Here is a 72089-nt window from a genome sequence, read left to right as displayed (position 1 = left end):
ACCTCCCTCTCAGTATCGATAGCTTCATCTCTGGGTAAAGACACTGCCTGATCTACCCACAGGGATGGTGAAATAATTGACATTAAGTGCCTCCTGAAAGGGACACGGTCCTATCTAGTGATGCTGTGGGTTTTCTCCTGCAGCATTTGCGTGACCTGCTGTATTCATTTGACACTATTTAAAGTTATTTATCCTTTATGGGTCTCAGTCTTCTCATCTGTAAAATGGTGGTTAATAATACCTACTTCACAAGGTTATTGTGAAGTTTGAATAAGTTAACATATGTAAAGCATTTAGAACATGGCTATTACTACCTGTATTAGTCAGAATAGTTGGGCTACTTAGCATGTAAGAATTTATTTCTCACTCACACAAAGTCTTCTGGGGATCCAATGATTCTCCAAGGCAGCTCCCTTCCATGTGGTGACTAAGGGATCCAGGCAGGCTCCATCTTGTGGCTCCCCCATCTCATGTTAGACAAAGGTAAGAGAATGTTCTCAGAGAAGGGAGACATCCTAGGCAGCATCCATCCCTGGGATCTCTGTCCCCTTTCCCACACATCTGTGAGAAATGAAGCGTAACCTACGCAGCCTCGGGCTTGACGTGATTAGACAGTCATACCTAGGAACTCGGCTCTCTTGGTAGATATTCAGGGCTCTTGCACAGAAAGGATCATGATGTATAGATTCTGGACAGTAGGAATCTTGTCAGCAGGGAAAGAGTGGGTTTCATCCCCACCCCCCAGTTCTTCTGTCACCATAACAAAGCACCAATCCAGGAGGGGGACAGCAGCCCTCAGAGCAGAAACTGCAGTCACAGCAAGAGGAGCACAGGCCCAGACACGGGCACTCAGAGGAGAGAGACAGAGGCACAAAAGCTGGACCACCTCTAGCCTTTGGAAGCTCACACCCAGGCAAAGCAAAGCCTTCCTTAGAAATCAGTTGGGAAAGACTCGATACTTCCAATATTACTGTAAGCAAGCATATGAACAATTACTAAGATTTAGTAATTAGGGGGGCAGAGTCCAGCAGCGGATATCCTAGGGCAGATATCTTGGCATGACAACATCTAGACACAAAATAAGGAATCCAGACTAGACTCTAACTATTTCTTTAGCTACAGAGAAGACTGAGTATCAGGGAGACAGAACTGGAAATTTAGCAAACATTTACAATGCACTGTAAGAGCTTTTTACATAAAAACTCCCTTAATTCTCCCAACAGCTTATGAGGCAGGTACTGTGTTTATTCTTAATTGAGACAGACAGAGGTTACCCAACTTTCCCTAATTCTGGAGAGCAAATTTGGATATGACATAAACTTTCTAAAGACCATGGCTTAGCCAGTCTCAATGCTTTCACTCTCTCCGTCAGGGACGTGAGAGACAGGGCCCTCTAGGCAGGTTACTGAGCAATCGGGCCGGGGATGGAGAGACCCTCCCTGCAAGCGTGTTTGGGTAAAGGTTCTGGCCTGGTGAATTTCAATAGCAGTCTTTCCCATCTGATGCACCAAATAATGCTACAAATTATTAACATTATTTTATAGTACAGAATTTACTAAATTATAGTTGTTTCCCCCACCCCTGAAGAGAACTGTAATACTTTCACAGCCAGAAGCAGTTTCCATTCAACTGGACCCTCAGGCCCCTGCTCACTGTCCTGCACACGATCTTCCTGTGAGGGCCTGAAAGCTCCGGGTCAGCCCCGTCGACTTCAGGCCAGGATAAACGAATGGATTCCCTCTGCGACGCACAAGGAACGTCCGCTGGGGCCTGGAAGGTGTTGCCTCTCCCTAAAGGTCCCTTTTTCTATCTCAGAACAATTCAGAGAGCAATTTAGGCCGAGGGGAGAACGCCATTAAACGCCGTCAATCCCTCTTTAGGCCGGGAGTGGAGCGGTCTGGCCTGACACAGCCTGTGTTTATCAGGAGTTCCAGGCAGGTCTGGGCTTGCATGGACATTTATAGTGCAGGCTGCCAGGTGCCTATTTATGTGACAGAACAAGGGCTCTGCTGGGACAGAGCAAACCCCAGGGAAGGAGTTCCATGCACAAGGACAATGCTAGCTAGTGGGCTTTCGGGGGCACAGCAGGGCCCAACCCCATTTCGTCCTTTCGCCTGGCCCCATGAACTTGTTTCACTCTGAGCCCTGGGGAAAGGGTATAAGCAAAACCAGGAAGAACAGCCTTCCCGAAACTCATGGTGAATTTGGGGACCAACACAAGGAGAAGGAGTCTCCCTGAACTGGCAAAGATCCCAGTCTGATTTGATGCATTGACTCCAGAACATTCTACACTGCAGCATCGGCAATACCAGAGGGTTTGTGCTCAGTGGAGGCTCAATGGGCAGCCTGGCACTGACCTCGGAGACGGGGCATCAGCAGGAGCAGGAAACTGCAGCTTTGGCCGTGGTGGGAGGTAGTTTTCTGTGACTTTGCAGGAGTTCTCATTGGCTTTTCAGCACATATGTAGCATCAGAGGCCTCAGCAGCAGCCACTGCAAGGACCTCCCCTGTAAGAAGAAAAAAACGGCAGGGGGTGAAGGGAGACCCCAGGGTAGGCTATTTATACTATTTTTGTGATCTTGACTTTTACCCTAGACCTAGGGAAACGCACGTGCTACAGTATTCTAAATCCACAGGCTGAAGGAACATTCTTTTCGCCCCTGGCTCTAAGCAAGAGTAGAAACCCCATAGCACTAAGCTTCAAGGGGCTATTAAATCTCCCTTGGTTGCCCCTTCTAGGATAATTAGGGCAAGGGCAAGACCAAGATGTGTCGATGCCCTGGGCAAGGCAATTATTTAGCATACTCGGGCAGCGGAGCGGGGGGAGGAGGGGTGGCGGTGCTGGGGGTGGTGGTATAATTTAGCATCCCTTCCAGCCAATGTTCTTTAAACGCCTGCTCACTGTCTATTTGGGAGAGAGATGGGGCACTGCACGAGGGCTGAGCAGAGACCACTGCTGGCAGGACTTGGCGTCCCCTGATTACCATCACATTTGGGTGGGACAGTTCTCCAAATAGCGGACTTTCCTGAACATTGCAGGTGTCCCAGGATCCCTGGGCACTGTCTCCTAAATGCTAGTAGCTCCCCCTACTGTCACATTCCCAAAGGCCCCTAGGGAGGAGATAGTACCCTGCCGAGAACCCCGCAGACGTGGCTGAGGGAAACAGAACCTCTGCAGGTAACCAGACCTGCCTCCTTACAAAGAAGCCTCTGAAACATCTGAGGATTTCGGAGGCATACCTTTTGGGGGTCTTAGCCCCCTAAAGTGACTTATCTAAGCACTCCTTTTAGCCACATCTAGGACATGCTATACTTGAGAGAGGTTCTGGAAAATAAAATATTTTCCACCTCATTACATTTAGTGCAGCCCCATCGAGCCTGGCTGCCCGACTAATCCACCCTTTAATCCAGCTCTGGGGGTGCTGCTACCCTATCAGCCAGAAAGTGCTTCTGGTTAATTTTCTGCTCATTTTAATCCTATTTATGATTTGTGAACCCACAACCTCTCACTCAGTTTTTGGTTGAGGATCAGACTCCCTCCTTTAAGAGCAGTGCATTTGTAAAGTCATCTCTGTACTTTTGTTCTCCTTTTCTTCCTCCCTGAAATTGATCAGACTGAAAGCCCAATTACGAAGCATGTACAGAACAGTACTGAACAGATTAATGAAACCGTTGACTATTTTATTTTATAGAATAGCATATTAATTTGATACCTATTTTTGCAGCACCTACTGCACCAACAGATTCTGAAAACGTTTCTACAATGAACACCAGCTCACATATCTCTCAGTGACTATCCTCCTTTGTGGCTCACCAATACCTATGTAGCACAAGTCGGAATTCTCTGGCTTGATATTCAGGACTCCGTGATCAAGCCTCACCTTCTTTTCCACCATCCTCTCCAAGATTCCCTCTCATGCACTTTGTCCTGTACCCACACTGAAAATGATAAGCATACCAGTAGCTGTGGCTTTTCCAGGATCACAAGAAAAACCTTGTAGAGACAGACACCCAATTACACAGCAGACTCCCAGGACACTGTGTGGACTTCCTGATACATCCGGGAAAACACAATCTGGTGTGATAGCTCCAGCCCAACTCATAGTACTAAATACTTTCAAATGCAACTTGCATGAAACCCAATGCACAGTTCAAATTGTCCACAATCTCGCCAGTGTTCAGCCCCCTTATATCACCACAGCAGCCCACGCCCAATAACAAACAGTGGAGACCCCCAACAAGACAATGAGGGCGTTAAACTTTACTGTTTGTAATTAGATAATAATGACTCATGTTGTTATCTAATTTTTCTCTCCTCAGCCCCTTGGTACATGCAGTCCTTGAAAGCTCCATCTGAATTAAGACAGAGGACCTTCCACACCAGCTGCCCATGATGGAGTCACAGAATCTCCCCCGATATTAACAGCTAGAAAACTGGGCAAAACATATGACATGAGGGTTTTCATTCATTGGCCAACAGGCAGCACAGGACACTAATCTCTGAGAGAAGGGAAATAAATGAGATGAGCCCTATAACTGCCTCAGCTTACTGCCTGTAGAGAGTTTCCAGGCTGATGTTCAGAGAGGAAGAGTCCAAACAGAACTGGGCAGTTTGGCTGAGTTGAGCAAACAGAGTTCAAAGTTTAGGGAGGCTAAATTGGCTAGAATTTCAAGGGCAAAATACCAGAGAGGAGGGAGCTTCACAGAGAGAGAGCTCCAAAAATCTGCAGAGGGGTCCTTTGGAGCATTTGGATGAGGACTGATCTGCGTGTGTGTGCAAGGAAACTACCTGAGGTCAGGAAGAAAACCATCAGAGAGGAGTAGGTGGAAAATCAAAGGAGATCACACAAAGCTGGAAGTAATTTGTGTTCCCATCAGCCAACACAATCCGTAAAATTTACGTGTTTCATCATCCAATAAAAATTACCAGGAATGCAAAGAAGCAGGGAACCATGACCTGTAAGTATGCGAAAAAAATCGATAATAATAAATAGATTTTTAAGAGACACAGATGGTAGAATTAGTGCAGAGGATGTTAAAACATCTATTATAAACATACTCTTAATCTTTAAGAAGATAAAGGAAAACATAAAAATCATGAGACACGTAAAATATAGAAAAGCCCTAAATCAAGTTCTTAGAGAAGAAAAATACTATATACTAAATAGAAAATACACTGGATGAGAGTAATAACTGTTAAACTTTGCAAAAGAAAGATCAATGAACTTGAAGACATATAGTAGAAATTTTTAAAATGAAACAGAGTGAAAAGATTGTAAAAAATTTTAAAAAGCATCAGTGAGATGTGAGATAATATCAAGCAAGCTAACATATGTATAGAGTTCTGTGGGGGGAAAACATAGCAGAGAAGACAGAAAAAATATTTGAAGAAATAATGACCAAAAAAATGTCTAAATTTGATGAAAACTATAAACCCAGGGATACAAAAATCTCAGCAAACCCCAAGCAAAAGAAACATGAAGAAAATGACACCAAGCTACATCCTAATCAAATTGCTTAAAACAAATGACTTAAGAGAAAGTCTTAAAAGTAGCCAGAGAAAAAGATATATTACATAAAGGGAGTGAAGACTGCAAATTTCTCATCAGAAATTATGCAAACCAGAAGACCATTGAGTGACATCGTTAAAACACTGAAAGAAAAACTGTCAACATAAAATTCTATATTCCACAAAAGCATCTTCAAAAAATGAAAGCAAAATAAAGACTTTTTTGGACAACTAGAAGTTGAGAGAATTTATCATCAGCAGACTAGCATTACAAGAAACGTTAAAAGAAGATCTTTTGGGCAGAAGAAAAATGACACCAGGTGGAAAATTGACATTACACAGAGGAATGAAGAGCAGTGGACATGGTAAATGTGTAGGTAAATGGAAAATGTACTTTTCCCTTATTTTTCAAATCTCTTTAAAAGATAATTGATTGCCTCAAGCAAAAGTAATAACAATGTATTGTGGGGTTTATAACAAGTAGAATTAAGATGTATGGCAATAATAGCGCAAAGGCAGGAGGGGGGAAATGGAAGCATACTGCTGTAAGGTTCTTAAACTACACACAAAGTGGAATAACATTATTTGCAGGTAGACTGTGATAAGTTAAAGATATATACTGTAACCCCTAGAGCAACCATTAAAACAAAACAAAGCAAAGAGTTATAGCTAATTGACCAACAGTAGAGCTAAAATAGGTTAGGATAGGGACATGCTCATGGTCATCCATCCCTGACATCCATACACTGAAGTGAAGTAAACACAAAACTACAGAGCAAACATGGGAAAGAGAAAGGACCTATGTCTACCTAGTGTTTCCCAGCTATAGCTTAGTCATGAAATGCAAATACAAGGTATTCTAAGATAAAAGATAATGTAGGATGTCACTGGCACCAGCAACCTTAGATAAAGACGTATGTGGTGTTAGAGTGCTATTAACCTTTCAAGGACACAAAGAGGGAGAGAAATTCAGGGCAAATCAGTGAGACAGGTTTAAGTCATTGACTCCACCTTTTCCCCTTCAGCTGAGGACTCAATCTAGATCAACCCAATTCCATTTTAAGTAACCTATTTTTAAAACTTCTCTATCATGAAGTACTTATAGTTACTGAAGTCAGCATGCTCCTTCACACGTTCTTGTCTTTCCTCTGCCTACAACACCCTTCCCTATCCTGTTTCCCTGGCAAAGTCCCAATCAACCCGTCAGGTTCAGTTACTGCATCACCTCCTCTGTCATGCATTGTCTGTTCTCCCAGGTGACTGCCACTGGATTCCCATAGCACCTGGAGCACGGCTCTAGCTTGGCACCTATCACACAGATTTGTTTCTATTTATCTTCTCCTAGACCAGTAATTCTAAAACTTTAGCATGCATTGGAATCACCTGCAGGGCTTATTAAACCACAGGTTATTGCCAGTCTCCTCTCCACCCCTGGAGTTTCTGATCCAATAAGTCTGGGTTGGGGCCCAAGAATTTGCATTTTTAACAAGTTTCCAGGTGATGCTGATGCTGGTTCAGGGACTGCACTTTGAGAAACATCCATCAAGACAGTAAATTCTTACAGGACATGAATAATGTTATATTCGTCTTTGTATCGCTCACACCCAGTATGGTGCTGGCACAGAGTAGATGCTTAATATACTTTTTTTGTAGAGTAAACAGATGAATACATGAATCGACTAACATATGGTTTACTAACAGCCCTAGCAGAAATTATTCTAGTTTCTTTACCAAATACCTACATAGAAAACCATGTAAGAAATACTTAGCTATCTGTCATTTATATTACTCTCCCACAAAATACTTTTGAGACAATTTTAAAAGTTAAAACACACATAAAACAGAACACTTAAAAATAAAAATTGAATAACAATAATAAAAACAGTTTAAAGACGTAGATAAGTAGAATATTGAGGTAAATTTCTGAAATCAAAGACAAAAATTAGCTCCATGCTTCAGGATCTAAAGCAAAACGATGAACACCTTGGTCATCAAAGAGCCGAATAAAGAAGGTGAGCAAAGAAGACAGAGGAGACGTAAGTGAAGAGAACAGCGAGACGCTGCTCTGTTCCGTCTCAACTTCTGCTTTCCGTTGCGTTAAACTTCCTCCGTCAGCAACCCTCAGTCTCCTCAGCACCCGGAGCAGGGGGGCCTCCTCACACTCCTCTCCCCGACCCTGGTCTCGGGTGCACTGCTTCCTGTCTGGTAAGAGTACATTCCTTCTTCCTGCCCTTCCTTCTCCTGTCCCCATTTCTACTTCCCAAGAAGGACAGCCTCTGAGTGCTTGTGAAGGAGGACGTGGTTTGAGCCCTGTCTTTCTCGTGCATGGAGAACGGAACGACTGTGAAGCTGGTGGCGATTCTAAATGAACGCGGCTGCAACATGGAAGGGCTGGAAGTGCTCACAGGTGATTGTAATGCACCCTCGGAACATCCAGATGGGGTTTCTCTCCAGGAGCAAAACTAGGGAGAACCCAAATGTAATGGCTGGAACCAGACTTTTATAGAAACATCACATCCTAAGGAATGGTTTGGCAGGGGAGGGGGATCCTCAGGAAAAAATGATGGGTCTCAAGTGAATGGATGGAGCCAACCTGATTCTAACTGATGTCACTGCACGAGGACTGAAGACAGACTGCCAACAGAGGGGGGTGGAGCCCATTGATGGGGGAGTCAGGAAGCCAGAGTGCGGCCGAGTGTCCCCAGGGCTGGGGGGACTGCACCTGGACTCTCCTATGAGAGAGCACTATGGCCCCACCCCTGTCTGAGGGCTTCAGTCCTTTTGGCAGCCGTATTTCTCATGGCAAGTGACTAATTTGTCACTTGGTGTCCATTTGTGTTCTAGCTACTGCCAAACAGAGGCTGCCTCCACTCTTGAAAGTCGCCTTTCTTCTCTTTGGTTGCAAGTAGATGACCATCGCAGGCCTGCAGTGGACCTGGGCAACAGGGGGAAGGGTTTCCCTCCCCCTGAGCTCAGCAAAGACGTGACAGCAACGTGCAGATTTTACCCCACTGCTCCTGCTCAGTGCCAGAGCTGTGGATGCTTCATGTCTCTGAATGGTCCTTGTCCCAAAGCTGACATTGCCCACTGTGGGGGGAGGAACCACAGGGGGTGGCCTGTGACTTACAGCTAAGCCTCAGCAACCAAGGGTGGTACCAAAGAGAGAAAGGTGTTCTGAGCCCTTTTTATTTATCTTCTAAGGGCAGAAACTGGGAGCCCGTGGTGATATAAAGTGGTGACTCTCTGACCTTCCAAAGATTTTGTAAGAATGTGAGTCCTTGTATTAAACCCCAATATGCTGAAAATAGCCAGAGTGGTTTCTGTATTCTGCAACTGCAACCTGACTGACAGACCCACCACAAACAGTAGAATGCATCCCGTGGAGGTGTCGGGGTTCTTGGGCCTCGTGAAGGCCACTGCTCCGAGGATCTCCCTTCCAGTTTTCCCTGAGCTTGGTTGGTGGGACTTGTCCCTAAAAGACTGAGCAAAATCCAGTTTCTGAATCTGAAACCGAAACCAAATGCTTTCCTGTAGGGACCTGAGTGAGGCCCTGGTGAGCTGTCTGCTTGGATGACATCTTGTTTTTCTAACCACAAATGGTAAGGAGTTTACCGTATGTTGGAGATAACACGTTATAATTGGCAATTATTTCTACTGTTTTCCCCACTTACAGGTGAGACTTGCTGAGGGTCGGCGTGGTCAGTGACTCGTCTACAGTCTCAGAGTCGGTGCTCAGTGGAGCCGTGTGGACCCGCCCCTTGACCTGCTGACGGCTGAAAGGAGCTCAGGGTCTCCAGCGACTCCGTCAGTTCGGATTATGATTCAAAATGATAACCTCTCGATCTAGGAATGCTGCCTATCTATTTCTGTATCTAGATTTGCAAGTTTGACAAATGTCAAAATAAAAAACCCCACAAAGTATATTTTTGAGAGGGAAAAAAACAACTATTAATGGGAAAGACATAATTGACATATTAGATTTGCAATGTTGGCTTTAAATGCAGTATTAAGCTCCACAATTCTGTCTATAACAGTCATGTGTTGGGACAGGGAGAAAACCTGTTTACCATCTGTTATGCTTTCACACTCGGCATCCTATGAAATGTCACTTTTCAACAAAAGAGCTGTCACCAGTTTCAGGTCAGGAAAAGTAATGAGGAATTTACTTTTCAAAGAGACTCGAATTTTTGCTTATGGTATTATATTCATAAATGAATGGGTATATATTTAAAAGTAGAAGTAAGAAGATACTTGAAGTTGTGGGTTTCCCATTTCTTATAAAATATGTGCAGTTTTTTGGCATTTCCATCACGGTTCTGTTTAAGGAAAAGGAAGATGTCCTTCGATTTCCTCCAGTAAGAGCTCTGTTGCCTGGTCTGGCAAATCCAGGCTGCCGGTGGTGGCTCAGCCTGCACACCTCCCGTTGATCAATGAAGCTCTGCAGGGAATAGCTCTGTGTCAACTGGGTTAAGCATTTCAGGACACAATCAATTTTCTCTGTCAGTTTCTCTGCTTTATCTGATTACAAACTCCTTCCTCCCTAAATTTCACTTTGCATACTAATCAGGCAGGAGATTTCATCATTTATCACTCACTCTCTCCGAAGTAGCTTTTATTCTGTAGTGTGTCCTAGGAAACCCTGCTCTGTGTGATTGTCGTGGGGATGCTTGAAGCCACACTTCTAGAAAGCACAAGAGGTGGGGCTGCGGGAACATTTAGACCTGGACCACCTTCGTATTTTCTTTGGCAAATAAGCAGAGTTTGTTTCTCTCATTAACAGCTATTCTTGATTGAGGGCCTCTTAGGTTCTGGGTTCTCTTCATATGATTTCGTCTTAAGTATCACAACAGCCCTCAAAGGCACCCATGATCCTGACTTTTACAGCAGAGGCACGTGAGGCTTAGCAAAGTCCAGTAACCTGCCCAGGGTCACGCGAGTCTAGCTGATTCCAAGCTGCATATCCCTCCCATTCCATACCCGGCTGTCCTCTTGGCTGTTTGCCCCTGTTCCTGGGGCTTGTGGGTCTAGGGGCCAGGCTCCCGTGGGAGTCTCCTCCTGCCCATCCCACTGCCCCCTCCTAACTCCAACCCAGACAGAAGACCCTGCTCTGATGCTTGCCTTCCTTTTGTCTCTCAAGGTCTCCTTGTTTCTCACTGTGCGCACCTTTCTTCTCAGCCATCTCAGAAGCGTCTGGGCCCATGCTGGGGGCTTGATATCAGGGCACGCAGGCACCGACTTATGCTTCCGTACCCGACACTGACTTGAGCACGGCTATGTGCTTCTAAAGTGAATTTTAATTTTTATGTACTTTCTTATCCTCTCTGTTCTAAAAGTTGCTTCAGCTCCTTCCTGAGGTTTTGTGTTGTCTTTCTGGAGATGACCTTGAGGTGTGCTCTGCTCAGGTAGGTCCTCACGAAGAGTCAGATGCGGCATCCTCTCATCCGCCCATTTGCTGGGCGGGGAGCACGGGTTCCCTCAGCACCATCCTAGTAAAACCCTAGAGGTGCGGTGTCAGGAGCCTTTTGAAGAGACGGAGGGAAGGTGAGTCATCATGAACGTGGCTTTGGTGCTTTCTTCTCTAACAACTCTTAGCTATCCCAGAGCAATTTCCCGACAAGGCGGTATACACCTTTGCCAGCTGCTCCTCCCCTTTCTCAGACCCCCAGAAATGCGCATCTGGAAGACGACTACTAGGTCCTAGCCCGTGGTCTTCCATCAAGGATCTCGTGATCCCACTGCAAGCGAGGGCTCTCCGGGGCTGCAGGGCAAACACGCACCACTGTGGTTCTCAATCAACAACAACAACAACAACAAAAGAATGGCACCTCAAAGGGTGTGCAATGCCCGTTTACTCAGTGTACCCCAGGACTATCTCCCTCGGAAGTCTCGGACACTTCAGATGTTGTCATCACGTCTGCCTTCCATCACTGCAGAATTCACCGTCACAGCCCTAGGGCAGAACACCATCTATCCTGGGTGAGCCCGTCTGGGCAGCAAAGTGGCCTTTGGGAAAGGGGTTTCATGAGTCTCCCCAGCACCTGCCCCGTCCAGGGCTGTGCAGTTGGTCTGGGTCAGAAAAGGCAGGAAAGGTGTGAACTCCACATCCTCCCTGGTCAGTGTCATTAAAGAAATCACAAGACGAAGGTTTCTATTGAGGTCTGGTCATTTTCCTCGGAGTTCTTCACTCCGTCGTGCCCCCATTATTCAAGCTACCGGTTCCAAGCAGTGGAGCACAGGGGAGTGGGGTCTTTGGTGCCCAGCAAAGAGCCACACCACAAGCCCCCTCACCCTGCCCCAGTTACCTCTGAGGGGAACCTCTGAGCCTGACAAGGATGTGCACAGGCTGATGCGGCAACTGGACCACAGTTCTCTGTATGTCTATGCTGGGCTCCTGCTCGAGGGCCCAGTGTAGCCTGGACATTGGATGCAGCACAACCCAGGTGTGGCAGCCGATCCCTCAGAACAGCCAGAGGTGGAGGAGCTGGAAGCAAGGCAGGAGTCGTGAGCAAGGAAGAAAGCAAAGACCAAGGCCAGGGAAGCAGGGCCAAGTGGCAGGTGCGAGGCCCTCTTGGTCTGCTAGGCTGCCGTGACAAGGTACCACAGGCTGGCTGATTTATTGTCTCACAGTTCTGGAGGCTGGAAGTCCAAAATCAAGGTGTCAGCAGGGCCGTGCTCCCTCTGGAGGCTCTAGGGAAGAACCTGTTCCAGGGCTTCCTCCAGCTCCTGGTGGTTCAGTGGCTGGCAGCAGCATAGCTACAGTCTTCATGTGGCTTTATCCCTGTGTGCATGTCTGTGGTCAAATTTCCCTTTTTATAAGGACGCCAGCCAGTTTGGATCAGGCCCCACCCCACTCCAGTATGATCTCATCTCAATTAATTACATCTATAATGACCCTGTTTCCAAATAAGGTACGATTCTGAGACACTGGGGGTTAGCATTTCAACACATGAAGTTTAGGGGGACACAATTCAGCCCATAACGAAGTCCACAGCTGGGGAGAACAATTTGTGAGTCAAAGAGTGGGAGGACCCAGCAGCAAGTTAGGGCTCAGGGTGTGAAAGGGGTCAGGGTAGAGCCTTCAGGAACAAGGTCAACTTTTCAGAGGGGATCAGAGGCCCGTTGCTCTGTGGTCCAGGCTCAGGGCATGGGGAGCTATTCAAGAGGCAGCGAAGGGGCTGATGCAGTCCTCCTGGGGGACGGCTGTCCTGGGTGGTCTTGACAGGTTCCTTCAGCTCAACGCCATTTAATATGCATTTTCTGTGCAGGCGCTATGTGCTAGGAGCTGGTTACACTGTTGTTGCCCCTGAAGAGCTCACAGCTCCATGATTAATTGGCAACATTATCATAGAGTTCAAAAACAGTTACATTACGCTTCTGGCCACACTTTTGCCGTGAGCTAGACAGACAGCTAAAAAGCCGTGAAACCGTCACCTGGGTGCTAAAATTGCAGAACAAAAGTTGCGAGCTGTCAGCTCTCTGTTGGTTTCAAAACAAACAGTAATGGGCAAAGAGGAGAAAAGTAATGGGGAGCAGGGGCCACATGGAGCCGACAATGGGGATCACGGTGTCCCCCTCCACAGATCCTTTACACTTAGAGAAACGTCTCCGTTCTCAGGCTCTGCTGATGCCAGGTGGTGGCAAGTTTGTCTTGCCTGAGATTCAAGACAGGGCCTCTCTGCTCAAGGCTACCTATACTCACAATCATTAATTCACAGGCATTTACATAACACAGTCTCTTAATAGTGTTACATTTAATACAGTGCACCTTGTTGGGAAAAGCATGGATTTGGGAGCCAGACACACCTGTCTCCTGTCTGCTGTCACCCTGCCGCTGTGCCACCTTGCTTAGCAGGTTGGGCCTGCTGTTTCTCGTTGGCAAAATGGGAACAATAATAAAGTTTTCTAGAATTATGATGAGGCTTAGACAAGACCACACATTGAAGACCCCTCCCAATCCCAGCATACAGCAGGCACTCAGGAAAATATGTCCTGGGCTTGCACGGACACAGGCATCCGTCCCTGCTGTGCTTTCCCAGGAGTTTTGAGGAGCCAGAGCTGGGAATAGGGAGGCAGGCCACTGGCCCAGGGCAGGAGATTGGCCAAAGAAGGGAACAGACTCAGGGAAGCAGAGGCACAGGGAGCCTCCACGTGAGCAGCTCAGCGTCAGGGAACCTCAGGACCACGGGCGGAGCGAGGCCGTGCAAGCAGGGCGGCTGTGAAGGCAGGTGTGTCTACTCTCCAAGCACCTTCGAGTCCGTCCATCTCCATCCACCCCGTGGCCACTGTCTGAGGTCCGGACACCGGGGCTCCTTCAAGGGCCTCCTGTCCCTGCTCCCCTCCCTCCTGCCCATCTGCTCCTCTGCTCTGTGGGAAGAAAGATTCTCACAGATGCATATCCCAGCACATCCACCTGGTCCAAAAGCCCCCAGTGACTGTGAGTTGCTTTTAGGATAACGTCACATTTCTTCCCAGGTTTACAATACCTGCTGGATCCGGTCCCTCATATCCTGCCACCTGGCCTCCTTGCCGACGACTGTGCTGAAGAAACTCAGTTCCTCCATCTTACCATGTTCCCTGTGGTCTCTGGGCCTTTGCACGTTCTGCTCCCCACACTTAGAACACTCTTACTACTTGTCCGCTTTCCTGGTGGCTTCTATTCATCTTTTAGACTCCTGATTATATAAGTTTCCTCCTCCAGGAAGCCCTCCTTGCCTACCCACCCTGCCCAAGACTGAGCTGATATCCACTCTAGTTGTTTGCAGGCACTTCACACAGTAGCTGGCATACAGTGGCATGCAGTAAGTGTTTGCTGAGGCAATAGATCTACCTGGCAGGGGAACTGCAGGCTCAACTGGCAGACAATGTGGAGACAATTTACCCAGAAGCTCTCGATTTTCTGCCTTGTGTCAGTCAGAGTTCCAGCAGGAGACAGAAGGCTCCATGAACCAGGGTAATGTAGCAGAGCGTGACCAAGGGACTTTTTACAAAGGTGTAGACAGGGTCAAGGCAATCCAACAAGGGAGGGTGTTTACCTGCCCTGGGACTAAGGACAGCAGGAAGCCACCACCTCCCTAGGTATGACAGGACAGGGATAGAAGAAAGTTACAGAGCTTAGAGCTGGAGTGGAGGAGAGGGCTGTGGGGTCTGAGTGTGGCCTCTGTTGGAGGAATGCAGCCACTGCTAGCCAGGGCCTCCCTCTCCCACCCTCCCCTGTCCCACCCGTGCCGCCATTGGCCAACTCCAACGGGCAGCCGGAGGACAAGGAGCCCCGTCCGTGCAGCCGTGGCCCTGTGCGCTCCGGACAGAGTGGAGAAGGCTGCTGTGTGATCTGTAGGAAGAAACAGAATATCTAGCACACTTGTTGCAGACTATTACAGGTAACGGATTCCGCCTGCTGGTGTTAACGCTCCGATCCCTTGGAACGGAACATGTTGGCCTGCCGATTGAATAGAGATTAAATAGAAATGATTTTTTAAAATATTTTCATTGACTTGAAAAGATTAAGACTTTTTTTAAAAAAAATTTACTTTTATTGGGACTCAGGGTTTTATTTGTAATTTAATGAAAGTAGTTTTTAAATTTTAATTTAAGTTTTAAAAATCTGCTTTGAGATTTGTTCTGAACAGGGACATAACTCAGCCTCCAATCTGCAGGTGAATTTGCCCCCTGGTTTGAGCAAGGGCCTCTCATCTGCCCCAACGGGCATCCCTGTCCAAGGTGTGGAACATCTCTGCAGGGACGGGTGTGACAGTTTCCCCACTGTCTGTCCTTCGGGCTGGAAGTTAGCTGTTGGATCAGAGACAGCTTGCAATTTGAGAGTTAACGTGTTGTCATCTGGAAGCTGTCAGTATGGAGTCCGGACTCTGCCTGCTTGAACAGACGCGTGCTTCTTAACTTGCGAATCTGTAAATAGCCTCCTGTCTGCTGAACTCCGGTGCGCTGTGACAATTCCAAAGTAAGACAGTGTGCAGAGGCTCCCTGTGTGTACTAAGTGTTTGCAACCCCATCTGCTTTTGTCTGTATTTAGGTGCTCAGTTTGTTAGCTCAGAGCGCTAACAAGTTAAGATTGCAGGGGCCAGACGCTCCCCAGGCCTCATTTCATCCAGAGGAAGCCTAATATTCAAACAAACTCAGAGGAACCACAACCGAAGACTTTTGCATCTGCCACCTCCTTCATTCTCCACCCGAGCTCGGGGTTCAGGGAATCCAGCTTTGAACGGCCACGCGTTTGTGTCACGCAGTCCCTGCTGCATTTCGGGACTGCTTTAGGAGCCCACGGACGTCTTTGCTTACGGCTGGTGACAGCTCCCTGGGCAACACATGCGTAGTGTGTGGGTATCGTGGACTGAATGTTAATGTCCCCCCAAAATCCACACGTAGAAGCCCTAACCCCCAGTGTGACGATATTTGGAGGGGGGGCCTTTGGGAGGTGAGTGGATTACGAAGGTGGAGCCCTCATGATGGGTTTAGTGCCTTTAGCAAAAGAAACACGAGGGAGATGATTTCTCTCTCCCCTACATGAGGACACAGCAAGAGGGTGGCCATCTGCAAACCAGGAAGAGGACTCTCACCACACACTGGATCTTCTGGCACCGGGGTCCAGGACTTCTCAGCCTCTGGAACTGTGCAAAATAAACTTTTGTTGTTTAAGCCGCCCGGTCCATGGTATCTTGCTATAGCAGCTTGAACTGACTAAAACAGTGGGTGTGCGGGGTATATATATATGGTGGACACTATGTTAAAATTTTTTTTCTAAGATCCTTGAGTGAAAGAGTTTGCCTCCAGTTTGTTACGTTAAGACCCCAAGAAACTGTGCCTATCCAGTAGCATTGGCCCAAATATGAGTAAGTGTTGGATTTCCTCCTCCCTGTTTGGCTTTTCATTCACAATGTGGCTTGTAGACGAGCAACTTTGCGTGAGAAATCCGGGGAGCGAAGCTGGGGACGGGAGAGGGAGGAAAAGGCAGAGGGCTCTATTTGCTTTTAAAATTTGCTTTTAAAATTTCATAAATGTGTATTTTAGGAGGAAAATAAGTGTTTTGAAACACAAACTAATTTTAATTCACATTTTTGATGAAAATATATTCAAATTTTATATACTTTGAATACAATTGTATATATTTTTTCAGTCCTTTGAATTACTGAGCATAAGTGCAGTTGAGCTTGTGACAGGTATAGGAAATATAAAAATGGAATAAAAAAAGAAAAAAAATAGAAAAACATCAAAGGGAGAGTCTACTTAAATTTTTAAAAACTGGAAACAATGGAATTTAGCAGACCTCTGGTGAGTATGGCCCACATAAAATTTACAAACAGGATGTAACCAATTCTTTATTTAATAAAGATTTAATAACTTTTTTTTTTTTTTGAGGAAGATGGGCCCTGAGCTAACATCTGTTGCCAATCCTCCTCTTTTTGCTGAGGAAGATTGGCCCTGGGCTAACATCTGTGCCCATCTTCCTCCACTTTATATTGGACGTCGCCACAGCATGGCTTGACAAGCCGTGTGTCGGTGCACGCCCAGGATCCGAACCCTCAAACCCCCGGCCGCTGCAGCGGAGCGGGCGCACTTAACCACTTGCGCCACCGGGCCGGCCCCAAGATTTAATAACTAATCAAGACAATGGAAATGGAAATAAGAAAGAAAACTATTCTAATTAAATCAACAACTTGAACAGGTCAAATAGGATCTCTGAAACTTCACATTCTTTACTATGTGAAGATTTAATTACTAATCACAACAGTGCCAATGTAAGTGGGCCTTCTTTTCTGCTCTTGTTGGAGCCCCATAAATGCTCAGGGTAGTCCTGGGCCATCTAGATTCTTGTCAGGAAACCTGCCCAGGTGGGGGGTCTGTGGGCATAGATTCCCATGCTCCAAGCTGGGGACTTGCCACCAGGCCACTGCTCATGGGACCAGATCCTCTCTCTTGGAAAATTTCAATTTAAGGTTTACAGAGAGTCAGTTAACCAATAGCATGATCTGGTAAGAATAAGGAATGAAATATAATCTCAAAGTCCCTGGCCCAGTGGCTTGCACAAAATACTTTAATAACGCTTTTTAAATTTACTTGAAAATCGTCGACAAGCTTGCACTCCTGTTCTTTAAATAAACTGAGCAGCAGCATTGTGGCAGACACTGAAAGGGACTGGAGGGGAAGACAAGGACCCTGGCTTTGTGGAGAAGGAAGATGTGAATCAGAGAATCGGGCAAGGCGCCCTACAAGAAAACATTACTACTCATCACAGAGAGACTGTTGCACCAGGAGAGCCGCCTGGAGGGAGGCCATGGTGGCACTCGCGTCCTCCCGCCGCCCTGGCCACCTGGTGCCTTCTCTGTAGTTCTCTCCCTGCTATTCCCAGTCACCAGTTCCCCGGGCGGCCTGCCTTCCTCCTCTCTCCCTCCCTTTGTAAGTAACCCCTGTGGTTTTATGTGGGATAGAACATGAAATTCTTATCAGCAAGTGGCAGTATTCAAATTCGAAGAAGGGAGACAGCATCACTGAAGCTTGTGTTTTAAAAAAATAATAATCGTGACGAATGTCCTTGTCCTCGGAGAAACAAGCTTGTGCCGCAGCGTATGAGAAATGGCTGCCTGAGGCATCTGGGGTGTAAATGTGGTTTCCCAAGATTTTAGCTCGTGCTGTGAAAAAACAGGCTGTGAGAAGGGAGTTAGAGAAAAATAAGAAGCTGGAGCCACAGATGGATGGAAGTCGCGCTGATTCTTACAGAAATGGAGCATTCAAAATTAGCTTGGCATAAAAATAATCAGGGATGTGGGGTTGATTTACTATCTATATTCCCCACTGCTGGATCCCGTTTCTGTTCTGAGAAGTTTGTCACGCATCCAGGTTCCTCGGAAGTCCCGATCCCAGCTCCGGCCGCAGTAGCTACGGCCTCGGCTGCTTCTCGGGGGTTCACACGGCGGCCGGCCGACCACCACCTCCTGAAGCCGGGCTTTGATCTCCGAGCCTTCCCGTTGTCCGTGCCTGTCGGGGCACAATTCTTAGTCTCCTCCTTCACGACACCTTGTCACTTCCTGTAGAAGTCCAGAAACACTTGAGCCTTTTTATTTCATTTTATCGTTTTTCCCTGAGACTGACTCCTACAGCCACGCAAGGGAGCCCAGGCCCAGGTCTTGATAATTAAGAAATAATCAAATAAATATTTTAGTAAAGTTGAAAGTATAGGGTCTCAATCAAGAAGACCAATGGCCTCCTGGTAACCACAATACCTTGTGTTTATACAGTAACATCATGGGTACAAATTTGTTCCAAGACCTGTGATGTGCAAGCAGTGTTTCATCCTCCTTCACCCTTCATCCTCCTCAGTCATTTCACACCTGGCCCAGACCCCCTCCACGGGGGTGATGGCAAAGCAGACCTCCATCACTTCGAGGGTGACCCATCACTAGGGAAACAAGAGGCTCTGGGTGCCTGCTGTCCTTTGGAGAAGTCCCTGCCCTTCTTCTGTGCCTCTGCCCATGGCCTTGGGTACTTCTGAAGGCGGAGTCTGCACCGCCTTCGTGCCAGGAAGGAGAGGTTGCTCAGGATTGGTGCTGAGGCTCCAGTGTCCCCTGGGGCCAGTAGCCACTGCCGCTGGGTCCCATGGGCCCCAGGAAGTCCCTGCAAGTGGGATGAATAGTCTGCAGTCTCTGCCCTAAGAGCTCAGCCTCAGGAACGGGACCGACAACGTGACTGGGGTACTACCAGCATTCAAGACAAATGCGTTGTCATGCCCTGGGGCGGGGAGGGGAGGTGGCAGGCCAGCCAGGCTCTGTGAGGTGCTGAAATGGGGCGGGAGATGGGGCCCCGGCTGCAGGGCCACACTCAATCCCCGCGACCGGGAGCACAGAGTTGTTTGTGCAGCAGGTGCTTGACAAGAGTTGCTGATGGGTAAACAAGGAGCAAGACTCGCAGTGGACCAGAGGCTGGGCCAGGGCCTGCGCTCCTTGAAGACCAGCCCTGGGAGCTAGGTTCCATCACCTCCTGTAAATGAATCAGGAATAAGGCCTGGAACCCGTGCCAGGGGCTCAGACTGGCCCACAAACAACCTCAAGGAAAGGCATTTCTTTTATTTTTCTTTCACCTGTCATTTTATAGTGTTTCCGCTTATGTCTATTATAGTGGTGGAGTTACTGCAGAGAGTCTTGAAGATACTAAAAATCAGAGAGTTACAGTTTTAAAGCCAAGGCTTTGTAGACCAGGAAACAGGGAGGCAAAGAGAAAAGGCCAGTCACAGAAAGAACTTTGCATCCGGCCTGTGGTCTGGGAAATGGTAACGGCTTTCATTAACATAAGTCGAGGTAGTCTGGTAGTCGAGTCGATAATAATGTTATTACCACAGATAATAAGATAATACTAAGGTGGGCTCAGGGACATCTTGGAGTCTGGGATTGCCTCGCAGGTACATTATCAGGACAGAGCCATGACATCTGGCAGAGGCTCCCTGCAAGAGGGCAGAGCCACTGATGAGGTCCTGACAGGCCCTGGGAGAAAGAAGACGTAGAATGGAAAACAGGCAGTGTCCAGCCAACACTGCTTCTCCCACGGCAGCTTCTGACCTGGGCTTTTTTTCCGAGGCTGAGTCAGAGCTTGGGTTGGAGGACAGGAGCCTTGCCCCGTCCTTGCTTTGTATCTGAGTGTCTTTTGAAGCTAGAATGCGCTTTCAACGACCGACTGTAGCCCTGGGGAATGTGGGCAGAGGAATGTGGGTGAGTCATAGTGTGGGCTGTGGCCACTTCACTCCCACCAGTCCGTGGAGCTATCGTGACTGCCCTGGGGAACCCGGGACACTTGTGGAGGGTCTTTTGAGCTCAATAAAGATCAACAAATGCTTTACTGATATGGATTTGGCACATCAGCTTAGTACCCCTCTCAAAGGAGGACATGGGATACACCTACCATTGCCATGGTGACCACAGGGACCAGTGGCCCCTGGGCCAGTGCAGGACCTCTGTTTCCTTATGAGCAAGTGAGCCATGGAATAGTAAGGCCAAAAGTGCATGCTCCAGACCTGAGCTCAAACCCAATTTTGACTGGGATTTGTAAAACCTTGGGAAAAGTATTTAATCTCTCTGAGTCTCAGTTGACCCACATAAGAAGATGGAGAAAATCAAAATTCTTTTTGAGGAGAACGCACTGAATTTGTGCGGAAGAAATACATTGTGGTAAGGCGTGAAACTTCAAAAATCCTGCCCAAGGAAATCGCCTTCTAAGGGGAGCGATTCCTGTTAGCAGGAAGCCTGGCTGTTTTGTTAAGCAGGTGAGCAGCTGGGCATGTCTATACTCAAGACATATTTTTCGGGGCCGGGAGGGGGGTGACCTGGCCAGGAGAGAGCCCAAGACCGCCCCTACTCCCTCCGCCTTGCCCAGAAGGGCTGCTGGGGGATGGACATGCCTTTGGGGGAATTTTATGTGGTTTCCCTACATTCACTGTGCTCCTAACCAAGGGCCTTCTGGTGTCCCCACATTCTGCTGCAGGGAGGGGGCTGAAACGTCAAGCAGGCAGGAATTCAGGTGGTCCCAGACCCAGTTACGGGCCCTGGTCTCGGCCCCTGCATGAAGACTGCTGCCTGCTGCATGCAGTGCAAATCAGGACCACACCCTGCCGGGCTGCTTGCATGATGCCCCCGCCTGCAGACAGTCTGTCCAGAGTTCCCAGGCACCTGTAAGTCTCCTCTGACTGCATCACTCCTCAATGAGGAGGTCTAGCTTGTCTGCTGCACCTTCTGTGTGGCACTTTTTAATTTGCTTTTGGTTATTTATTTATTTTTTTTGTGAAGATCAGCCCTGAGCTAACATCTGCCAATCCTCCTCTTTTTGCTGAGGAAAACTGGCCCTGGGCTAACATCCGTGCCTGTCTTCCTCCACTTTATATGGGACGCTGCCACAGTTTGGATTGCCAAGCGGTGCGTAGGTGCGCGCCCGGTCCGGCGAGCCCAGGGCCACCACAGCGGGGCGCGCACTTAACCGCTTGCGCCACAGGGCCGGCCCTGCTTTTGGTTATTTTTATGCTTTGGAAATTTTTACTATTACATTGTATGTGCTTGAGGTCCTTGAGGGCGGGGACTTCCGATCCATCCCAGCATCCCTCACAGGCCTAGGTGCGTGCTTCTCACCAGGACGCCCTTCAGACTTCCGCACATGAACAAAACTCCCCTCCCAAACAACTGCTGACAAGAGTTTTAGAAGCTTCAGTGCCCAGCCCACAAGGATGTGTTGTGACCTTGAGTTGTCTATGCCTCTCTGAACACAGATGGGCGTGGAGGGCTGACAGGCCACACCCCCACCCTGGTCTTGAGAGCTTTACGACTGGGGTGACCATATAGCTTATTGCCCAAGCCAGGGCGTGCTGAGAGTGAAATGGGCGCACTCTTCAGAGTTGGCCAGGACACCAGGCATAGGATGGGGTTTCCCCGGTGCTCAGCGACACGGGCACCACGTTTGTGTCACACCACCAGCCTTCGGTCTCCCCCATGCACTTCTTCAAGCAGGATTCTAACTGCAGGGTCTAAGAGTCTCAGAATTGTTCCAGAACTACACTAGCCTCTAAAACAAAATGGTGTGCTATTGCTAAGAATCATGGGATCCTGGAGCTAGAAGGAATCTTTACAAATTTCTTATCACCTCCTTTTACGATGAGCAAACTGAGGCTGAACTAACTGGAAGCTCCTTAGTGGCAGAGTCAAGACTAGAACCCTGTGTCCTGAACCTCAGGACGGATCTTTTCTTTTTACTGCTATTTTTAAAATGCCTTTCCACCCCATGATTCCTCTTCAACTTATCTGTCTGCTTCAGGTAAGTCAATGTCCATTCATTTATGCATTCACTCGTCAGGCTCAAAAACATGAGCTATGGTGTGCCTGTGCAAGTTCAAGACAAGGCGATGGCAACCAGGAGCGGTAGCTGCTCTCCAGGGGATCGCGGTGGACGGGACACACGTATGGCCACGCGTGGACAGGCAGACGCCTCGCAGCGCGGCTGCGCTGGAAGTCCGCCCGGGAAGCGGGGCGCGCCGCGCCAAGGGCGGAGCCGCTCCACCTGCGGGAGGCGGCGGCGGGAGGGGCCCGGAGTTTCTCGCGGCGGCGGCGTTGAAGCTGAATCTTCAAACATGAGCTGGTTTCCAGTTTGTCTTGGTTACAGCTTGTAGACCCGATCTCAGAGTCACCCCCTGAAATCCTGAGGAAGAGGAGTGCCAGAAGTCAGGAATTTCAAAAATCAGAGATTGTTATTCCAATTTTAAAAAAGAAGAAAAAGAACCTGTTTCAAAACTATATACCAGTTATTCTAATACTGAACTTGATTTAAAAATCTAGAAAATCTTAAAGAGCTAATTGGGATTGAATGCACAGGCTTTAAAGTCAGATGGATCTGCTGTATGTAAATCTTTGGCTCTGTGTCCATGAACAACTGTTTTAAGCTGTTTTATTATCTGTAGATCAGGGATAAAAATATTTCTCTCGAGGTGTCATTGTGAGAATTAACTGAAAATGTGAAAAGTACCTTGCACCGTGTCCAGCACAGAGTATTCAATAAAATATGCTATAATATAATCTATACTACAGTATATATTATATACACTATACATAATTTATAATACAGTATGGTGGCTATTAGGAATGAATTTGGGTTTACTTAGAGTATTATATTAATTTAATTTTTATTTTTACTTTGGTGTTATTATAGCTATAGCTATAGTAGATCAGTATTTTAGCAGAGATTTTGAGAAAAATCCCTGGTAACATCCTTATGCTTGTGGTGGGAATTCTGGATGGTGATTACCTCTGGGGAAGGAGGGAGTAGAATAGATCAGGGACAAGTACATAGGAGATTTTGTCTAGACCTGTAGTGTTTTATTAATTAAATAGTACTAAGGAAATATGACAAAATGTTTGGGTGGAGAATGCTAACTTCTGACCAATAGTTTCTTTTTCTTTCAACGATGATTTTTCCCTTAGAAACTCTTGAACAGCCTGCAACCTGACTAAACTATTTGTCTTAGTCCGTTCAGGCTGCTATAACAAAATACCACAGACTGGGTGGCTTATAAACAACAGAAATTTATTGTTCACAGTCCTAGAGACTGGGAGGTCCAAGATCAAGTTGCTGGCATGGTTGCAGCCTTGTGAGGACCCTCTCCCTGGAGCTCTCTGGAGCCTCTTTATTAGGGCACTAATTCCATTCATGAAGGCTCCACCCTCAAGACCTAACCCCCTCCCAAACGCCCCGCCTCCAAACACCATCACATTGGGCATCAGGATTTCAACATACGAACCTGGGGGGGCACAAACCTTCAGACCCTAGCACTACTCTTGGTTGAAATTGCTCCCTGCACAACCCTGGATCTTTTGTGACAGATCATTACATTTTGAACAATGCTTTAAAATTGAAAATGAAAGTGCTTCGGCCGATAACTGCACAGAGCCAGCCGCAGGCCTGGAATTGGAAGCTAAAAGCAAGAATGAGACTTTACATTTTACAGCACGTCCTGTATGGTTCCTCATGGGAAAGCACCGTTTTCAAGGCTCATATCAGAAGGAGACCGCTGAGCCCCAATTTGCCAAAGCCAGTTGAGCTGCAGACCATTGCCTTCTCTGAACAACTGTGGGCAAAGTCTTTCCTATAATGCAAACAAGATTTTCAAGAAACTGCTTTTTAAAATTTGATCCTGACATGTTAAAACTATTACTTTGAAAGTAAAATCAATTTTTAGTGAGTATTTATGTTGCCAACCACATCAGACTGACTCGACTTTAGTTTCTTCTTCTCTTTAATAAGTAAAATGCAGGTTAAATGGATCTAAATTATATGAAATACGACCCCAGCTGTCACAAAATCCAAGTAATATTTTACTAAGCAGTGAAAAGATAAGTTGCAAATCCAGTTTATGCCTGGTTTGACTTGATACGGCTGAGGTAACACTTTTTTTCAGTATCGTTGATATTAGAGAAAATACATTTTGCATAATATCTGTGGGACAGGGTACATGTGTTGTGCGCGTAGCTGTCCCAGTGAGCCATTGCTGGATGACAAACCACCCCCAAACTCAGTGGCTTAAAAAAATAGAAACATTTACTATTGTTCATGAGTCTGCAAGTCTTCTGGGCAGTTCTGCTGATCTTGGCTGGGCTCCCTCATGCTTCTTTGGTTAGCTGGGGGTCAGATGGGGAGGCTGAGTTGGTCTAGGACGACTTCATTCACGTGACTGGTGGTTGGCTGGCTATTGGCTGGGGCACTGAGATAATTGAGGGTGTGTGCATGTGTGTGTTGGAGGGGGGTGAGGAACATGGACCACTACTGGGGGGAGAGGAAGTCATGTATAACAGGACTGTGGAGAGGCCACTGAGGACAAATGTGACCTGCTTTGCATTTTTGCCCATAGCCCTGGTCTCTGTCCTCAGAGGTTATGAGGGCAGAATTTAAAGTTAGAAAGGCCTGGGTTAAAGCCTAGATTTGGGGCAACATCCTAAACTTTCTGACCTTAGTTTTCTCATGTCTAAAATGGGGATAGTAATAATTACCTCCCAGGGGTGAGATTAAGTGAGATAATGTACACAAATCACTTAGCATGCTCACTGGCACACAGTAGATGCTCAGTAAGCAAATGAAAACATTGGATTCCTAACCTTTTAGCGATTTAATTGCTCCCATGACTCTAGATCTCTCCAGGTTCCTCCTCGTCTTTTGCATATAGATATGGGTACCTTGATCTGACCCCAGGTGCAACAGGACCCACATTCTGTTCATATTATCATCAGCAAAAGGCAAGGGGGCATCCTTGTTAAAGGACTTGATTGGAAAGACACTGGTCCCATCATTAGCCCTTAGACTGGCCCCCCAGAAAGAGAAGGAAAGGAAGCATTAGCTGTCCCTTCTTGGTGAAATTCCAGCCCTAATTCCCTGGTGTCTTTCAGGAAACTCTCAAGAAATAGAGATCTGATTTATCCCTACTGTTGTCCACCAGCTATGCCTAGAAGAGCAGAGCGGACAGTGTTGGACACAGACGTGTGGGGCATCTGTCTAAGGTGAAGCTCGACGGGTGTTGGGCTCCATGGCCTTCAGATGCTCCCTTGTCTGTTGGCTTATGGGAAGCCCACAGCAGAACTCCATTCCTCTTTTTAAGAATGTGATCCCTAGTTAAAGGCAACAATCCTTGGGAGAGGCCATATATGGAGTAACAGACACAATCCATCAGCGTAACTGAAGGACTGAAGATCTGTCACAGAGCCACTAGGGATCTGTGGAGCACAGCTTGAAAATTACTAGAAAAGTCCATCTCTCAGATTCAGCTGCAAAAATCTAGGATCCCTCTGCCAGCATTGCTGGAAAAGATCCTGGAGGTAATGGCCCCAGTGTTTACCCAATGCCGTATCCTGGCATTCATACCTGTCTTGGCCATGTGAACTTAGCCCTACAGAGTTTTCTTTCCTACAGAGCACTTCCAAGTTGGACCTAAAGCTGTTTCACCGCAGCTGGAAACAGATACTAGAACTGGTCTATTGGAGGGTCAATAATTTGCCTTTAGGCAGAGATCAACAGGGTGGTACTGCAAGCCAGGTGCCAGCACTGTTACTGATAATACATCCCTCACCTTCTCAGTCACACTCACACAGAACCTGGAACCGTCCATGCTGCCATCCTGGCTGGCACTAGGCCTGCCACTGAGCTGGTGCAACGAGAGTTTGAGCACATGGCAGATTGGGGGTTATTTTTAAACACTCTTGCTGGGAGGCAGCAGTGACCTTAAAGTAGGTTGTCTCACTTTTTCTGGCGTTTCAGTTTTATTGTAAAAGCATTTAGTTGTAGAAATAGAGACCACTAAGCTGCAAAGCGCACATGTTCTGCAAATGGCAGGTGTTGGCTATTTCCTGTATTGGCAAAGGGAAATGAGGGGAGCAGCTGCGACACACCCTTGGGGCGAAGGAGAACAACTGGCTGCCCTAGCGTGGGAAAAACCTTCCTCATAAAACATGCTCCTCCTTGGACCCAGGAACCCAGAGGGACCAGGAGTTTCCTGAAAGCACTTCCAGGCAGAGGGAGCGGGTTTTCCTGGTGGGATGGCACCATCCACTCTCCCCCCGCAGTTCCCTTGTTGCTGTCGGTTGCCTGAGAAAGCTGGGGGCATTTCTCACCCTCCCCTGGCTGAAGTGAAGACGCTTTCCTCTGTCCCGTCAAAAGAGAGAAGAGATAAAAAGGAGCCAACCTCTTCTCAGAGAGTCAAGAAATATGATGGATGCCTGAAGGTTTGTAAGGGTTCTCAGGAGCTGGATCTCTGAACAACAATAATAATCATGACATAGCAGTATACTAACATATTATTAGTTAAAGAATATGTGGATTATAATATATAAAGTGAAATAATGATACATTAACATAATATGTTATACTATTATTACTATATTATCATTTCAATGAGTAGTTCTGTACAACTTTATTAGATGCTTTATGCATGCCAACATTGCTCCAGACACTAGGGGTCTGAAACCCTCAGGGGCTTACAGTTCAGGGGGAGAGAAAGATGCGTAAAGAGATATTTTCGATAAAATATCAGTGGAGCAATGGAAGTGAGGCGGACGGAGGAGGGCGCTTGGGCCAGCCGGCGGGTGGAGGCATGGGCCAGCCGGCGGGTGGAGGCTTGGGGCAGAATTCATGGAAGTTTCCCCTTTCCAGTGCTTGTTGGAGGTATCCGCTGTTGAAGGGATTGGAGATCATGTAAACAAAGGTCCTAGCACACGCAGCGTCCTCTAAAAAATAGCCACCGTTGGTGTTTTGTTCTACGCCATGACCACTCCTGTGGAAGGTCCCCCCTTGAAGACCCAGCTTGATTCTCCCTGGAAATGAGCATCCTCTCTGCTGTGTGGCCACAGCACTTCTCGCCTCCTTCTGTCTCAGTGCTTGGCACACTGCAGCTTTGTTACCTACTTACCCGACTCTCTCTCCCCCACTGGACCATGGACCCCAAACAGTATGCTTGTCACCTCTGTGTCCCCAGTACTGGGCAGAGTGCCTGTCACACAGCTGGTCATCAATATATGTTTCTAGAATAAATAAGTGAATGACTAAATGAAAAGCATTACAGCGATTGGACTGCTTTTCAACTCAGTTTACTAAGGAACCTTGAGTTCTTTTAGATTGAATACGCAAACCACCAGATCACTGCTCCCCTGGATTTCAGACCTAGGGCTAGGCAAGAACCTGATGCTTTCGGAGCAAAAGGAAAAACACAGGGAGTTAAGGGATTTGTTAAGATGATGGCTACAGCTCCCCTCTGAAGTGGAAAATTCACAAATCAGAAAAGCTCATTGGTCTCATTCCACAAAAAGGAAACTGTTCAGCAGAGAAACCAAAGAAAGAGTTCACTTCAAGACAGACTTAAATCCAGCGTCTCTAGCATCTGTCCTGAGCCTCCTACAAGCTTGTGTGCAGCTTGATTTTTTTTTCCAGTTTCACTGAGAAAGGGGTGACTACATCAAGATGATGTCTATGAACTTTCGTGAAATCAGAGCCCCATCCCAATTCTTCAGAATCTGGATGGGAATAAAAATCCACACAGATGACTTGCCATGGAGAACAAGTGCTGGTGAGACTGGGTGATGAGAGCCCTGGCAGCTCGGCAAAGAAAGAGTGTGCCAGAGTGATTTGCTCCCACCACCATTCTCTTCTCAGCAAGAGTCCCTCCTACCTCTTTGCTATTATCAGATATTTTTCTGACCTAGATGTCCTGGGCCTACTTTCTGGAGCCACAAACATAAGGAAGTAATAAAAACCGAAATGAAAACCCAACATTTACAAATGAAAACCAGCATCTCCTCTTTATTCTCCTGGAGTCATAGAGAGCCAGGAACTTGAGCACAGACTGCCAATCTCCAAAATGTGAACCGAAGTGCCCTGGAAATGATCCTTTGCTTCCCTTACAGAGATTTGTTGAACGAAATATGATTCCAGCAATTTAATTCACTCAACTCTCATTATTTGAAGATTTCCTGGGCATTACACCAGACACAACAAAGCCAGACCATGAATAAAGACATCTGAGATGGAATGCTATGCTCTTCCTCCTCCATGAAGAAAAAAGAGTCAATTAGCATTTTTATTATGCATATCTCTATATATGACGCATGCTTCCCTCAAACAGATGGAATTTGAAAGATTCTCTGGGAGTGTAGTTAAACTTGAAAGGATTGTGATGAGCGTGTTTTTACTCCTGAGAGGACCTGGGCAAATTGAGAAAGGCCTTATACCCCTCTCTACTTCTTGTCTTTTGGACCTTCCTGATGAAGGGCAAAGAAGGATTTAAATATCAATTTTCACCATTTTTAACTTAATTGTTTTAGATTTTTTTTTAGAATGTAAATTGTCCACAGATATTTTTCCTCTGTTTTTCAAATATTTATATTTATTATTTCTGTGTCATGACATGCTGCTTCGAGCAGCTGAAGTTAACAGAAGTACGATGATGGGAACTTAGTAGACAAAGCCTAAGATTTTGAGCCCTGGGACCTGAGTTCAAGTCTCAGCTCTGAGCCTTCCCAGTCACCCAGAGCCCCTGTTTCCTCCATGCAAAGTGGAGGTGATGATGCTTTCCTTGCAAGTTTGTCATGGGGTATAGATGGGGTGTAGATACAATATCTGGTGTGTTATTACACACCACATTGGGGTAAGCCAAGGGCAACAAGATTGTAGTACATTTCTCTGTTCCATTGCCCTTTTAATGACCTCTAAGATTTCACTCTAAGAGTGATGTTGGCTGTTGGGGGTTCTGTGTGAATCTAATCACTACTCCTTGCCTCCAGATTTCAAGCTAATTGAGAACTAGACACAGATCCCAGAGGAAATTAGCATACAATATTCATTTAATTGCTGTTACAGTTTTATTGGAGAATGCAGCGTGCACCTGCTGCTGAAGCGGATTCTTTTTCTATCTGCCCTTTCCCGTTCAGTCTAGACCTTGAGACTTGCATGTTGAGGCAGTGGGGTCGGCCTACACTCACCCAGCCATAGAGAACTGCAGGCTGCCTCGTATCCCCTGGATCCTGAATAATTAAGACTCAAGAGAGCCAAGCCATGGGCAGTTACATTCAAGGATGAGCAGTTACGTTCAACACATTTCAACCAATCATTTGGGAAACAGAGATTAAAGAATGTGGCATTCTCACATTCTCTCACAGGGAAGAGAGAATTGGGAGCGGGAAGGAAACAAACAAACAAACGGCTTATTCCCTAATTCTTTCCCACTGAGGCAAAGAGTGTTGGGGACATTCCCATGTTACAGACCAGGGCAGGAAGATGAAGGGAAGAGAAAATGGTTCCCTCTTTATTGGCTATTGGTTTAAGATATCCTTCTCTTTATTTATTTTAAGATGTGATCCCAAAAGCAATGAATTAATAAAATTCAATTCAACACACCTGTATTGAATATTTACTATACATAAAGTATTGGGGCAGAGTTCATTGTACTGACTATTTACTGTATATAAAACATCGTGGGAAAGCTTCATTTAAACTTGGAAAGAAAGGTCCTATGCCAAGGTAACTATCATAAGACTTCTCAGAGCCTTTAATATTCTAAAGTGCTCTGTGGGGTTCCAGTTCCACTAAAGCAACATAAACCCACTACAGCCATCCTGCCATCTGATTATGTTTCATTTGCTGGGTGGTCAGGCCAAGCTGCAGGATAAAATACAGCATGAGTGTGGCCAAGGTTAAAAGGCAGATAAGTGCTTCCTGGGGAAGAAACAGTGCATGATCCGTGGTCGCAGAGAACAGACAACACACACACCAGGCTCAGTGGTGCCTGTTTACTTACAGCAAGAGGAGAGAGAGTGCACAAGATCCAGCTCCTTGCAATGCATTGACCCCCCATGACCAGTGGAGCTATTCCACAGCTGACACGGGCAGTGTGATTGCATGAACCGGCTTCGTGCTGTAGTGGAAGGACTCTGACCCCTACCCTGTGGGGTCTGAAATACAGGAAGCCAGGGACCCGCCTGAGGGCTGTTGACACATGCGCATAAGCAGGACAAAGGGGCACACCTTGAGTCTGAAATGAGAAAGATAATCCCTCACAAGGAGACAAGCTCAGCATAGACTGTGAGGGCTCTTTACCTCCAAGTAAGGAAATGTTCCAGGTCGAAGGCCCATTCTTACCCATCTGAGTAGGAGCCGACAGACTGCAGACGACTGCCTTTCCCAACAGATTACAACTAAAAATTCTGAATGGAAAACATATAAAAACAATATCTGAGGACTCTGACTCCACAAAGCAAATAAAAGCAGGTGGATTGTAGAAGAGAGTCAAAACTTTGAGAAGGGACCACACACAGTGAGGTTCCATCTCTCTCTCCCTCTCATAGGTTTGCGCTGAGGAGGCCTTTCATCACTGAGCAAGGTGGCAGGGGGTGGTCGTATAGGTAACTAAAACTCCAATAGAAATTACGTCTTTCTGGTCAGAAGAACCAGGAGATCTCCTGAGGGCTGGAGAGTGAGGAGAAAAGCCCAGAGCAGAGACAGCCAGAAAGAGGGCGTCTCCTGACTCTGTATATAAACCTTTCCAAGTCTCAGCATTACTTCTGAGTCATATATATGCACAAGAAAGACCCAAACCAGCACAGCAAAGGTTTTGAGAGCTAAACTGGGACTTGAACCACTGCCCACAGAAGGTGAGACAGGACTTGTTGTCTGAATCTAACTGAGCTGATTGCCTGCTGAAACAAAAACATCAACAGCCTCCATAGCATTATAATAGGACTCAGGTATACATATACGCAAAGAGAGTTTAGCAACAGCAGACCTACTCTAAAAGAACTGCTAAAGGAAATTCTTCCAGTTGGAGGGAAATGATGCCAGAGAGAAACTTGAGTCTTTGGAAATGAAGGAAGAGCAACAAAAAAGGCGAATATCTGAGCAAATGTAAAAGACAATTTCCCCCTCTTGAATTACTTAAAATATGTGTGACTGTTAGCAAAAATTACAAAGTTATCTTTGTAGTTTACAATGTATGCAGATGTAATAGATATGACAACGTAATATAAAGATCAGTATGGGAAAATTAAAGCTTGCAAGTGGTCTAATTCAGGTTTTGATATTAACTAAGTAGACTTTGAAAGGTTAGATATGTACATTTGAATACACAGAGCAACCAATAAAAACAAATAAATTAAAATAGAATATTTTTAAAATATTCAAATAATCCAAAAAGGCAGGAAAATATGAAGAAAGCAACCAAAAACAGAAGAGACCAAAAGAAAACAAATGATAAAATAGTGGACCTAAATTCAGTCATATTAGTAATTATACTAAATGTTAATGGTCTAAACTCTCCAATTAAAAAATATAGATGAACAGAGTGGATTAAAAAGCAAGACTCTACTTTATTCTGCCTACAAGACACATACTTTAAATGTAAAAGCAGAAATATGTTTAAAATAAGAGATATACCATGCAAACAGCATATGAAGGCAAGACTGGCTATTTTAATATCAAGTAAAATAGACTTGAAAACAAAGAGTATTACCAGAGATAAAGACAGGCGATCTATAAGGATAAAAGAGAAAGTTCTTCAGGAAGACATAATAATTATAAGTGTGTATGCAGCTAATAACAGAGCCTCAAAATACACAAAGCAGAAAAGGACAAAATTAAAGGCAGAAATAGATAATTCCAAAATTATCTAAGCAAGTGATAGAACAACTGGACACAAAAAATCATTAATGACGTAGAATATCCAAACAACACTACTAACCATCTTGATCTTATTAACATTTTTTTTTGAGGAAGATTGGCCCTGAGCTAACATTTGTTGCCAATCTTCCTCTTTTTCTTTTTATTCTCCCCTAAGCCCCAGTACATAGTTGTATATCCTAGTTGTAGATTCTTCTAGTTCTTCTATGTGGGATGCCGCCACAGCATGGCTTGATGAGCAGTGAGTAGGTCCACGCCCGGGATCCAAACCAGTGAACCCCAGGCCACCAAAGCAGAACACTTGAACCCAACCATTGCGCCACCGGGCCGGCCCCCTTATTAACATTTTTGATATACTACATCTGACAATTGCAAAATAAACATTCTTTTCAAATACACATAGAATATTCACCATAAAACAAGTTCCAGTAAGAGAATTTGTTGAGGAGAAGTGAAATTTAAGAAAATTAAAGTCACACAAAGTGTATTTTCTGAGCACAACGGGATTAAATTGGAGATCAGTAATAATATGATATCTAGGAAAAATCCTAATATCTGGAAATTAAACAACACACTTCTAGATAATTCAGAGGTTAGAGTGCACCCTGAGTGTCCTAAAGAAGGTATCAAGTATGCAGTGTTTGCCTAATTACTTGAACACAAAAGGTTTTTTTTAGTGGAGCACTTCATAAGGCTAGTGCTTCATGGAGCACATTCTGGAAAACTTGCCTGCAATTTGTCCCTGAAACTATGGTGTCTTTTCTTTTAAGGAGAGAGTGATGTTTTCGTCTGTGCATGTAGGGAACATCCTATCTGTCATAAATGCTTATTAGATTCACATTGATGGGGAGACTTCCTCTAGCATATTGTCCCTGTCTATCTAAAATTGTTGACTTTTTTGTTATTGCTTTTCCTGGGCTAGATTCTTCTACAGAGACGTAGTGGCTTATGTCCCAGAAATAGCAATTCATCAAGCTGTAGCGGGCTGTGGCCAGAGCCACAGGCGCAGCAGAACCTGCTCTTTCTTGTGGACTGCCACCCACCTCCTAACAAAGCAGAGTCCAACTGTGCAGAGGAGGGTGGAGTCCCTCCTATGGTCCCCAGGAAAGGATGATGGTGTTTCAGAAATATGAGAGGAGCATGACTTTCTCCTTTTTTGTTTTCTTTTAAAAAAATTCCTTTGAGTTGCCACCCCTGGAGAGAGTGGCTTGTTCTTGCTTATGGATAATAGTAGATAATATCCATCAAGTCTTGCCGAGGAAACGAAATTGAAATTGGAAATGGTTTGCTGGAGAACAGCTGTGACAGAGGATGGGGGTGCGGACGTGGGGTGTTGAGAGGAGTCTGGGCTGGGAGGGGGCTGGGAGAAGGGCCCCAGTGTTCTTTAGCTGGAGCTGCAGGTTCTAAAGAGTCTCCCAGCCCATCCCCTCTGTCCCCTGGGTTTCCTCAGGTGTGTCCCCTGAGACCTAGCAGTGACTCTGCCCCAAGGAGATGCAGCCCCGGGCGCTGCGGGTGAGACGGCCGCTCTGTGTCTGCAGACGTGCTGTGTTCTGAAATTAGTCTGTACAAACAGTGTTTACTTTGAAGATTTCTGAAAATGAAAAGATAGGATAGTCAGGTACAGATCAAGAGCTCTGGCATATTATTCCAATTCTGATGTTTGTTGCTAAAGATTCCTCAGCCCAGAAAATAGCGCCCACAGCTCATACATCTCTGAGTACTTCGGTATTCCAGCTTAAGAAACACCGGCTTATACAAGCACTAAGGCAGTTTTCCTCTCTCTGTTATCTTCTCCATTCAGTGCCTGGGGACTGGAGCTATGCCACATCAGAATCATCAGGACAGCTTTGCAAAAACAGATTTCTGGGCCTACTCGTGGAGAGTGTTCTGTTATGTCTGCAACGGGCCCAGAGATCTGGGGGTTTGGAGAGCTCTCCCGGTGAGCCCTGCCTGCAGCCGGGTTGAAGGAGCCCTGCTGCTAGTCTGTGCTTGCAGGAGCGTGTCACCACAAAGCACTTCTGGGTGAGCACCAGGCCCCTTCTAGCTCCTGACTCACTCTCCCTGGGCTGAGGATTGTGTCTCTGACACAGTGGGATGTCTCAGTGTCTTGTCTCCCTGTAGGCTGTAAGTACTTGGCCCCAGCACCTTGGCCTGGACTTTGCTGCAGTCTCAGGAGACCTAATGCGGTGCTGGGTGCTCTGTGGGCCACTGGTTACCAACTGTTGACCCAGCAGGCCGAGAAGCTCCCCACACTGCCCGCTGCCCACAGTGCCTCCTGAGGAAAGTGGTGCGGGTGTTCCTCTTACATCAGCACCCGCTGATCTGTATGAACCTGCTGCCCTGGCATCACCTGATTTGAACATATCCCCCAGGAGTCTGAGGTTAAGACTATAGTATATTCTTTCTAATCCTTCATTTTTGTCTTAAAAAATGTATACTAATTTTGCATTTATCTACATAATAAACTTCTGACAATCTGAACAAAAACCTGCCATCCTGCCCAGTCAAATCTTGAAGCACATGATGCTTTGGTGTGTGGTGTTCATCTTGTGGTTGATGTCCAGCACACAGCATCATGCGTCTGGGGCACGCAGACCCCAGTGTGAGATGCACAAACACAAGAGAAAGGTTTGCTCACCTTAGAGAGGCTCTGTGCTGAAGAATCTGGAAGGACTGAGCATAGGCTCCTCCCAGAACTGAGGAGATCAACTCCAACCCCCCAGGATGGGGCAGGGCCCTGGGAGCGTGGGGGAGTCTGGCAAGAGGCTAAGTGGCTAAGGGGATAAGTGGAGGACAGAAAAGGAGGGAGCCCAGAGGCCCCCAGAAGCCCATCGGAGACTTGCTCTGAGCAAGGTGACTTGAGGGTAAAAGTAGAGAAAGGTGTTTTGCGCGATCCCCTGGACACCTTTGTGTGGCTAACGGGGTGATTAGTTTCCCTCCTGGTAATCGATGGTCCGGCTACACCTTGACCCACATGGCAGGATAAACCTGAGGCCTTGCATCAGTAAGCGACTAGCCCCAGGATATGAGAAGCTTCAGGTTGAAGCACATTTTTTTCCTGTTTTGAGTGGTTCTGTGCTTTTCCAGCAAAAGGATGTCATCTGCTTTGAACTAAATCCAATCTCCAGCCAGTCTGCTTTCTCCTTTAAGCAAGTTGTTCTCAATTCCCTGCAGATGGATAATTTAATACAGCATCTTGGACGGCCCTGCTTTTAATTGCCAGCTTATTCCCCCTTAACCATCCTGGGCTTTATGATCCAGCTTTCTGTGGGGGCTGGATCATGGATTTCAGAGAAAGGCTGGAGCTGAGGTCTGCTCCTCTAATTATGACAACCTCATCCACAGAGCTGCAAAAGCCCATAAAATAAATCAGTCCCTGTTGCCCTTTTGTTGTTTATCTTTATTGCTCAAAGAAAATTCATGGAGAAGAGCTCCTGGGCTCACTTGTCATCAGGTTTTTGCAGCTGAGTCTGTGTTTATCTGGCAATTGTGCACATAGACAATATCGTTCATAGTCACCTTTTCAGAGGGAGAGTAAAGTGAGATAATATTAAAAGAATTATATTCAAGTGATACAATCTGTTAAAGATGTATTTTCTGTCTTCCATTTTCGGCGGGCTGTCCTCAACTCTGTGAACAGCCTCCATAATTCATTCGCTCATTCAATTCCTCCTAATACATGCTCCCAAAATAGATTCCGCCTTTCTGCCTTCACTCTGATGTGTTTTCACCAAGAGGAGCCAGGGAACCTTCTTTGTGCTTCTTTGGAGAATTATTAATGGGAAGAAAGGCCTGTTGACAAACCCTGCCTGGAGAAGAATCAGAAAGGGATTTCCAGACTCTAAAAGAAAAATGGATTAAAATCTCCAGTTTAGTAACAGGACAATGACAGCTGATCCATGAGGCTTGAATCTATGGGGAGGAGCTGACAAAAATTATTGTAAAACACTGAGAGTTTTAATGTAGTTATGAAGTAAGGAAATCATGGAACAAATCCATGAATTGTTTTAATTTCTAAGAAATACAGAAAATTTATATCTCACCATTTCTCAGAACTCAAGAAGGAAATAAAGAATTCAGTTTTCCTGAAAGGCTTAATATGCAAAGCAGTCTGTCTGGCAAAGTAAGAAGCAAGGATTGTTCTTTTCTGGGTTTCAGGACGAAACGCCAGCCACAGGAGGTTCAGTCTTCCTGGATTTTCTCTACAGGAGGCTCTGTCCTTGGTCCTGAACCAGCCCGGATGATTCCGAGCTGGTCCGTGAGAAATGCAGAGGATCATGATGAGACCCTGGGCAGAGACGGTCTGGGGCCTGGGCACTGGTCCTGACTCAGCCTTTCATTCATGTGACTTGGACAAATAACTTAATGTCTCTCCAGACTCAACACTCCCATATGCAGTGGATAGAACACTCCCTCAGGGTGGGAGAGGGGATTTAATGAGGCAACATGTGATAAAGAAAGTGGGGAACTTCCATAACCACAGTCTGCTTTGATTCCATTCACTTATTACTTCTTCCGTTTCAGGGCATTTTTCTTTCAGGACTCCGGGTTTTCTACCTGACACTTTAGATCCCTTCTCTTTTACAAGTGACACCTTTAACTGATGATTTGACAGGATTGTATTTGGTGATTATTTTTTTAATAAAATTTCCTAAAAGGAAGTGAGAGGTGAGGGGAGGGAGAGAGGAATCAGGAAGAGTGGGGAGAATTCTGGCCCAGGCAGTGGAGAGGAGGGATAGGAAGTCATGTTTTCTGGGTTTGTATTCTGGTCCCACCACTTCTTGGCCAGGTGACCTTGGGCAAGATACCTGTTTGGGGCCATTTCCTTATCTGTACAATGGTAATTCTAATGATACCTACCTCATGGGGCTTAGTGAGAATTAAACAGAGTGATGCAGAGAAAGCTTCCAGCACAGTGCTTGGCTTATGGAAAGCTCTCCAGAAATGTTCATTATTTATTACTGTGCATACCTATGGCCTCAATAAAGATTTGTTGAATCAGTGAATTCATTAAGTGGTAAATAAAAAATCCAAATGGAAGAAATTAAAGAATGAATTCCTTCCAAAAAACTTCTCTGAATCCCAATAATGTGAATTTGCAGGACAGTCAACAAGTGTGTATTGGCCACCCAAGCCCTGTCTGCTGCAGTGTCCCTCTCCCCACCTGGTCCCAACCTCGCCAGACTCACAGACCGTGATCTAAGTACTCTGTGGGGCTCTGTACTTTGCAACATTAGCCTATACAGTCCTTCACTGATTGGAGTCCTAATTCTTCAAGGCTCCATTCAGATGCCACCTCATCTGTGAATGTCCTGGGTCAAATGTAATCATTTTTAAGAATAGGCTAGCAGAATTTTATTGGTGTTGTTGTTGATGTTTGTTTGTTTTACTGGCTTTGCCATCTCTCTGTTGACTACCTGTTCCTTAACAGTCCTCCCATGGGCCCAGCCATGGGGGGCGGGAGTACGCTCTGAGCAGTAGGCTTTCCCCAGATGGGTATGTTTTCTTGTGGGCAGGATGAAGTGGTTGGACTAGTTGTTTGAGACTCCTCCAGTTTTAAACTCCCTTTGATCCTCAGGCTGAATGACCCTCAAAAATAGAGGTGGACATTTGTCACTATTCCAGCCCCTAATCTCTATCTCTCAAAGATACCACAACAGACAGCAAAAATTCCTACCTTCCTCCTCAACACACACAAAAATGTGCAGCTCATCCACAACTAGATTCTTAATTGGCCCCAGGACTGCCTGGCTGGGCCCCCACAACAATGTTTCAGGTGTATAAAGATTCTTTGGAACTTCTGGGTACGGTCTCAGTGTCCCAGGTTCGATATGATCATGGGACTGAAACAAAACAACACATCCTAGAGAGAGCCTGTGGAAGACAACAGGTAGGTGACAGACACATGAGCTCTGTGCTAGCTGCAGCGGTGTGTGTTTAGCTGTCGTGGGTTCCAGGGGTCACCCTTTGTTTAAGGAAAAATGTATTCCATTCCCCAGCATCCTTCCCCACCTCCACTCTCCATAAACAATGTTCAGGGGAATTTTCAGTCTTTAAAGCCGTTTTGTAGAGATAGAGCACATGATTATGGTTAAATTCTTTTTCACCCTGCAATTCTTCGTAGGATAAAATGCCATTTTATTACACTGTGACAGTGGCTGTGATTGCACAGGGCACTGAAAAGGAGAAATAATGACTGAGCCACAGAGGGAAATTCCATCTCACCAGTTTTAGAGGTTTCATTATTCCCTGACCGAGTGCTGTTCCCAGGCTTTCTGCTTGACATTCTGTAGCCATTGCCTCAAACTAATTATAATTCATCCGACTATCTAATTCTAACGGCCTAATTTTATCATTCTGTAATTAAGCTTCTTCTGGCAGCATGCTATTTGGCCATAAAAGGAAAATATTTCTTTTCCCGTTTTCAAAATTGGTTGAGCGAGACAAGAAAGGTAGTTGTATCCACTTAACTCTACATTTCCCATGGTTTTTCTTATTGACTTAAAGAAATGGTAGATTAGTCCAAGGAAAAGCCTTTCAGGTATAAAATGTTTGAAGCGTTTTCTTCTAGAAAGACAGCAGTCAATCAGTCAATATTGATCAAACACTTTAATCACTGCTTTGCAGCGAAAGACCTAAATGGAGAATGAGCGAGCAAGATTTTCTCAGCAATATGTTCTGCAACTGATAATATGGTATATTTGAGAGGCAGAGGCTGCTCATTGCTTATACAATATCTAATATCCTCTGATTATATTGTGGGTGGAAGGTACCAAGCTAAAGAACTACATTTCCCAGTCTCCCTTGCAGATAGGGATGGTCATGTGACAAAAACTGGCCAATGAGATGTAAGCAGAGTTGTCAGGTGGGGCTTCTGCTAAAGATTCTCATAAGAGAGGTGGACTCAGCTGGACATGTGTTCTAGGCATTTCTTCCTTCCTTCTTCCCAGAAAAAGAACTTGATTACTGGAGCTGAAGCAACCTCCAGCGACAATGAAGGAAAAGCCAAGAGAATTTCAGAGGCCAAGAGAAATTCTGAAAATTTCAGAATTTCAGACATCCTTAAGCCCGTAAACCAGCATCAGCACCTGCCGGTCTCTGGATTTTTCATTGTGATTGAAAAATAAATCCCTGTGTGCTTTAAGCCATTCTGATTTGGCCACTTGATGACATGCGTGCATTTATTGGTTTGTCTCTCCTCACTAGAATATAATTCCACAAGGGCATCAGCTTTGTTCATTACTGTATGTTATGCCTGGAACGGAACAAGCACTTAGTAATAATTCACTGAACACTGAATGAACGCCGCAGAATTCCTTACTGATAGAATCTGCTAGCCAGTAGAAGTTAAAATTTTCACTGGGTCTTCTCCCAAGCCACATCCCACTCTCAGAAGCTACTAAATCCGACTTGCTCAGCACATTTAAAACCCTTTATTCAAACCATGAAATCATCATGATATTTCTACACAGAGAAAAAGTTGTATTAGTTATTGGTGACCTCTCATTAGCATATCTCCAAAATATATAATCATAGAGTAAAAGGGGAATTTTAGAGATGCTCCAGAAAAGTACACCTGGCCATGACTAAGCCACGCAGTCCAGTCTTGGACCGGGTAGAGCACTCCTGGCTGTGAGAAGGGCTGACCACTGCCCCCTGGCTCCTAGAAGCCAGGCTGACACTCTGCAATGTGACGTTTTGGGGATGGCTGTCATAGCTGCTCCTCAACAGCTGGCCCCTTACAAGGCAGACACACCAGGGATCCCTCTGTCACCTCCTTGTCTAAAATGAAGGCAGGTGGGTTGAGGGCTGGGCTGGGCGCGTCTGCCTGGCCAGCACCTCAGCGTGCTTCCCTCTTGAGAAACCATATTCTGTGGATTTGGAGTCTTGGTGCTCCTTCTATTTAAATTTCCTCAGTAATATGTATGATGTTATTTACTTAGTCAATGCTTTCTCCGTGTTTATTTCTGTCCTTTGGATATATAGTCTAAACTGGATGAACAGGATCACTTTTCACTCCAATTGTTCCCACCTCAATACTGCTGTATCGAAATCATACTGCACTCGTGAAAAGAGTCAAGATTCCTGGGGGCTCAGAAAGTGAAGCTGGAACAGGACTCTTCTAGTCCCATGAAAAACCTAGCTGTCTTCTTGAGACCAAGGAATTTGCCATGATCCATCCAGATGCTTTCACTGCCATTTGTCACCAGATGTCCGACAAGCTGTGACTGGTGCTACGCACTCCAAGCCTGGATGGTGAGGGGTGGTTAAGACAGGTCTCCACACTGCGTGACGGCATCTGGAGAGGACTCCAGGAAAGTTGGCTAGACATATTTATTCAGGTCAGATCATTATATCAACTAATCTCCATACAGAAAGAATGGAAGAGGTTTTAACGAAACTGCGAGGAGCTTTTTATTTTTTCTTCTTACTGTTCAGTGGGCAGTCAACTCAAACTTGTACAATATTGGGTAGTGTGGTGTATTAGAGATGGTTTTATGAAAGCCAGTCGGTAGGAAAAAAGAAGACAACATTTATAGACTGCTTTATGAATTAGCAAAGCATTTTCAGACACATTATCTTTCCCTCTTTACTTCTCTGTTTCTGTTTACTGAGCTGTGAATTGGGATAATACTTTCTCCACAAAAGCGTTCTGAGATGCTGTATATGAAGGTCTTAGCACAGGGCCTGGCACACAATGGCCTTTTAAAAAACGGAGGCTGGTTTTATCTCATCAGCTCCTCAGCGTCTCAGGGTCTCCATGCCGTTCCTCAGTGAGCAAAATCCCGCCCCTGCTCACCCTGTGGGGGAAGGTTTCCTCCACGTCCTTCCCTGAGCACACGGGTTCCCCAGCCACCCTCTGGGGAAGGATGCCTGTCAGCTCAGGATGCTGGGCCAGTGTTCATCTCGCCTCTGGAGACCCTGCCCTCCCCATCACTGTCTTCTAACGCCCTCATTCTATGAAGATGTGGTGCGGGCTCACAGTCCCTGTCTCCCCGGGGCCCTGCCGAGCTTCTGTGACTTCAGTGCACTTCGGGAGGACTCACCAACACTTGGCTTGTCACGTCTTTCCTCTTACTCCACCTTAGTGCCAGACTCTGGCCACTCTGCATGTAGTTGTTACCTGGAACTGACCCAGCACCCCGAATTCTAAATCTGTCACTCTCGAACCTTGACTCCCTCTGCCTCTAGCCCCTCAGGAAATCACTGCCTCTGCCCTGCCCGGGGGAGGTCTTCTGCCCTGACCCCTCAACGTCGTCCCCCTGTCACACTCCTCCTATCTTCAGAACCTTGCCTACCCCAGCGTTGGCCCTGGGGTTGGGCACAGCAATCCCTCTCTTGCCAATATTCTTAACTCCCATTGTCCACTGCATGTCTGGCCCCCCTGGCAACCCAGGGAGTTTCCATCAGTCCATCTATTAGTAAATACCCCCGAGGTGTGCTTTGGGGGATTGCTGCCCATGGGGATGGACTCCTGGTCTACCATCTCAGGTTAGCCCCAACCCTGCTCCAAAGCCTTCTGTGTCCCCCAATGAACTTAACTCACCACCATGATCTCAGAACTTCTCCACTATCATCTCCTCCCTCTCACTATTTTCTTCATTTCTTACTTGACAGAGAAAAATGTCAACCATCAGAGGGGACCCCCCCCCAGCTTAGTGCCTGCACCCTCACCTCCATCTGCACTGCCGACCTTCCTGTTTGAGGGGAGGAGGCCTCTGTGTGAAGCCCTCACCTGAGCTCTTACCCTTCTCTTCCCTGTTGGTTCCTTGACGTGAGCATTGAAACGTTCAAGTCTCCAGCACCCTAAAAATAAAAACCAACCAACCGTGACAATGTATCTCCTTGCAGTGATGGCCTTCTGTCTCCTCTCCCTTCTCCACTCAGCTTCTCGGAGGAGGTGTCCCCATGCATAGCCTCCACTTCCTCACCTCCCCTTGCGCCTGGCCCACTGTAGTCTGACTCTTTGATGCTACTGCACTGGGATTGCTCAGTGTGGCGTTCCGGGCCACTGGGGACTTGGCCCCACTTTCCTCTCCGGCCTTGTCTCCCATCGCTCCTTCCACACACTCTGCACTTCAGCCTGATCAACAACCAGCCACCTCCTTGTGTTTTCCTCTCCCTCTGGGTTTTGACACATGATTTTCCCATTCTTAGGAAAGATTTCTTCTCACTTTTCCTGGCTAACTCTTGCTATTCTTCTCTTAGGCCCAAACTCAAAGCCGTCCGTGCATCCCCAACAGTCTGGGTTGGGTGCCCCTGCCAAGTGTTATCAAAGAGCTCCGCACACAGGCACCCGCAATAGCACAGAACAGCCCAAATACACACCACACTCCTCAGTCTCCCTTCCGTAGCAGGAATTATGTTTCATTCACAGTTGTGAGTGCCACAGTTAGGAGGTGCCTTAAAATGCTTGTTGACTGGATGAAATTTCTACCTTTAAAAAACTGCTTGAAAGTAGATTACAGTTCGTCTCTTTTATTTGTGGAGTGCAGAGTTACAGACGTCTGTCTCTCTGCCCCTGTGAAGGCCTCGGGATTCCAGGACATGGCTGGAATCACAGAAGCCCACAGCTCCTCAAAGGCAGTGTGTCCCAAACTGGACTGTTGTCTTTGCTTCCCTCGAGAGGGAGTGTCAGGCTCTCCATCGAAGACACACCAGCCTCCCCAAACTGGCCGCCAGTTCCCCTCAGCCTCCACCCCTTAGGGGTCGGTGAGGGTCTAGCAGCCCTCATTCCCACATGCTCATGGGTGTGGACATCATCTCTGTGCTTACTGACACCTGGGGCCAGGTGCTGCCACAACAAGGAAGTAGCAGCCACCCCAAAATGGCCTCTCACCCCCTGGTTGCTTCTGGAACAACAGCCCCAACTACTCCCCTCGACCAGGTACTTGATGGTGACTTGGGGACTTGCTGGGACCAGCTGCGTGTGACAGGCCCCTGCTCGAGCATCTCTGTTTGGCATCCACCCCTCCTCCCTCAGCTGCCCCCAGGGTCCCTGAGTCCCATCGCCCGACTTCAGCTGGCTTCTAGCCCACTCCCCATCCTGGCTCGGAGGCCCTGCTCTGTCGCAAGCAGCTTTACTGCATCTGCTGACCCTACTCCCAGGCTGCCTGCTCCTGCGTATGGTGCGCTATCCGTGGAATTGCCCGCTCTCCTATGCGCTTCGCCTTCACACTTACACCCGTTCCACAAACACCAGCGTAAACAGCCCCGACCTCAGCGTAGCTGTCCCAAAGTGAGTGGCTCCTCGCCGGGGCTGGCAGGCCTGTCTGTAGAACCTGCCAGTGCTCTGTTCCTTGTCCGTCTGCACTGTCTCCTACTTTCCGGGCTCAGGGAAGGTGGAGACTGTCTCCTTCACCCTATAAACATTTGTGGATCACGGCTCCATGCCGAGCTCCACTCTAGCGCTAGGGAGCATCCAGCAGTAAAACGAGGAAGGTCCCTGCGCACGCGGAGCTGGCAGTCTAGGAGTTGGAGTCAGGCGATCAGCAACACCGGAATAGGCAAGTCATTTCTACGGTATTTTAGAAGGTGATCCGTGCCACGGAAAGAAATAAAAATTAGAACAGAGTAAAGGAGATTGAGTGCCCTGACGTGGTGCCTGGCCTACAGTAAACATTTGTTTTTATTTTCACTTTAGTAGGTCTTTTTTTTTTTTAATCAGAAAAATAGCACATGCTCCTTATGCAAATATCAGTTATTACCAAAGCACAGAATGAAGGAAGCAGGGGCCTCCGCACTCCCTCCCAAGGCCCAAGGAGAATCCTGGGCTATAGGAGCTCATTAAAGGAACGGCCGACAGGTCAGGAGGACTTCTGGAGGCAGCGGAACTGGGCGGAGCGAGAGTCCCTGTCTGGGCTCCCGGGTAGTGCGTGTGCTTTCTGGGGAGGCTCGAACAGGTGAACTGCAGCCTCGGTCACCTGCCCGCTCTGCCATATTTGAAAGGACTTTCCATCTTTTAACGACAGCTGGAAGCTCCTTCCCACCAGATGCACTGGACATGGGGAGCCTGGGGGTCCTGGCACATGGTCATTGGTGCTGGATCACCTGTGACAGATCTGGGGGTTCGCTTCACTGCCGAGGGTCACCTGGATCTTCACAAGGATATCTGGTGCCCGTTATACTCAGTGTCACCTTGGGGCACACGAGATTTACATGGACTAGTGACAAGAGGGCTCATTCTACACAACATTAACTGTAGGGGGTCTTAGGGATCCCAAAGGTCTCTATACATCCTCCACACCTTAGTACATGCAGTGTGTGCTGAGGTTGTGGCTCAGGCCTCGCCAGCCTGTGGTACCCGTGGGATCACACCAAGGGTGATGATGTGAATGTCACTGCCTCACACCCCCATGTGCCCTTCCTCAGGACTTAACCGTTCCTTCCTGGGAGTCCTGGGGTATCTCAATTGGCATCTTGAACAAGCCTTTCATCGTCCTTCATCCCGTAACTGTCCTCTGCCCTCCTCAAAGCCTCGCCCCCAGCAGTGCCCTGGGGTCCTCACTCCTGCATTCTGATCCTTCAGCTTTGGAGGTGCCAGGGCAGTCTGCATTCCCCAGGGCCTCGCTGGGTGGGAGACCCCTCGTCCCTGCCCGGCCCCCCTGCTGCCTGGGACTGGCCTCTCAAGAGTGGTCGTTCAAACCCACTTCTTCAGCGTCATTCTGCAGCCACTTTCTCCCAGAGCTCAGACCCAAGCTGCTGGGCCCTGAGCCACCAGGGCGTCCTTTCTTCCCCTTCTTGTCTTTCTCAGGCCCCCAGGCACAAGCCTCCTCCCATTCAAGCAGAACAGCTCCATAGAGATGGCTCCTGGAGGCTCTTGCTCATCAACTCATCACACGAGTCTGGATCACAGTTTAGAGCTGGAGCAGGCTCCCCTCTGTGTGTGTGTGTGTGTGTGCATGTGCACCTGTGTGTGTACACCTCTGTGTGCACCTGTGTGTGTTCACCTGTGTGCGCGTGTGCACCTGTGTGTGTGTGCACCTGTGTGTGCATGTGCACCTGTGTGTGTGCACCTGTGTGTGCGTGTGCACCTGTAGTGTGTGCACCTGTGCATGTGCGTGCACGTGTACGTGCTGTACACGAGAGTTCCTTGTTTAATTAACTATCAAATTGCCTTTCTCTGGATCAATGCTACTTGGGAATTTATAACCATTTCCACAACAGAAAGAAATCATCTCAAAGAAGAAGAATCCAGGCCTTAATGCTGGGGAGTCCCAGGCCTCTCCCAGCCAGGCTTTTCTGGGAAGGTGTTCCACAAGGCTTCAAAGTGCTTGGCATTATGGCACTTTTCTATCTTTTTTTTTTACTTTTTTGCCTGTTCACCTCAGTCCCTGTTATGGGCTGACTTATGTCTCCCCCAAGCTCAAATACCTCAGAATGTGACCGTATATGGAGATAAGGCCATTAAACAGGTAATTTGGTATAAATGAGGTCGTGTATGGGGCCCAATCTCATCTGACTGGTCCTTATAAGAGGGGGAAATTTGGACACAGATTCACAGGGGGAAGGCCATGTGAGGACGCAGGGAGAAGACCACCATCTGCAAGCCAAGGAGGGAGGCCTCAGGAGAAACCAATCCCGCTGACACCCTGATTTCAAACTTCCGGCCTCCAGCACTGTGAGAAAATAAATTTCTGTTGTTTACTCTGCCCAGTGTGTGGTACTCTGTTATGGCAGCCCTAGCAGACGAATACAGTCCCTTTAAAATTTTTTGGCTTTATTTTAATTAATGAAAAAACATAAGTTTTTAATCTAAGAAAACGTAAGTTCTGTAGGTATCTTGGAAAAGGACACAAGGCTACTCTATTCAAAATTAAGGGATTTATTTTTAATCACTTCTAACTTCAAATATTTAAAAGCCCTTTTTTCTTGATCTCTTTTTGAGTCTGATCCGTTAATAGTAACATCTTCTCACTGTCTGTTTGATCTTATACTTTTATCACCACAAGCCCCACACCTGATCTCGTTTTCAATCACAGTGGCCCGAGAGGGAAGGGGAGTCCCACACTGTACAGAGGAAGAATCTGGAAGCATAGAGCTCGCCGGACTCCTTCCATCCCACCCCGTCTGAGAGGAGCTCAGCGAGAACGTGTTCCAGGGTTCTCGCCAGACCCCTCACAGCTGCTCCCCTAAACAGCCTTCCGAATGTGGGAAGTGGGCAGCAAAGATCCCGGGCAGTGAGAAGATAGCCAAGACGGGCCTGGCGCAGAATAGTGCTGAGAAACATTGATTAAGTGAGTGGCTTAAATTTTGATTACATATACATTTGTGGATTATTCTACCCATCAGACTTTCGTTCAGGTACAAAGGCAAATTTCCAGTTTTTTCTTGATTTACTCCGTTAGGCAATCAGCCTAGTCTAGTGGTGAGAGAATTAACCGGGAGTCGGAACTAGGTTTGCATTCTGGCTCTGTTACATTCTAGTTGTGGGACCACCACCAAGTCTCTTACTTTTCTGATCCTTGGTTTTCTTATCTGTAAAACGAGGGTGTTGGATCAGATAATTTTAAAGCCATAATTCTAGGAGATGATAGGAAATGCCCACGGGGTCTTAGCTTCTCTGGCTTCCGCTTGTTCTCACTTTTCGTGCGTATGAAGCTAGTTTTACTGTCTACTGACACTCAGTCATCTCTCAATTATCCATGGGGAAAAGGGACACTTGGCGCTGACAACAGCTTTGCTAGCCTGAGGCTGAGGTCCTACTTCCTTGGGCAGGAAGGAACCTCGGGGCTTCAGCGTGGCCCCGCCTGACCAGGGAGGGGCAGAGGGGACTGGCGGGTCCTCAGCAGGCCTCTGCCTCCTGTGAGGGCTCCTGACGCCCAGCCTCAGTGTCCCCTGAGCTGAGCGTTGTGGGTATAGCCAGTGTGCAACCGATAACCTGCGGCCAGAATGGGTGAGAACTGGGCACGCTGCATCAGCTCCACACAGGACGAAACTCCACACGCCTGCATCTCGCTGTTGCTTCCCTTCCTGCCCTCCGTCCCTGTCGCTCCTTGCGGATTACGGTTCCTGACGGCGGGCCTGCAGCGCACACCGCTCTGCCTTGCATGCATAAGGGCTCAGTTAGCACCGCCCACCGAGGGCTTCGCCAGAAACTCACACACCCTCCAAGGGAGACCACTTGCCTTGGCCGCTCAGCGCTGTTTCTAAATTGGATTTCTCCCTGCTAACACCATGTCTTACTTTCAAAAAGGGAAGTAAATGGCACTTCACGCCCCTGTCCTTTTCCAGGTGATTGGAATTATGTGACCCTGAAGAAAGTCTACACTTAGGGAGCTTCAGAACGGCCTCCCGCTTCCTAAAATAGGACAAACTATAAAAAGCAACGGGACGGAAATAGCTGGCCTGTGTGCGGAGGCGGTGGGAAGGCCGCCGCGGGGTGGAGAGCTCAGCCTCCCCTCCCCGCCGATGGATTCTGTCTGAAGCCTGGAGTTCGAGGGAGGGTTTTGCGAGCTGCCCTTTCCGGTGGCTGGGCCCTTTGGGGCTGCTGCTCCGCCCAGCTGGTGTTCGGGCTATGTCTTCACAGGCGTCAAAGCTTAAAAGGTTGACTGGTTTGTCTGTTTAATCAAATAACCAGATTTTTAAAAACTAAACAATGGTTGTTTCACTGATCATACAAATCAATAGGTTTCTTTGGCACCAGAAATGGTCTTGATCCCTAACCTGCCAGTCTGAAAAGGACTTGTTCCTTCTTTACTCCTTGTCCCTGTTTGCCAACCCAAGCTTAGCTGTCAACCTAGCCCGTGCTTGCGAGAGCGTCTCTGGCCCTGCTCCGTATGCAAACTAACTCCTGCCGGCCGGGATCGTCCTGCTGAGGCTGGGGGCACCTGCTGAGGCTGCAGGCTCCGGGAGGGAGAGCGTGCTTGTTCACAGCAGAGGAGGGAGGGTGAGCAGAGTGGGTGAGGGAGTGTGTGGGTAGCGTGTACGAACAGGTTATAGTGCGAGCTTGTGCGGGCTACAGAAGTGTTGCACCTCAAGGAGGGTTTACATGGATTTCCAGATTATTGCCTGGAGGTGGGAAGTGAAGGATGCGGAGAGCGTCCAACCTTCTGTGCTGGAGCATGATTTCCCACTTCTCTGGAACCAGCCCCAACTCCAGATGCTGGTTCTGCTGCCCCCTCTACCTCACCTCCTCTCAGACAGACTTCCCTGGACACAATCCAGCTCTGCATCAGGACCCCACCGCCTCCACCCTGGCTCTCTGAGCCCTGTCCCGTAGTTCTCCCTCAAACACAGAATCTGGCCTCCTGCCCGGGGTCTGGCTGCAGTTTTGCTGTGCCCCGTATGGGGCTTGATTTGTGGCTGTAAACCCCTCCCCAGTATGAGCCTCCTTCCTGTGTCCTCCTGACGCAGCCCCATGCCCCCCACTCCAGCAGGCCCTCGGGCTCGGGATGAAGGAGGGTTCCCCATCACAGGGCAAGGACCCTGCCTGTGTAGGTCTCTGAGGTCATCTGAAACCCCAGTACCTGTCGAGTAGCAGCACCCTGCACACATCTGCTGAATAAAGGGATATATTTGCCTTTGGTAGCTATTTTTGAAAGTTGTGAACAGAATACTCAACAGGATTATTGTTGGTCTGACTCAGAAAATCATGTCTGTCCTCAAATATGTAGGCCAGCTCCTTCACTGCATAATTAATGCATCTACACACTGCCAGATAGCATTTCCCAAACACTGTTCTCTTTGTGCGGTTCCTCCATTCAGAACCGTGACGGCTCCTCTCTGATAGCCAGTCTCCTCAGCCTGGCAGCCAAGACGCTCCACCAGCCGGCCTCTCTCTTCCTGTCTCAGCACCAGGCTACCCAACCCTTCCTCCAGCTAGACTGCTCTCCTAGCTGCTCCGAGCATGAATGTTCACTCTGCCTCTATGCTTCTGTCACTGGACACACTCTTCCCTCCCAGTCCCTCCACTTAAGCCAACTCCTACCCATACGCCAAAGCCCTACCCAATGGTTACTTTGTCTATGGGTCCTCCTTGAGCATTCCAACTCACAGGAACTCTGTCCATCCATGGACCCATGGGGCTGACAGCCTCTGCTACTCATGGGACACTGCAGTATGTGATGTCGTCTATGCTGTTCCCATGGATGGTTTAACTCCAGGTGTGGAACTCCTGCCCACACTCACTAGACTGTCAGCCCTCGCACTCTGCTTCTCTGTGCCCCCGGGGACATACAGGGCTGTGCACGTTAGCTGCTCACCAAAAGTTGGTTGAACGAAAGATTGAAGGGCCAAGACACCACCACTCCTTCTCTGGACAAGCTGACTAAAGCCTCCAGAGCCTGCTAGAAGGGAGACGCCCTCAGCCTGTATACCTCGGGGCAGCCCGGGTGGCAGGGTGGCTGGGACAGTCCGAGGCTGCAGAGGGTGGGGGCACTCACAGGTGAGTGGAACAGTCCCCACTCTTGCTTCTCCTGGGAGCAGCCCCCTGGGAGAGCCAGAGAAGGCTGCACGCCTGGGGACATGCTTGGGCACAGGAGAAGGAGACCGCTGCCCTCAAGGGAGGGATCTGGAGCAGAGCCAGGTGGCGTGCATGCTGTAACTGCGGCAGCCACCATGGCTTTTCTCCATAAGGGTTAGTTGATCGTATTTTAGAATACCTTGTTAAATGCAGATTTATCCCTCAATTCTGAAAACACGATCTGCTGTTTCTGTATTAAAACAGCTCGATTCATAATACCTACGCACAGCATATTTTCCAGGAACGAGTCTTTAAATCTCCTCTGGCAAATGTCTCTAACTGGCATTTCTTCATCAAATATGCATTATTTGTACACAAAAAAATTGATTTTCCCTTGAAATTGGCGTATAAGTGACTATTGCATAGTGAAAGGACATGAGATGTGTCGTGATACACATTGTCATTGTCATTAATATGTTCACTCTGTTGGTTATTGAAAATTGAGAAGGTTCTGGCTCGGTCCTGGAGTTGCTCTAGCAGTTCAAGGACTAGGATTTTTCCTCTGGGATTGTAGCAAAGAGCTAGTTGTCCTCCAGTATCCAATACCCCCCTTTTACTTAGTAAGAGAAACTTTGATTTGTAGTGGGACACAAAATTTCTTGGCATAGATGTCACATTTCTAGCCTTGTTTGGAGCTAGGTGTGCTCGTGTGACTAAGTTCTGGTCAATGAAATGTAATGGAAGTATCATATGCAACTTCAAATAAGTGCCCTTAAAGTTAGAAAGGGTGCTCTTCTTCTTCCCTTTTCTTTCATCTTCCTGAATGTTGGAATGCCAGCATAATGTCTGGAGCTCAAGCAGCCATCTTGGACCATGAGGTAATATGCTGAGGAAGGGGGATAGCTGGATAGAAGGAGCCTGGGTCTCCAATTACTGGGGCTGACATATCAACCCTGGACTTCACTTACATGTGACAAACATAAATTTTTTAAGCCATTGTTATCCTGGTTGTTTGTCAATGCAGCCAGTTATAATCCTAATTTTGATGGTTGTTTTATATCTGTTTCTTCCCAGATCCTATGGGCTGCATCACTTGTCTTCCTTGCCCTCTGGCTTTTGATTACTTCTAGCCAGTTGGAGGCATTGGCAGGAGAATGGGGGTGACAGTTGAGGGAGAGAGAAGGATGTGCTTTCTGTGCTCCCTCAGTGGTCCAGGGCCTTGATACAGCAGGGTGTGCTCCTCCTTCTCACTCTGCAGTTCTTGTCCAGAACCTCCCCTCCCTGCCTCCAGGTCTCACTGGGCTCTGGCAACACTATTTCTTCCTCTCGTCCCTTTAGACTTGAGGTGGTAATGGCTTTTCAATATTTCTAGTCTCTGGGATGCTCAGCAACCTCTGTGGTTTCCTTTAACCATGCCTACACTTCTGTAAATCACCGTTTATTAATTTCCCTCCAGTTATGCCCTTAGTAGAATTCTGTTTCCATCTAGGATCTTGGCTGATAGACAGGTGAGGGAGGGGCCAATGGGAGAATTGCTTATCTTTCTAGTCAGCACCTTCACGACCAAGCAATAAATTAACATTTTACTAGTTTGCTTTACACAGACTTTTTCCCTGTGATCCATGAGAACCATAACCTGGAAGGGCCATCCCAGCTCTCACTGTTGACTATCCTGTGAGCCATGTAAGCTTCTCCTATGGGCTTGCCTACTGTCAGACGAGGCTCTGTTCAGGAGTTTTCAGTCCACCCAGGGACTGTACTGAACAGAGATAGAGACTAATTTTCATGTGAGGGGGAGAGTGAAAGTACTGTCATTGGGCAGAGCTAATGTGCTGGATAGTGGTGAGCAACAGGTAAGGACCTTCAAGACCAGGCAGAGAAAACTGAACTTAATTGGGAGCAATGGAAACTGGCAAACATAAAGTGACATGATAAAAAATACCATTTTATCAAAATTTATTTGGCGAAAGCCACTTGGCTTATTTTCCCTGTCTTCTGCTTGCCCACTATTCCTTTCAGACCTTGTGACTGCTGCTTGAATTAACGTCATAAATCTAGATGTGCTCCTGTTTCCTGTCACCTCTCCAGTACCAAAATTGATGTAGACCCTCCCGTAAAACGACTTAAAATGCCTTTTGCCACCCAGCCCCAGCTCATCTCCCTAGTCTCATCTCTAGCCTCTTCTATCCACCCGCCTTTTGCTGCAGGTCCCATGACTGGTCATCATTTCCTGAACACAGCACACGCATGCAGGCTTCTGAGCCATTGTATGTGCTGTTCCCTTCAACTCAACACTGTCCAATAGAACTTTGTGTGATGATGAAAATGTTCTATATCTACACTGTCCAATATGGTAGCCACTAGCCATACGTGAGCATTGACCAGTCAAAATGTCACCAGTGTGACTGAGGAACTGAATTTCTAATGTTACTTAATTTTAATTAATAAAATTTAATTTAAATTTCAATAGTAAGATGTGGCTAGTGGCTCCATATTGGACACCACAGCTGTAGCTGAAATGTTCTCTGTCCTTCTCTCCTCCTCTTATTCCCATGGGGGTCCAAAAAAACCCTATGTATCATCAAGGACAAATTTAAATGTTACTGCTTCACTAATGCTTTCTGTCACATAATTCTCACCCCATGAGGCTTAACTATTCCCTCAGCTGTGTACCCCAGCACTTTTCCCATTCCCATACCTATCACACAGCATAGGGCCTCTCTTCCTTCCTTCCTGGTGCCTTATTCTTCTCACACTTTGGCTGTACAGTACCAATTGCATTTCTCTGGGTGAACCATGCCCTCTTGCCTCTAGGCCTTTGCATACGCTGTCACCTCTGCATAAACCCCTCTCCCCTGGCCAACTAATGCCTTAGGACTTCAACTTAGACATCTCTTATTCCAGGGAGCTTTCCCTTATGCCGTCCCCCATCCAAAGACTAAATTAGGGCCCTTCCGTCCTAAGTACTCCCACAGTGCCCTATAGTTACACATCACAGTTCTTTGCATTGTACTGTGTTTGTGGCCTATGTCCCCCTCTGCACTTTAAATCTCTTTGGGGACAAGGACTGATTGTTATTCAAACATCTATCACAGGGCCCAGCACATTAGTGACATGAGCTGAGTATGACCAAAATCCTCCTGTTGGGATGCAGTGGAGAGAAAATAATGGGGCTACTGTCCGTGGTCCTGAAATAGCACAGCTGGATAGTGTGGGGACTATTCTATGTCCAAACCCTGTGGCAAAGTTGAGACCAGGTGATGGGTTATGTTATGGGGAGAAGAGAGAGGACATACAATATAGATAATAGGAGAAAGAAAGAGAGACAGAGAGAGAGAGATTTTAAAGAATTGGCTCTTGTGATCATGGAGCCTGGGCAAGGCCAAAATCTGCAATGTAGGTCAGCAAGCTGGAGATGCAGGCAAGAGCTACAGTTTGAGTCCAAAGGCAGTCCACTGGAAGAATTCCTTCTTGCCTAGGGGAGGTCTGTCTTTTGTTCTATTAAGGCCTTCAACTGATTGGATGAGGCCCACCCATGTTATAATCTGCTTTACTCAAAGTCCACTCAATTAAACGTTAATCTTATCCAAAAAACACCTTCATAGAAACATCCAGAATAATGTTTGACCAAATATCTGGGCACCATGGCCCAGCCAATTTTTTTTGTTTTTGGTGAGGAAGATTGGCCCTGAGCTGCCATCTGTTCCCAATCTTCCTCTTTTTGCTTGAGGAAGATTGCCCCTGAGCTAATATGTGTGCCAGTCTTCCTCTATTTTGCATGTGGGATGCTGCCACAGCACGGCTTGATGAGCGGTGTGTAGGTCCAGGCCCAGGATCCAAACTCACGAACCCCGGGCTGCCGAGGTGGAGCACGAGAACTTAACCACTACACCACTGGCCCGGCCCCTCCAGCCAAGTTTTCACAGAAAATTATCCATCACACAGGTTTTAGGGTATGTTATGGTGAGAGGAGAGAGGATATAAGATATAAGATATAGGAAAGAGAGAGAGAGACGAAGTGGCACAACCACTCCCCCGGAAAATAAAATTTTGCTGTCATATCCAGAGCATTAGCGTTAATAAGAAAGAAGCCACGATCAAAAATGAACCAACTAGTGAACCCCTGAAGGAGCGTAGGGACTGTGTGTGCAAGCACCAACATGAGCAGACACATTCACATGAGCTGGCAATGCCAGCCAGGCAGAAATGGGACGCCTGAGCGACGTTCTAGCTAGTCTTCAGTGCTAATATTCATCTTCATATTTTTTCCTTCTTAAAATGTCTGTTCTTTACACTGCCCATAACAAATTAGAATGCATGTCCCTTATGTTTTATAATCATTGTAGCTGATTTTCTGAGCCTGTTTCGTTGCTGTTGTCTTTGTTGTCAGCTTTACCACATCATTGGCGGGTAATGTGATGAAAATCAATTTCTTCTCCTACACTGTGGGATGCTGTTCTTCCCTTTTCTCACATTCCCAACACCCTTTCTCCATTCCATCCTCCATCATTCTCAGCTAATGACCTTACTTCTCATTTCACGATGAAGTTGCATTTCATTTCACAATTCTCAATCGAAAATAATAAGAAAAGAACTATCCTCCCAATAAAAAAAAGTCACCAGCATAAATGTCTGTGTCTTCCTTCCTCCTCAGTGCAAGATTCGTCCACATGACTACTACAGACCAAATCCTTCACTTACGTTCCAGGGGCCGTCTCCTCTCACCTGTTTAAGGACTTGGCTCCAGCAGTTATATTCTCTCTGACTGAATATTTTCCTTGTCCAGAATCATTTCCTATCCACACAAATGTGCTCTAATATGTCCCATCTTGTAGAAACCCTCCCTAAGCCTATATCTTCCTCTAGCTTCTGCCCCATTTCTCTGCTTTCCTTTATAGCAAAACTTGGAAATGCTGGCTATGCTTTCTGTCTCCATTCTCTCTTTGACCCTTTCCTATCAGACTTCTGCCCCACCACTCTAGTAATATCACTCTCTTAAGATCGCTGATGATCTCCACATCGCAAATCCAATCCTCAGTTTTCACTCCTCTTCTTTCTTGACCTCTTACCCCTCCCCCATTTGATGCAATCGGTCAATCTTGCCTCCTTGAAACACTTTCTCCACTTGGGTGTATTTGTTCTTTTCCCTTCTACCCTGCTGGACATGTCTTCTTAATCTTCTCCACTGGATTCCTCCCCTTCCTCCAAACCTCTAAAGGTAAGCCCCGTCTTTGGATATTTTCTCTTTTCTATGTATATTCACCCCCATGTGATCTCATTCAGCTCCATGGCGTTAAATACTATCTACATGGGGGCACCTCCCAATTTCATCCTCCTCTCTTGAAACAAAAAACACATGGAGGCAATTTCCTCCTTGACATCCCCACTCAAATGACAGAAGGGTAGGATGACCCCACATCCCTGTTTTCCCAGAATAGTTCTGGTTTATGACTGTTGTCCCTGTTTAAGTATTAAGCATTCTTCCATTCAAAAATGTCCCACTTTGGGTGATATATTATGTGGCTACTTGTATTAGTTTCCTATTGATGCTGTAACAAATTGTTACAAACTTAGTGGCTTAAAACAAGACAAATCTATTATTTTACAATTCTGGAGATCAAAAGCCCACAACAGCTCTCACTGGGCTAAAATCAAGTTGTCAGCAGGCTGCATTCTTTTCTGGAGGTTCTAGGGGAGAATTTGTTTCTTGACTTTTCCAGCTTTAAAACACTGCCTGAATTCCTTGGCTTGTGGCCACTTCCATCTTCAAAATCAGCAATGGCTGGTCAGTCTTTCTCACACATTGCTCTGACACTGACTCTTTCCCTCCCTCTTCCATATTTAAGGACCCCTTTGACTACATTGGGCTCTAACAGATAATCCAGAGTAATCTTATTCTAAGGTCAGCCGATTAGCAACCTTAATTCCACCTGTGATCCTATTTCTCCCTTTCCATATAAAATAACAGATTCACAGGTTCTAGGGATTAAGACATGGACCTCTGTAGAGGGCCATTATTCTGCCTACCACACCATCCAATAGGCTTCCCAAACTTAACATGCCCAATATTTGCTCTTGATTTTCCCCAAAATCTTCTCCTTCTTGGCTTCCCATCTCTGTAAATGGTGCACCATTCATCCAGTTGCTCAGGCCAAAAACCTTGCGTTCATTATTGAATCTTTCTTACTCTCAAACTCCATATCCAACCCATCAACAGATCCATTAGCTCTGCCTTTACCTTTAAGGCACGCATCATGTTCAACTACAGGTCATGCCCCCCTCCCACCCATTACCATCTTACTCCAAACCACTGTCTTCCCTCACCTGAACTACTGCGATAGCCTCCCACCTGCCCTCCAGCGTCCATTCTGCCTCCTCCCTTTCCTGCCCCAGTTTATTTTCCACAAGGCAGCCAGAGAGATCCTCTTAAAACATAAGAGGTCATGCTCATTCCTCTGCTCAAAATGCTCCAATGGTTTCCCATCACTTGGAATAAAAATCCAAGGTCCTCACCGCAACCTGCATGGCCTTTCCTGGTGTGGCCCTTAACATTCTTTTCTGCTTCATTTTCTACCCCTCTGCTCCCCGCTTTCTCCACTCCAGGCTCCCCACCTTCTCGCCAAGTACCCCCACCTCAGAGCTTCCACATGTTGGCTCCCTCAACTGGAAACTCTCCTCCCCCACATTTGCCTGGCTCTCTCCTTTACTGCATCGGGACTCCACTTAAGTAGCATCCCTCAGAGAGGAGTTCCCTGGCTGCACGTCTAAAAATTACTGCCATCCCTCTGGGTGGCATTATATATTCATTTTGTCTATTGATTGTCCGTCCTTATGCTGAGCTTCAGGCTCCCTGAAGGCGGGGACTTGGTTTTATTCACCTCTCTATGGCCAGTGTCCAGGACAGCGCCTGTCTCAGAGTAGACACCTCATAAATACGTGTTGAGTAAACAAATGTTATTGGGAGTTACACATTTATTCACTTACTTTTTCTCTGGGAACTTTGAGGTGGAGCTGGGGGCACGTACTAGTTCCTACATGTTTCATTTGAGCTACCTGCTCGGTAAAGGTCTGTTTTATGGATGAAGATTTCCTGTGCTCAGAGAGCCTTGCTTCAAGCCAGCTGAAAGCACTAATGAAAGTCCTTGGTGGGATCCATAAGACCTGTCTAATTCAAAACCAGCTCAACTCTCTTAAGTTAAAATTGCTAGTTCCATCCCACACCTGCACTCATGGAATTGCTAACCCTTAAGTAGTGCCAGCTGTGTGCCAAGGCCCACTCTAAATTCTTTCCATGAATTACTCATTTAGTCCTCATAACAACTCTAAGAGGAGGGTGTGACTATTGTCCCCATTTTATAGATGAAGAAACTGAGGCACAGAGATGTTAGTAACCTCTCAAAGGCCCCCGCCTCTAGGAAATGGTGGAGGCGGAATTTAAACCCATGCAGTCAGCTCTGAAGATTAAGCTATTACTAACTGGATCCCAGGCTCTGGGGAGAATGTCACGTCTGCTCAGCATGGATTTCCCTTTAATTGACACTAACGAGCTGGTTTGCTCATGGGCTCTAAGGAAGAGCTTTGACATGTATTACACACGGGCTGTGATATACCTTTTATTAAATACACATCTTGAGCTGGGAAAATATTGAGCCGTTATTTCCTAGGGTCTAATGATGCAAATCGAGACATTCTCTAGTTCTCCCCCTCGCTTATGACTATACTCCTACGGAAGAGAAAATAAGGGACCAATATCTGGTCACCTTTTTTGACTCCAGGGAGAGCTGGGAGTGTGGGAATCTTCGGGAACTGTTGCCTGCTAACTTAAGCACAGGACTGCCTACTCGAACAATTCTCGTTCCAAAGTGAAATTGCTTAATAATGATACTGACCTCACTAAAGGTACTTAGAAGGATGTTGCCTCTGGTCTATGAACACCTTTATTCTCTTCAAGAAACTTGTATTAGTTAGAATCAGGGAGGTTTATTAATTTTTAAATTATTACTACTTCTAATTATATGGATAGTTATGTGCTCTCTCTATATATAAAACCTTATGTCTCTGCCCCTTACTGTGGTGTAATATTGGGCCAAGTCATCAGCCACTTTGAGCCTCGAGTTCCTCATTCCTACTCCTAGCATTGCTGTGAGTCTCAGGGATAATGAATCTAAAGCACTTAGCCCATGGGGCCGGCCTGGTGGTATAGCAGTTAAGTTCACGTGCTCTGCCTTGGTGGCCCAGGGTTCGTGGGTTCAGATCCCAGGTGCGGACTGACGCACTGCTTATCAAGCCATGCTGTGGCGGTGTCCCATATAAAGTAGAGGAAGATGGGCACGGATGTTAGCCCAGGGCCAATCTTCCTCAGCAAAAAGAGGAAGATTGGCAACAGATGTTAGCTCAGGGCTAATCTTCCTCACAAAAAAATAAAATAAATAAATAAACCACTTAGCCCACTGCCTGGGACACAGCAGGGCTCGGCAGCACTGGATAGGATTATCAATGTTATAACACATGTTAGGAACCTTTCAAAAGCGACCTGCCAAGGTTTTGATCCACACTCCCTCTGTGCACACAGATGGTCACCTTCTCAGGTGAATAGCAGAAGGCCTTTTGTGGGCAGGTGGAAGGGAGCAGAAAGATAGAAGCATGGCCCAACAATGAAAATAAAATCACATGTGTGGTTTCTGACCCCTGCATGAACCTGTTTTGTTATCGAGATTAGTATGTCCTGATTGCAGTTTCCTTCTGCACCAGCGCCATCACCCACCCAGCTCCCTTGTTAACCCATGGGCCTGGGTTTGCCACTGAGATGATTGACCCTGTGCAGGCTTCTATTCCTCCTTTAGGACTCATAGGTGCATGCAAAAACACCAACAGCTCTGCTTTTTCACTTTCTTCTGGGGACGCTCATCTTCCCGCCTAGCTGAGCTTGAAAACATTTTCCTACAACTCCGTGTCCTATGAGACCAAACTGGGGCAGAGGAGAGAAGCAGAAATTGCTTTTGGGACTCCAGGGAAATAGCGCCCTCTGGTGTTGGCTCAAAACCTGTGAGTCAGCCCTGGAGGCTGTCCAATTTCACCTTGCGAGCCAAGTCTCTGCAAAGCAAACCTTTTATGGAAAGCCTTGTTGTGCAGAAATCCTTTTCTACAAGAGGAATCCTCTGGGTGAAATGAACTGTGCCTTTAATGAGAATGGATCAAGTTATTTAGAACTCAGCTTTCATCGGGCAGTGGTTATCTTAATGGACCTAGGCATTTGGCAACTGTGTACTGTGACCTCAAAATGGAAAATAAAACCTATATGGTAAGAAAGAGATGCCTCGTCCCATCCAGTCTCTCTCTCTCTCTTAAATCTTTTACTCTGATATCCCAAGAAGTGTCTTAGAATAGCAGAAGTGACTCTTTTCCCAGTGAGACAAGAATGACATCCAGTCCATTTTCTCTTATGTCTTCCTTATGAACTTTGCCCACAGAAAGCAGACCCTCTGGGCACTGCCAGCCCATTTACTCCAGGCTTTCACTTACACCCTTTAAAGGAACCGCCCACCCGGGGTCTGTGGTGACAGGGCTCCTTCCTCCCTTGGATGGATTATTCCATCAGATTAGATGAGAAGGGATTTGGGAATCGGCATCTTTGGCTCTAGGGCACTGTAAATACTAAATCCCTTCCCTTCCTCACATCCCGTGGGCCTGGGGAAAACTTCAAGGTGATTGCCAGGCTAGCAAAGCCAGAGCCAGGGGAAGCGCTGTTATCAGAAGGAAACATATGGAACTGTTTTCTTCTTTGCTTATGTTTAAATATCTCCATAACCAAGAAGGAAATGTTAGTGAGACTTCGATCCTTTCTCTGGGCTTTGTGGAATAAACCGCCAGTGACCCAGTGAGGGCAGTTCTGTGCCAGAGGTGTGGAGGGTGTTAAAGCATGACAGTAACTAGGTGTAAGAATAGCTTTTGCGTTAGACCTCTGGGGACCCCTGGCAGCTTCGATTACTCTCTTTGTTCTTATTTTCCTCTGCCCTGTATTATATTTAGTCGCCCTTGGATGCAGAGAGACTCTTAGCTAGAAACTTTGGATTTCCTATTTCAAACTTACCATAAAAAATATCCCCCTCTTCCACCCTATATTCTGTGTATATGGAACAGATATTCTGCAGATGGTGTAGACTGCATCTCAGCTCGCGTGATTCTGCTTGTTTAATTATTGTTTTCTCCTCTTAATTGCTAGCAGTAATCTAACTCTAATGTGCTTGCTAATGAGCACAGCTTAGAAGTTCCACATGGAGAGATCTGCAAGAGTCGTTCTTGCGTTACTGTCGCTAAATGTTCCCATATATATTCTCACTTGACATGTGTGGAGGCAAAAATAATAAAAACTATAAAATTCTATGGAGATATGAGGAAGTATAATGTTCATGAAGCGAAAGTTGTGGCTTCAGCTTAGAATTATAAAAGGCTAACATTGAAATGACCTGGAAAGATCATTTATTTAGAATCTTCATTTTATGTCGGCGGAAACTGATGCTCAGAGAGATGCAGTGCCATTTGCTGAGGTCTCACAGTTGCCAAGTGGAACCAGAACCCTGGCCTCCCAACTCCCAGTCCTGTAAGGCTCGCGCTATGGAGGCCTCGTCCTTAAGAATGCATTTGCATAGCCTGCTACTTGAATTGAGCTTTCACAAATAAATGGACCAGGATGTTCACAATATTTATGACAGCGAAAATTTGGAAACAATCTAGATGGCCAAAATTAAGAAAATCATAAAACAAATTGGTGAGGGGGCGGAGTCAAGATGGCGGCGTAGGCAGACTCTGAACTCACCTCCTCCCGTGGACACAGCCAATTTACAACTACTCGTGGAAAAATTACCCCTGAGACAGAACTGAAAACTGGATAAGAGGAACTCCTGCAACAACGGACAATCCTAACTGGGGTAGAAGAGGCAGAGACTCCCTTCCGGAGAGGAAAAACGCCGCCTTCACAAGCCGCCAGCTTCACGGCCGCCGGGAGCAGCTCACAGGTACGCAGCCTCCCTGGAGACGCGGGGCCCTGAGCCGGGGAGCGCCCCCGCTGTGGGCATTTTGTGGACCCAGCACAATCGAGACCAGCGGCATAATATCTGACTTTGCCTGCTACTAAAGCATTGGGTAGCACCCCCAGAAAACCCGGTTCACAAAGAAACTAAAACTGGCTCTTAGAGGGCCCGCGCACAAACTCACCCGTTCCAGAAAGCATCCTAAAATCACCAGAAAGAAAGGTGCACAGTGCTTCGGTGACAAGAGACTCACCTAATAGGCCCTGAGTACATCTCGGTGAGGGGTGAGACCTCTCCAGGGACTGGGACATTGGCGGCGGCCATTGTTGTGGCCTGGTGTGAGCGTGCTGACACAGACGCCATTGGAGTTCTCCCTGAGACCTGCTAGCCCAGGGTCTGCTCCACCCACTAGAGCACCGATTTAATCCAGCTCAGCCAGGGCAGGCAGCCCACCCTAGAGACTGGCCCCACCCAACAACAAGCCCTCAGGCAATGTGTGGGCCTGCATAGATTGGTGACTGGATTCTCTGCAGCCTGGCAACTGAGCCGACTTGAGCCGGGCAGGGTGTGCACAAGGAGCGGGTGGAGAGTGTGGGGTGGTGGCGGAGTGTGTGGGCCTCCCGCCGTGGAGAGACTGGGTCCGCTTGGGGAGGTCGGGGCGCTCACACGGGGCAGGACTGTGTTGACTGTGTGTGTGGACCTGTGGGCAACAGGGCTTGTCAGCTGCAGAAGACTTGTGCTTCTCAAAGACCCACATAGGAGGTTTGCCCCACCTTCCAAAGCCTGAAACAATTGGGTGCTCCCGTGCCTGAGGCCAGCCCCACCCAGCTGCAATCCTCAGAGAGCTGACAAGAGACCTAATAGGCTAGAGGCTTACAGCAACTGTAAGGCCCTGAGCCTAACAACCTGCCATGCTGGGGGCCTACTCACTTAAAAGAAATACTGCAACACAAATGTGGTATTAGAACTTACAGCCAACTGTGCTGGGGCTCCCCACACCTGATAAAGAGACTGAAGGGCCCACAACAACTACAAGCAGCTGAGCATTACAACAGCTGGCCAGGAGCATAACTCAGCCTCCCTGGGCACCTATAGGGAGAGCTAACAGGCCACAATAGAAGGACACACGTAGCCCACATAGGGGCCACCCCTGGAACATTGAGAACTGAGGGAAGCACACTGGAAGCCTCCTAAGGCATCACTTACATAAGGTCACCTATCCAAGAGCAGGAGACGTAGCTGACCTACCTAATACGTGAGACACAAGCACAGGAAAGAGGCAAAATGAGGAGGCAAAAGAATACATTCCAAGTAAGGGAACAGGACAAAACCCCAGAAAAGGAACTAAGTGAAACAGAAATGAGCAACCTACCCGACAGAGAGTTCAAACTAAGAGTGTTAAGGATGCTCACTGATCTGGGGAGAAGAATAGATGAACTCAGTGAGAATGTCAACAAAGAAATGGAAGATATAAAAAAGAACCAATCAGAAATGAAGAATACAATACTGGAAATGAAAAATTCATTAGAGGGACTCAAAAGCAGAGTAGAGGATACAGAAGAATGGATCTGTGAGCTGGAAGAAAGACTAGAAGAAATTACCCAAGGTGAACAGGTAAAAGAGAAAAGAATTAAAAAGAGTGAGGACAGTCTAAGGGACCTCTGGGACAACATCAAGCTCACTAACATCCGTGTTATAGGTGTCCCTGAAGGAGAAGAGCGAGACAAGGGGGCAGAGAATCTATTTCAAGAAATAATAGATGAAAACTTCCCTAACCTAAGGAAGGAAACAGACATCCAGGTACAGGAGGCACAGAGAGCCCCAAACAAGATAAACCCAAAGAGGCCCACACCAAGACACATCATAATCAAAATGTCCAGAATTAAAGAGAGAATCCTAAAAGCCGCAAGAGAATGTCAAGTTACATACAAAGGAAACCCCATAAGGCTATCAGCTGACTTCTCAGCAGAAACCTTACAGGCTAGAAGAGAATGGCACGATATATTTAAAGTGCTAAAAGGAAAAAACTTACAGCCAAGAATACTCTACCCAGCAAGGTTATCGTTCAAAATGGAAGGAGAGATCAAAATTTTCTCAGATAAGCAAAAATTAAAGGAGTTTGTCACCAAGAAACCAGTGCTACAACAAATGTTAAAGGGACTGTTTTAAGGGGAGAAGAGAAGACCACAAATAGGAAAAATTATCTATTTCCACGATTAGAACGTAATGGATACAAATGCACAAAAAAGAGGTTAGATATGATATCAAAAACATAAAAGGAGGGAGGAGGGGAGTTAAAGAGCACAGCTTTCAGACAGAGATCAAACTAAAGTGACCATCAATTCTGTATAGAAGAAGTAAGGAACAGAGAAGGACTACTAAAACACTGAGAAAAAAAAAAAAAGTTAAAAAATGGCAGTAAGTACATACTTATCAATAGCTACTTTAAACGTCAATGGACTAAATGCTCCAATTAAAAGGCATAGGGTGGCTGAATGGATAAAAAAACAAGACCCATATATATGCTGCATACAAGAGACACACTTCAGACCTAAACACTCACAAACTGAAAGTGAAGGGATGGAAAAAGATACTCCACGCAAATGGCAATGAAAAGAAAGCTGGGGTAGCAGTACTCATATCAGACAAAATAGACTTTCAAACAAAAACTGTAAAAAGAGACAAAGAAGGGCATTACATAATGATCAAGGGAACAATCCAACAAGAGGATATAACACTTGTAAATATCTACGCACCCAATGTAGGTGCACCTAAATATATAAAGCAATTATTAACAGACATAAAAACAGAAATAGACAGTAACACAATAATAGTAGGGGACTTTAACACTCCACTTACACCAACGGATAGATCATCCAAACAGAAGATCAATAAGGAAACATTGTCCTTAAACGACACACTAGAACAGATGGACCTAGTAGATATATACAGAGCATTCCATCCAAAAACCGAAGAATACACGTTCTTTTCAAATGCACATGGAACATTCTCCAGGATTGATCACATACTAGGCCACAAAACAAGTCTCCATAAATTTAGGAAGATTGAAATAATACCAAGCATCTTTTCTGACCACAACGGTATGAAACTAGAAATCAACTAGAGGAAGAAAATCAGAAAAGCCACAAATACATGGAGATTAAACAAAATGCTACTGAACAACGACTGGGTTAACGAAGAAATCAAAGGAGAAATCAAAAAATACCTGGAGACAAATGAAAATGAAAATACGACATGCCAGAATTTATGGGGTACAGCAAAAGTGGTTCTAAGAGGGAAGTTTATAGCGATACAGGCATATCTCAACAAACAAGAAAAATCTCAAATAAACAATCTAACAATGCACCTAAAGGAACTGGAAAAAGAAGAACAAACAAAGCCCAAAATCAGTAGAAGAAGGGAAATAATAAAAATCAGAGCAGAAATTAATGAAATAGAGACCAAAAAAACAATAGAAAAAATTAATAAAACCAAGAGCTGGTTCTTTGAAAAGATCAACAAAATAGACAAACCTTTAGCTAGACTCACCAAGAAAAAAAGAGAGAAGGCACAAATAAGTAAAATCAGAAATGAAAGAGGAGAGGTTACAACAGACACCTCGGAAATACAAAAGATTATAAGAGAATACTATGAAAAGCTATATGCCAACCAATTCGACAATCTGGAAGAAATGGATAAATTCTTAGAATGATACAACCTTCCAAAACTGGATCAAGAAGAAGTAGAGAATTTGAATAGACCAATCACCAGTAAGGAGATTGAAACAGTAATCAAAAACCTCCCCAAAAATAAAAGTCCAGGACCAGACGGTTTCCCTGGTGAATTCTACCAAACATTCAAAGAAGACTTAATACCTATCCTTCTCAAACTCTTCCAAAAGATTGAGGAGGGGGGGAAGCTCCCTAACTCATTCTACGAAGCTGACATTACCCTGATACCAAAACCAGACAAGGACAACAGAAAAAAAAGAAAATTACAGGCCAATATCACTGATGAACATCGATGCCAAAATCCTCAACAAAATACTAGCAAATCGCATACAACAATATGTTAAAAAGATTATACACCATGATCAAGTGGGATTTATTCCAGGGATGCAGGGATGGTTTAACATTCGCAAATCAATCAACGTAATACACCACATTAATAAAATGAAGAACAAAAATCACATGATCATCTCAATAGATGCAGAGAAAGCATTTGACAAGATCCAGCATCCATTTATGATAAAAACTCTGAATAAAATGGGTATAGAAGGAAAGTACCTCAACATAATAAAGACCATATATGAGAAACCCACAGCTAATATCATCCTCAATGGTGAAAAACTGAAAGCTATCCCTCTAAGAACAGGAACCAGACAAGGATGCCCACTCTCACCACTCCTATTTAACATAGTACTGGAAGTCCTAGCCAGAGCAATCAGGCAAGAGAAAGAAATAAAAGGGATCCAAATTGGAAAGGAAGAAGTGAAACTGTCACTATTTGCAGATGACATGATTTTATATATAGAAAACCCTAAAGAATCCACCAGAAAACTTTTAGAAGTAATAAACGAATATGGGAAAGTTGCAGGATACAAAATCAACATACAAAAATCAGTTGCATTTCTGTACACTAACAACGAAGTAGCAGAAAGAGAAATTAAGAATACCATCCCATTTACAATTGCAACAAAAAGAATAAAATACCTAGGAATAAACTTAACCAAAGAGGTGAAAGATCTGTACACGAAAACTATAAAACATTTCTGAAAGAAATTGAAGAAGACACAAAGAAATGGAAAGATATTCCGTGCTCTTGGATTGGAAGAATTAACATAGTTAAGATGTCCATACTTCCTAAAGCCATCTATAGATTCAATGCAATCCCTATCAAAGTTCCAACAACATTTTTCACAGAAATAGAACAAAGAATCCTAAAAATTATATGGAACAACAAAAGACCCGAATAGCTAAAGGAATCCTGAGAAAAAAGAACAAAGCTGGAGGTATCACACTCCCTGATTTCAAAATATACTACAAAGCTATAGTAACCAAAACAGCATGGTACTGGCACAAAAACAGACACACAGATCAATGGAATAGAATCAAAAGCCCAGAAATAAACCCACACATCTATGGACAGCTAATCTTTGACAAAGGAGCCAAGAACATACAATGGGGAAAAGAAAGTCTCTTCAACAAATGGTGTTGGGAAAACTGGATAGCCATATGCAAAAAATGAAAGTAGATCCTTACCTTACACCATACACAAAAATTAACTCCAAATGGATTAAAGACTTGAATGTAAGACCTGAAACTATGAAACTTCTAGAAGAAAACATAGGCAGTACGGTCTTCGACATCGGTCTTAGCAACATCTTTTCAAACACCACATCTGACCGGGCAAGAGAAACAATAGAAAAAATAAACAAATGGGACTACATCAAACTAAAAAGCTTCTGCACAGCAAAGGAAACCATCAACAAAACGAAAAGACAACCTAACAATTGGGAGAAGATATTTGCAAACCATACTTCTGATAAGGGCTTAATCTCCAAAATATATAAAGAACTCATGCATCTCAACAAAAAAACTAACACCCCAATTAAAAAATGGGCAAAAGACCTGAACAGACATTTCTCCAAAGAAGATATACAGATGGCCAACAGACACATGAAAATATGTTCAAAATCACTAACTATCAGGGAAATGCAAATCAAAACTACAATGAGATATCACCTCACGCCCGTCAGAATGGCTATAATTAACAAGACAGGAAACAACATGTGTTGGAGAGGATGTGGAGAGAAGGGAACTCTCATACACTGCTGGTGGGAGTGCAAACTGGTGCAGCCACTATGGAAAACAGTATGGAGATTCCTCAAAAAATCAACGATAGAACTACCATATGATCCAGCTATTCCACTGTTGGGTGTTTATCCAAAGAACTTGAAAACACCAATTTGCAAAGGTACATGCACCCCTGTGTTCATTGCAGCCTTATTCACGATAGCCAAGACTTGGAAGCAACCTAAGTGCCCATCAAGGGACGAATGGATAAAGAAGCTGTGGTATATATACACAATGGAATACTACTCAGCCATAAGAAACGATGAAATCCAGCCATTTGTGACAACATGGATGGACATTGAGGGTATAATGCAAAGTGAAATAAGTCAGAGGGAGAAGGTCAAATACCGTATGATTTCCTTCATTAAGTAGTAGATAATAACAACAATAAACAAACATAGGGACAGAGATTGGATTGGTGGTTACCAGAGGGGAAGGGGGGAGGGAGGAGGGTGAAAGGGATAATTCGGTACATGTGTGTGGTGATGGGTTGTAATTAGTATTTTGGTGGTGAACATGATGTAGTCCATGCAGAAATAGAAGTACAATGATGTACACCTGAAATTTTTACAATGTTATAAACCAATGTTACAGCAATAAACAAAAACAAACCAAAAAAAAAAAAAAACAAATTGGTGATATACTTAGGTAACATTATCTAAATATTATATAATTATAATTTATCTTGCATTTTATAATTATATAATATATTATTATTAAAAATCATTTTCGGAAAAAATCTAATGACTTGGTAGAGTACTTACAACATAATATTGAATAGAAAAAATCAGGCTACAAAACTGAATAGATACAGTGTGATAGCAATTTTGTTTCATATACATAGTAATAAAGTAGAAGAAATATATCAAATAGTGATTTTTTTTTGAGGTGGTAAGATTATGTTACTTTTGTTTTCTTTTTTAAACTCTTCTATGTTTTATAGATTTTCTACAATTTGCGTGTCTTAAATTTATAATTAGAATAAAATTGTGGTTTTTTAAGACAAAAAGATATAATCGAGCCTTAATAACGTGAAAGAGATTCTTCTCAGACTGAGAGATGGCAATTATAGAGGATTATGAAGAAATTCAGAGAAGCTAGAGCTATTTGCACAACTGCTGTTGACTTATTAAGTGGTAAAACTCTAGGTTAAATGAAGAAGACAAGTCAGTGCCTTGCGCTCTTACATTTCCTCCTGTTCCCTCGTCCCTCGAACAACATCTGGTGCGCGTTCGGAGGCTGTTGCTCTGAGCCTGAGCTGTTGTGTGTGTCGGCAGCACTGAGGAGGCAGAGTGTGCCTTCTCTCTCCATGCACGTGTGTGCGTGTGTGTGAGTGGTGGGCAGCACCGGGCTGCACCAGAGCTCCAGGAGAACTGCAGCCCCCACCCTAACCTTCCATTTACTGGAAATAAAATGAATTTAAATTAAACTAACCTCATGGTTTTTGTATATAAAATAGAAAAGAAAATATTCGTTGACACCCAATGCTTGACAGGATATAGTGAAAATACCATAGGATATAAAATAGTACCATCAATTTGAAATGCATTTGTCAATAAGTTTCAAGTGCCATAGACTGTTTAGCTTTCCATCCAATAATCTTATCTCTGGGATTAACAGGGAAGAACAAAATAAAGAAGAAACAGCTATATGCCTCAAGGTACTCATTCTCAGATTACTTCAAACAGCATAAAATTGGTAGCAACAAAAAGCTCCAAAAAGAGGAGGATTTGTAATAAAACTATAGGGGCCGGCCTGGTGGTGTAGTGGTTAAGTTTGTGCGTTCCACTTTGGCCGCCCAGGGTTCGCTGGTTCGGATCCCGGTGTGGACCTGTGCACTGCTTATCAAGCCGTGCTGTGGTGGCGTCCCAATATACAAAATAGAGGAAGATGGGTACAGCTTTTAGCTCAGGGCTAATCTTCCTCAGCAAAAAGAGGAAGATTAGCAGGGGACATTAGCTCAGGGCTGATCTTCCTCACCAAAATAAAACAAAACAAAACTATAGCATATTTGGAATGACGTTATGAAGACAAGCAATACAAAGAAATGCTTGCAATATAATATTTAAAAATCAGAACATAAAAAATGCATATTATTTTATTTGTTATGAATATAACTATATAAAATATATGCAGAAAGAAAAAAATTTCTATTTTGTTAGACTGGTAGGATTGTGGGTGCTTTCTCTATTTTACTTCTTTTTCTTTTTTTTGGTTGAGGAAAGTTCGCCCTGAGCTAACATCTGTGCCAATCTTCCTCTATTTTGTACATGGGTCACCACAGTGTGGCCGCTGATGAGTGGTGTAGGTCTGTGCTGGGGAACTGAACCTGGGCCACTGAAGCGGAGTGCACCAAAATTAATCACTAGGCAACAGCGCCAGCCCCTACTATTTTTAATACTAAAAAAATGATGACAATTGCTTCATCGGTTTTGTGGGGTCACCTTCTGCTGGGCTTGGTTGTTTATAACTGTCACGTGTCTGTATGATGCAATGGTGGACAGGCAGTCTCCGGAGGCAAATTGCTTGAATTCACAAGCCTGGTTCTACCACCTTCTAGCTGTGTGGCCTCGGGTAGTTTACTTAAGCCTCTGTTTTCTCATCCGTAAAATGGGAGATAATGAAAGTATCTGAGCTTTGGAAAGAATTTTTTTTTAATTGATGTCTTAATAGTTTATAACATTGTGAAATTTTGGTTGTACATTTTTGTTTGTCCATCACCATATACATGTCTCCCTTCACCCCTTGTGCCCAGCCCCCCATTCCCTTTGCCCCTGGTAACCACCATACAGTTCTCTCTGACCATGTGTTGGTTTATATTCCACATATGAGTGAAATCATGCAGTGTTTGTCTTTCTCTTTCTGGCTTATTTCACTTAACATAACACCCTCCAGGTCCATCCATGTTGTTGCAAATGGGACAATTTTGTCTTTTTTATGGCTGAGTAGTATTCCATTGTATATATATATACCACATTTTCTTGATCAAGTCATCAGTCGAGGGACACTTGGGTTGCTTCCACTTCTTGGCTATAGTGAATAATGCTGCAATGAACATAGGGGTGCATAAGCCTCTTTGGATTGTTGATTTCAGGTTTGTTGGATAGATTCCCAGTAGTGGGATAGGGGGATCATAGAGTATTTCTATTTTTAATTTTTTGAGGAACCTCCATACTGTTTTTGGAAAGAATTTTTTTTTTTTTTTGAGGAAGATCAGCCCTGAGCTAACATCCATGTTAATCCTCCTCTTTTTGCTGAGGAAAACCGGCTCTGAGCTAACATCTATTGCCAATCCTCCTCCTTTTTTTCCCCCAATGCCCCAGAAGATAGTTGTATGTCATAGTTGCACATCCTTCTAGTTGCTGTATGTGGGACACGACCTCAGCATGGCCTGAGAAGCAGTGCGTCGGTGCGCACCCAGGATCCGAACCCAGACCGCCAGTAGCGGAGAGCGTGCACTTAACCACTAAGCCATGGGGCCAGCCCGGAAAGAGTTTTTAATTGTTCACATCTCCCAGGGTGAACTGGATGGTGAAGGCTCCCCCACAAAACTTCATGGAGAAACATATGACACTCTAAGCTGGGGGAGACACCAAAATCAAAAGTGCAGCCAAAGCTGTGCGTGGGGGAGGAATACTAGTCAATAAGTCAGAGAAGCAGGTGCAAAGGCTTCTGCCACTGCAGGAAAAGGACTAGACTCTGCCAGAGAGCAGCAGAACGGACCCTTGTGGGCAGGGAACAATAAATTGAGAAAAGGAAAGAGAGTGGTCCTGGGGCAAGGGCCTAATGCTGATTTTTTTTTTTTCTGCCTATAACTTCTATCTATCTATCTATCTATCTATCTATCTATCTATCTATCTATCTATCTATCTATCTACCCATCCTAAGTAGAAAGGATGATATAGCAAACCCTTATGTACCCATTATCCAACTTCAACAAAACGAATGTTTCATCTATTATCCCACCCACACCCCTTCCCTGGATAATGTTGAAGTAATAATTTTATCACTACATCTGTAGGCTCTTTGGTATGTGTCTCTAAAAGATGCAGGCTCTTTTATTTAATATAACCACAACATGATCATCATACCTCAACAGTTAGCAATAGTTCTTAAGGGTGCTGTTTGAGGACTTGCCCCACAGGGGGGTGAGTGGGAGGATTTGCTGCATTTAAACAGTCAGGGGGGCAACCTCGAGCCCAGCCCAGCCCTGGCATCACCCTTCCCTCAGCACCGCAGAACAGGCGGCTCTGAGCACCACCCGAGTCCTCATCCACCTGGCAGGAAGTTGGCAGATTGGCACAGGGCTCTGCACCATGTAAGCACTGAAAGACCAGAGCCAGGGCCTGAACTCTAGAGGAGCCCTGCAAACAGACCCAAAACAAACAGCTGAAGGGGATGCTGCAGGGCAGTGGTTTTCAGGTGGAGCCCACAGGGCCCAGGGGTCACTCACGAGGGAGGGGAGGCAGAGGAGAGATGGAAAGGCCGCATCCTACGGAACTCGACCAGCGAGTCCACTTTCATCTGTTTCATCTACTAGGCTTCTAGAACAGTATCATATGGAGAAACTGTTCAATGCCAAAAGAGAGCTCTCGGTGGAGAGGTTCCTTTGCTGGTCAGGGAGGCATCTGTGCAGAGATGTGTGGAGGTGGGAGAGCACAAGACAGGGGGTCTGAGACCACACTGCCACTGACCTCGCATCAGCCACTTTACCCTCAGAGGCATCCTCTGCAAAGTGAGGTGGTCTTTGCATGGACTGAATGAAATTAGGTATGGGACAACAGCTAGCGCATATTGGGTACTTAGTATGTTTTAGTTGATATGATCTAAATGTATCTGCCAAACTGATGAATTGCCATATTGAGATATAATTTTTCAGGAAATGTAGAAAAATCTGTTGTATATTTCTGCATATTGGTGCCTGTTAATTTACATAAGTTATTATGTGGCTCTCCGAATGACCTAATTCTAAGCCTGTGGAATAAACCAACTGCTGGCAAGCAAATTCCAGTCCAGTGTTCACAGTCACTGCACTAGGTGACAGTGGCATTCTTAAGCAAAGGAGGGATATCTAAGGAATTAGTCTCTTGAGCATGATGTAGGCAGAGGTAAGGGGACTGAGGGAGAAGTGTCTTGGATCCTGGGACTATTGGGTGGCCCTAAGGATGAGATTCTTCCCAAATATGGATCTTTTATTATTTTAGCTTGAGGAAATTAGAATCGTTTTGAAGTGTGATTCATAGTGACTCCATCGGCATAAAATCACGCCTCAGAGCTTTAGTCTCCCAGGGGAAAGTTTCTGTGACATTATTTGCTGTGATTCACCACTGCATATCAAAGAGAAAAGACGGGTAGGGAGGGGCCCCTGTTTGGGGGGAGGGGATGAGCAGGGAGGGAAAGGATGAGCATGTCGTGGGAGGGCCACATAGGCAGTCTGCAGGCTGATGCAGCACCGAGGGCCTGGAGGGCGACTTCGTCCTTTGCTGAAACACAGCTGCACTCTGCTGGGACAAACAATACCCTGGAATGTAGCTGAATTTCTTTCCCCTTTTAGCTCTCCTGGCAGAGAGCGGGCCTGGCCGCACGGATGGGTTTTCTGGATCTTTAGCTGGC

The sequence above is a fragment of the Ceratotherium simum genome, chromosome 10, assembly GCF_057802395.1.
Source record: "Ceratotherium simum simum isolate JZ-2026a chromosome 10, ASM5780239v1, whole genome shotgun sequence".
NCBI lineage: Eukaryota > Metazoa > Chordata > Mammalia > Perissodactyla > Rhinocerotidae > Ceratotherium > Ceratotherium simum.
The sequence above is the reverse complement of the archived record's forward strand: the minus strand, read 5'-3'. Positions refer to the sequence as shown.